Below are 71,722 nucleotides of genomic sequence, written 5' to 3' on the forward strand. Positions count from 1 at the left end.
TCCCAACCCTCCCTGCAGTTCCCCCATCAGCCTGCCCTAGAAAGCTCCCTCACCCCCCTGCAGCTCCCACTTTGCCTGCCCTAGATAGCTCCTCCCAACCCTCCCTGCAGCTCCCACTCTGCCAGCCCTAGAGAGCTCCCTCACCCCCCTGCAGCTCCCACTCTGCCAGCCCTAGAGAGCTCCCTCACCCCCCTGCAGCTCCCACTCTGCCAGCCCTAGAGAGCTCCCTCACCCCCCCTGCAGCTCCCACTCTGCCAGCCCTAGAGAGCTCCCTCACCCCCCCTGCAGCTCCCACTCTGCCAGCCCTAGAGAGCTCCCTCACCCCCCCTGCAGCTCCCACTCTGCCAGCCCTAGAGAGCTCCTCCCAACCCGCCCTGCAGTTCCTCCATCTCTGATGCAGCACGCCCAGAGGTGCTGGGGCTAGGAACTTCCAAGCCTAGAGGTGCTGGGGGGCTCAGCCCTGGCACAAATTAAGCACTGCCTCCAGAGCTGCCCTGCCCCACACCCCTGCAGCTCCCCCGCTGCCTGCCTTAGAGGGCTCCCCCCAGCCCGGCATCTCCAGGTCCCCTTGCTTGGCTCCCCCCGCGGGCAGACTCCCCGGCGGCAGAGCCCGGTGTCCCGGCCGGGAGGGGAAGACACAGGAGGAGGAGGAGGAGGAGAAGAAGAAAGCGCGCCCGTGCGAGCGGCCCAGCCGCGCTGCGCGGGAGAGGCAGCGGGAGGGCACGGCTCCGGGCAGAGGGTTATCCAAGGCGAGGCGGTCCCCAAGCCGCGGCCGCACGGGAGAGGAGGAGCCAGCCGGGGAGACCCCACCTCCGCGGAGGTGACAGGCGAGGCCGGGTGCGGAGGGCGCCGCGCCTCATGTCCAGACGGTGCCGTGCGCGCAGCTGCTGGGGACTACGGGGCATGCGGGACTACGACGAGCTGATCTCCTTCCTGGGCGAGTGGGGCCCCTTCCAGCGCCTCATCTTCTTCCTGCTCAGCGCCAGCATCATCCCCAATGGCTTCAACGGCATGTCCGCCGTCTTCCTGGCCGGCATCCCCGAGCACCGCTGCCGGGTGCCCCCCAGCGCCAACCTGAGCCGCGAGTGGCTCAACGCCAGCATCCCCCGCGAGCTGCAGGGCGGCCGGGAGGGGCCCAGCAGGTGCCGCCGCTACCGCCTGGAGTCGCTGGCCAATTTCTCCGCGCTGGGGCTGCAGCCCGGCCGGGACGTGGACCTGAGTCAGCTGGAGCAGGAGAAGTGCCTGGACGGCTGGGAGTACAGCCGGGAGATCTACCGCTCCACCATCGTCACCGAGGTGCGCCCGGGCGCGGGGCAGAGGGAGGCTGGCCCGGCGGGGATGTGGGTGCCGGAGCAGGGGACGTGGTGTGGGCGGCGCGGTGCCCGTGTTGTGTAATGCGCTTGCCTAAGCCCGCGGATGCGCCTCTGTGGCCGCATCTCCTGCCCCGCCGCCCTGCCTGCCCTTCCGGCCGGGGCCCTCCCGGGCAGGCGTGGCCGCTGTGCGAGTTCGTCCGTGCGGTTTAGCTCTGCCGCCGGCAGCAGCTACATGGCGTTCCGCACCCACGGGGTTGCGCCTCCGCCTCGCAGCGCCGTTGTCTTCAGCGGTGAATTTAAAAGCTGGTGCAGGCGATCTCCTGCCCTTCCGCGCGGCCTCGGACACGTGCAGACATTGGGTGTGTTTGTAGCAACGCATGCGTTCTCTCTCACACACACACACACGACAACACTATAAAGCAACAGCAGTCACGCCAGGGGAGTTGCAAGGGGGCGGCACGGAGATCCGCAGCGTGCAAAGTGTTGCTAACTTCCTTCCTTCCCTATCCCCAGGCCGGCACTGTGCTGATTTGTGGTCTGTAGTCCGTGATCATTGTTGATTGACATTTTCATGCCTTTTATTTCAATTAAAATGCACGCCCTAGAGTTTAGTTCTACAACAGAAGGAGCGTAAGCAGTGTGGTGTAGAATCGGAGCGTTGCAATAGTTAAAGGTGTCATTCAAGGGGCGTTTTCATTTTTAAAAAAATGTTTTCTTCATCCTCACAAGGATTTTATAACTTGGTCCCAAGATATTAGTTTGGAGCTAAGATTTGGCTATATGGAATTACAGACTATAGTCAAGCCAAACATAATGGTCTTCGGTTACCCAAACACAAACTGTTTTGAAGATCCCATCAGGACTTGGTTTGGAATAAAACATAATAATAATCTTGACGCCACAAGCAATTGGTTCTTGGAACAGGCGATTCTGGAGGCTTGTTTTGATTATTCAGTCCTATTATTAGTCCAGAGTAAAATGCTGTGAAAACATTTTAATTGTCCTCTTTCCCTTCTTCCACCCTCTTTATTCTGGTAGCCTAGCAAGTGTTTCAATTTCTTGATATTATTGGTTGTGTTGTTATTCAGATCACCCCTTTTGCTACCTTAAACTTCAGCTGATAAAACTGAAATCTTGGGTGAAATCCTGTTCCTGTTGAAGTCAATGATTCTTTTGCTAATGGCATCAATGGTGCCAGGATTTCATTTAATTGTTCACTGAACACTATGACTCATAAACAAGTATTATGACATTGGTTCTTGAGAAACCTTATGAAACCCACAGACTAATCGGATATTTTTCCTGTAGATTGTCATAAATTGTTTTTCATGGAAAACAAAAAGCAGTTAGCAACAGAATATTCAGAGCTTCTAGTGTAGATGAAAGAAGTTTATGCTGGCTCTCATGTTTTAACCCATTTTAGCAGACTATACTCTGGAGCTACCATACTATGAGGACGACACAGTGAGCTATGAAGAGTCATGCTAGTAGGTGTTGTAGGTGCTTAAAGAAACCCAGTCAACTTGAAAATCACACTTGCCTCAAAAATTTGTACCCATTGTGGTTACAAATAAGACCCACTTCTGAATCCGACTCCATGGAGGCAGACCACTGTGGCCACATAGTGCCCCTTTGATTTCTGTGTAGCTTTACATGGACACAGCATTGCCCATGCACAATTAGTTGCAGGGTAGAAAAATATTTATTTTTCCCCAGTCCGATTACTTGCGCATCTGATAGCACTTTAGCTGGTGTAAATCTGGCTGTGTATAGTCAATATGATGTCCCTTTAAAGTTGTAGTATCTGGTGTTGCCAGTGATGAGCTGCCAAAATCTTAACAACCGGTTCTAAAAGGGCTTCTAAATTTAACAACTGGTTCTAGCGAACTGGTACAAACTGGCTCCAGCTCACCACTGGGTGTTGCTAAGTTGCTCTGTGTTGCTAGTCTCTGTGTTGTCTTAGTTTACTTGTTATCTGTCCCTGGCTTCATCCCCATATCCATGTTGACATGCTCTCGGGGTTCAAAAGGTTTGGCACTGACTTAGGAAGGCTTTAAAGAAAATTCTTTATTTGGCATTGGCTTACAGCAATTGCCCGGAAGCCTTTGGCTTTCCTGACCTGACTTGGTGGCCAGTTCTGAGTCTAGCTGACTCGAAGTCATAATCTTTATACAGTTCACTTCAAAATATTTCAGTTATAGTAAATTGACAGCAGAATATTTTTAAATTGGATTTAAACATTGTTTTTTAAATTGGATTTTAAATCCCTTCCCTTTTGCCTCTAAAATGTAAAAAGAGGAACTGAAAGACTTTTTCTGATTATCTTCTGTGTTTAGAAATTACAAGAATTTGAAGTTTGGTCTTCATTGGCCTTGTTGGAGGAGGTTTTGAGAGTCTCTGCTGTGATTGTGAGCTCACATGGCTTAACTGAGACGGCTCTGTGCCAAATATGTGGCAAAAACTCTTTCTCCATAATGTCTGTTATACTAAATAAGTATTAACAGACAGACCAGTAAGCCATTAGCTGTAGTGTTACAATAGCACCCAGAAGACCAAAACAGATTGGGCTCCTACTTGGATTGGCACTGTACCGATGCGTAAGTGAACAGGCTGACTAAAATCCCTTCCTCTGTTAAATGCTCAGCTTTCATTCTCTTGGTTGTGTGTTGTAATTTCACTAGTCATCTGGGCCGAGATCCTCAGGTATTTAAGCACCTAGCTCCTATTAAAATCAGTGGGAGTTACACACTTAAATACTTTTTGAGGAGCTGGGCCCTAATTGCAATAATCCTTCAGGCTAGATGAGACCTGCATTTCCAGTGTGTGGGTTGTTTTTTAAAGCAAAAATTTTTTATTTAGGGAAGAAGGGGAAAAAAAGGACACAAGTCTAATTCTTTTCCTTTGCAGGTCAGCTATGAAAGGGCACTTTCCATCTTGGTAGACCTTCAGACTGACTTAAGTCAATCATTAATTCCCATTCTCAAGTATACTGTATGTGTAGTTATCTTTAAACGTTGTTTGTTTATGTAAAAGCTTAGTACCTGAATGAGCCAAACAGACTTTGGTTGTTCTGGTGTGGGCACTCCCAAATTCTGGAAGGAGAGCCGCTTTGGTCAGTCTCCCTGTCCTGCATCAAGGGTTAGTCTGTATCGCATAAATCTATCATCTGTCACTTTGTAATGAAAACCTTTTCTGAGTGGAGAAAGCTAACTGGCGTTTGTGGTCACTGGATTAATGCTTCCTGCAAGTATCTTGTAGTATGGTTGACCAGGAAAATCACCTGAAGTGCTGGCAATGCTGCAGGAGTCTTCCTCTTATTTAGGACAGGAGAAAGGAGTACTGTAATGAGAGCCAGTCTCCTTGCAGTGCCAGGCACCCATCCACTTCCCTCAGCTTGTTAGTTTTCAAATCTCATGTCAGCATTGGGTTAGAAAGAACACTGAAATATAATGACAGGGAATCTGGCACCAAAGCGTTCTTAGTTCTGTCAGCGTCATTACAAAAAAGGTTATTTGTTTATCATCTAGTGGGAATGCTGCTAGTGTCACATAGGTCACATACTGACGGGTTTCAGAGTAGCAGCCGTGTTAGTCTGTATCCGCAAAAAGAACAGGAGGACTTGTGGCACCTTAGAGACTAACCAATTTATTTGAGCATAAGCTTTCGTGAGCTATAGCTCACTTCATCGGATGCATTTTAGTCTCTGAGGTGCCACAAATCCTCCTTTTCTTTTTATAGGTCACATAGGCATTTATTTAGGTTTTCCAGGTGTCCTGAGACAATGGTAAAGGACAGTCACTCTCTCTAACACTGAACAAGGAATTTTATTAAACGGTAAGAAAACAGTTTTCTCCCTAAAGCTACTTTGCATGACTCTGCCTCTTTCTTATTAGCTTCCTGTTATGAAGTTAAAGAAACACTATGCACATCTTCATACCTGCCAGTGGTGGTGGTAATGTTGGAGTCTTGCTACTCCAAAATGTGATTGACTTCAGCATCAGCAATGGTCCTTTATGCTAAATGGAGGGATGGAGAGTATTACACTTGCTAATTTGAGCCAATATGCTTTTTCTGTTCAGACTAGTATTAGATGGGGAAAAAAACCCACCCTTAGAATTTACACTGCAAGAATTGTCCAGTTGATACCACACTTAGATTTGCTTTGACAAATCAGAGTACAGTGGGTGCAAGAAAGGTATTACTAGTTTTCTTTACAAGCTTTTTTGACAGATCAATTTATTTGTGAAAGTCTATTTGTTCCTGGAGCGCTTGCACCAATTTAACTGCCAGTGTGGGGCATTGTGGGATTGATTCCGAAAGGCAGCAACAGTCGATGTAAGCAATGCAATGTTTACACTGACACTATGTCGATCTGATTACATCAACAGAAGTGCTACACCCTTCATGGAGGTGGAGTTAAGTCAGTGTAATGGCCAAGTTGCATAGGTGGGAGCTACATTTTAGTGTAGTGCTTACTACATAACTCTGTAGTGTAGACCAGGCCTGTCTTCTCCCTGTTTTCTAGACTTTACACAAAGTATTCTCCTACCTAGCACTCCATAAAACTGTGCAGTAGAATCTGTATGTGTAGGGGCACTACCTAGTTATGGATGAATAAGTTAACTTCAGCTCAGATTCCTACCTTCGCTTGCACCAGTGCAATCGGGAAGGTGTATATCAGGGGTCTCAAACACGCGGCCCACGGGATTATTTTCTGTGTCCCGCCAGCTCCTGCGCCCTCCACAGTGCTTACCTCGAGTGGCTCCGGCCCAGCACGCACCGGGGGCAGGGCAGGCTCCCTGCCTGCCTGCCCTTCCCCTGCGCCACTCCAGGAAGCGGCCGGAACCTGAGGGGCGCCCAGGGGTCTGTGTGTTGCCATTGCTTCGAGGCACTGCCCGTCACAGCTCCCATTGGCCGGGAACGGGGAATCGCAGTTAATGGGAGCTTCGGGAGAGGTACCTGGAGGAGTGGCCAGGGCAACACACACAGCCTCTGCCCCTCTCTCCCCCAGGTTCCGGCCCCTTCCTGGAGCAGCGCTGGGGCAGGGCAGGCAGGCAGGGAGCCTGCCCTGCCCCCGGTGCATGCTGGGCCGGAGCCACTTCTTTGTTGTTTTCAGCTATCTCACTACATAAAGGGGACTAATTGCTCCTTCCCTTGAACCTGAAAAAAGGGTGCTTAGCAAACCAGCTTGCAGGCCTCTGTTCTATAGATCACAGATCCACTTGATGACAGTTATTTACACCTTCCAGCAAAACAATACCTCCCCCATCTCTGCCTATCCTGCCAATGAATTTTAAAATGGTGAAACCCCAAATGAATTGTCCCAGACAGAAATAATTTAACAAATTAATGTTTATACAAAGCTTAATTGCTTATATTGGGTCTTTCTGTCAGGATATATCCTATCACCGCTGTAGCTCACGAGAGCTTATGCTCAAATAAATTGGTTAGTCTCTAAGGTGCCACTAGTCCTCCTTTTCTTTCTGCGAATACAGACTAACACGGCTGCTACTCTGCAACCCAGATCAGTTTTACTCCCATCCAAATCTACATGGAGTTTTCTTCTTCCTCTCTGAGCAGTTTTAGCCAGCTGCAAAGGGCCACTTTCAGGGCTTGTGAGGAGTGTCCAGCAGCAACTTGGGTATGGCATTGCAGTGTGGCTGCTCACACCTGGGTTAGGCTAAACCAGGTGCTCAGACTAGGGTGCCAATCATCCAAGTTAACTCTACAGTGAAGACACTCCCATAGTCTTTGGAGATCAATGCCACCACTTTGAACTGATTCTGGGAACAAATAGGAAGTCAGTGTATGTTTTGGAGAGTTGTTATAATAGGTGTATCCTAGCTAACATTACTGAACAGATAGTGTTAGGCTTGTCAATGCTGGGGTTTTTGGGGCAAGAATTCCCCACTATTGCTAATGCTGATGCAGCTAAAAATGTTAGTGCCTCTTACTGTAAAACACTTTTGTTTTCAGACTGTCCTGAGGAAAGTACTGTCTCTTTGAAATCAGTTATCAACCTGCTTTTTAATATAGACTTCACTATGATTGCATAATTCCCAGCTGTGCATCATTGAAATGGGAACTTTGGCTCATCATAAAATAATTATACCCGTCTAATGTGCAGCAGTGGGCAGGGCTGAAAATCTTCTGAATAAAAAGCTGAATACAAACCACCACAATTCTAATGTACCTGCAGAGATTACCCGCTCAGCTGATATTTTCTCAGTGATACTTTTGAAATAAATTTAATGAGATCTACCCAATGTTGGCAGCTGGCAGTATGGCTAAGAGTACAATATCTAATGCTGTCATCTTTGTGATTAGATGGGATAATCTCACTCGTATATTTTGTAGATTTGGTGCAATACATGTGAAATTTATGAACTACAGACTTTATACAGTCATGAGAACCAGTGACTATTTTTGAGTTTCCCTTGAGCTTCTTGCTGTTGATCTTCACTCTTATTCTTGGATATGAGTTCAGCATTCCTGAGATTTATAGGCTCAGCCTTTTAAACAAGGTTTCAAACTGCATTTATTTGTTTATTATGAACTGGGTGGATTCAAGATACATTTAGTGTAGTTTCCGCTAAGTATTATGGTCTCTGCACTATGTGATGCTAGGTTGAGCCCTGTAGCACAGTGGAACACTGAAGAAAATTAATCAGTAATTTCTGATAGAGTACCAGAATAAAGTGTTGCGTGTGGGAAGGCCAGTTGGATAATCCCCTAAAAGGGCTTTGTCGCTTTCAGCAATAAAACTGATCTCTGCTATTATTTTGGAGAAGTAATTGGTTTGCAAACCTGTGAATCCTAAGTTGTCACCTATTACCAGCAGCAGACAGAATTCATTGTTCTGCATGCCCTTGCTAGCTTGTAGTAATCAAGTTGAGGTACTTGGCTATTGTAGATGTAGTCTCTTGCCTAAATAGTTTTTGATACTGAAAGTAAACACAGCTTCCTTCCAAGTTTGCCAGGACTTTGCCCCTGGATGTGTTTGGTCAGGAATTCTGCAGAATGACTTGTTTGTTGGTGAATGAACATTTTATTCTGTTAAGATATTTCAGAAGGTGTGTTTATAGTTAATCTACAAAAGGGCTAAACTATCATTTAATTACTGCAATCCATTTTTTGTGGCTGATCGTAAATTGACTTTATTGGCAATAATCAAGTCTTCATGTTTAAAAGTTGCAGGTTTGGGCCCAATAAAGGAGTAAAAGGATCTGGTTTATCCATGGAAACCTTGTATGATGCGAGGGAGAAAAGGAAAAATAATTGGCTAGTTTAAAAACTCTAAAATCAGGAGTTTGGTTTAGAAATGTAGTTTGTTGCCTCTCCCCTTTTCCATGACTGGTGATGGCACTCCATAAGATGTGCCTGTTGGACAGATGCTAATATCTCAGAACAACTACTGTCACATTTTAGTAAATGAAGTTGTGTTATTAATAGTATAATTATTGTACTCCATAGAGAAAAGGAGGATTCACACTTACTACCCTCTCCTAAATTCTAGAATGTAGGTGTTCAGTTGGCAGAAAAGTACTATAGTCTAATAGGCTTGGTGCCAATAAGAGGGAGAACGTAAATCTCCATTGAATGACACTAGATAGCTAATTTCATGCGTGTGAAAAGAGTCAGATTTCACACACTTAAAAATAGAATCCTTCCATTCACTGGCGGTTCTATTCCCTTGCCACCTCTGCTTGAACTGACAGTGAAACTGTGACCGTCAGAAACGGTGACCGTCTTTGTGTTGAGGAGACCTGTCCATTGGGAGTTGTACCTGAATTCAATTTACAAAGACCACTCAGCAGCCAGCCAATCAGAATAAATGTTGGTTATGTCAGCAGAACCAAATCTGATCTACTGATCTAGATGTGAAATATCACATTGCCTATTTCTTGAGTCATCCGGTATGACTTGCTTAAGGACTTAGCCATGTGTCTTCTATAACATTAACAGCAATACTTTGGCTAACTCAACACGTTCTGGTTGACTGTTCTCTACTACAGTGGTGCGCAAACTCTTCCACTTGCCTCCCCCTCTACCATTATTTCCCATTGCCACCTTTACTTCAGAGCTAGACAGCCGACGAGTGGCAGCTGCTGGATGGGGCCGCCCTGAAAAACCCACTCCCATCCGCTCCTGCATTGTGTGTTGAACTTTTATCCTGCTCCTGCTATTATGGCAGTGGGTTCTGTGGGCTCCTGCAGGACCCACTGGCATAATAGTAGGAGCAGGATTAAAATTCAGAGTGGGTATCCTGGGATAAAAATAGAGTTGTGGGGTATTCTGTATGAAAATAAATGTTGTGGGTTTTTTCCCCCTCTAAATCATTTGAAAATTAGGCTGACAGTCTGAACAATCCACCATTGAGATTTCAGTGGAGGCTATTCTTTGTCTAACTATAGTACATTTGAATAGATTTTATTTACTTTTTCAATCATTGCCTCAGCATTATATTTCATGCGCCACCCACTGCATTACCGAAGGACAAGTTCCTGTAAAGGAATAGTTTTAAACATGATTCATATTATGTTGTACAGATAATATTGCTTTGATCTGATGCTTAATGAGCCTAGATTTATGGCGAAATGATCTAATCTGAAGTCGATATTTGTGAACTCTGGATTCAGAAGCAGTTCTGGCAAATGCATCTTAACAAGTTTGTTTATTTGAACGTGCTGTGACAAAAACATACTCAATTGTCACTTGGCTGGGATGAGAATCATGAACATTCTAAAAATACCTTGTGCTATCTGGTTGATATAGGCTTAAACTGAAGATCAATAGAAATGTTTCCACAGTGACTCAGTTTAAAGGTCCAATCAAAACAAATTCCAGTGATGAGAATAAATAGTGAACACTAAACTAGCTCTGTAGTTTATTAAATCAGAAAGCATTTTAAAGTTTTTAATGTGTGAAATGAGTTGACTTTTTTTTTAACCTGACAGTATTTTTTAGATATAGCAACAAGCCTTGTACTAGAGCAATGCAGGTACAACGAAAACTTTCACAAATGTGGGATCATGCTGCCGCAAGCCTGTGACCCCCTTCCTCCCTCCCCACCCTGTTTTAAACCAGGAACCTCATCACATATGTAAATGACTCTTTTCTTGCTGAGCTCTTGTGGTGAGAGTCAAAGAACTGTTGTAGGACCCAGAAAACTCTTTGTTCCTGCTACTTCATTCAGGCGTGTGTGTGTAGGGGGGATTGTGCCCTCTCAGAGCTTCTGCCCTCACTCCCCCCCCCCATCCCCCCCCTGTGTATATCCAGGGCACCATGATAGCATTGTTTTTGCAGTAGCTGTACTGGCCACTGCTCCTGGATCTCCATTCAGAAGAGCAAGATAAGGTTGCATTTCTCAGCATTTATTGTGCTAACTTATTTTTCCCACAGCTTTGTGGGGAAGGAAGCTATGATGCCTCTGATATCAACTGTGCCATCCACCCCACCCTCTTTGGCATATGTAGAGCCCAAACTCCTAGGATGCCCCAGTGGAGGAACTTCTACGGGGTTCTATGAAGGAGATAATGCTGTGGAGCTCTTGTTCTCTCTCTAAACCCTCTTCCACGCCCGTGACACCACACCCCATAGTGGGGGACTATTGGGCCCTGGAAAATAACCTGTTGTCAGACTAGAAATATTTACAGTTCTTGTTGTAGTAGTGCGTGGCTCTCTCAGTGCCATAGCTGCAATCATCACTTGAGCAAACCTCTAACAAAGCTGCATAGCTAATGTTTTGACTAAATGCTTTTCCCCCCAGTGAAAATGGAGCTGCTATAAATCCCATTACTTTAGAAAAAAAGTCAGAAAGGTTTTGTGAAGGGGATGTGTGGGGGGCGGGGCGGAGAGAGGGAGAGATTAGTAGTGAATATTTTATATTATGATAGCGTCTATGGGCCTCAGTCTGGGTCTGGGCCCCATTGTACTGGGTGCCATGCAGACATAGCAAAGACAGTCCCTGTCCTAGTGGGCTTAAAATCTAAAACCCCGGACAGATGAAGAAGTAGGTAATGGGGAGCCAATGATACAAGCATATAGTCGGAAAACGTTTGGGTGCTTGTCAGCCTCTTCGAATCTTTCCTGTCTTCCCCACAGCTTTCTAGCCTGCTCTGACCTTGTAAACGTGTCTCAATCTCCATTTTTTCTGTGTGGCCACAATAGCCAAGATTGCCAAAAATAACTGGTGGTCTTTGGGTGCCCAATTTAGGCTCCCCCTCTGGTTGTCTTGATTTGCATTGGTGGGTGCTCAACCCTTTCTGAAAATTAGGCCCCTTTAAGGTGTCTCAAGTTGGACATCCAAAAGTACCCTCCACCTCCCAGGGGTGTCTGTGTCAACCATTGTGCTGCACCCAGCTGTCACCAAACTCTGACTTGTCTGCTATGTGGTCACATGTCTCAGAGTGCATTGTAGGTCTGATAGAACCTAGGGGGCGGGGGGGGCGAGATTAAATTGGGGCCAAATAGGGAGGCAGCTAGAGTTGGGGCCTTACAGAAACCATATTGAAGGGGGAGCAAGGTTCCTTATCCTGACTTCTATGAAGTCAATTGTAATTTTGCCCATCCCTAGAGGACATTCCATTTTTTTCTTTTTTACTGTCTGTAAACTATGCTTCTGGGTAGCGAGCCATCGCTGTCTAATTAATATACTATGCCTAGAAGTGCCAGATATTCAGACCCAGGCAGAAAAACAAATGTGGGCGAATTAGACCAAAGAATGTTGAAATCCATACACTTTCAAAATGAACTTGTTACTAAGCAGCTAATATAAATCATCTTTTGATCTGAATGATTGTGAAATGATATTAAGAAATAGGGAATGTTACATGTTGTTCTTTCTTTTGCAGTGGAATCTGGTATGTGATGATGACTGGAAAACCCCCCTGACTACCTCCTTGTTTTTTGTGGGGGTGCTTATGGGATCCTTTGTATCAGGACAGCTCTCAGACAGGTAAAGTACATGGAGAAGGTTAGCCTTGTTGCTTCTAAAATTTTACAGCTTGACCTTACCTTTTAAAAAGATGAGCGTAAGCCTTCCTTTCTGAGCATGTTTCAAGACTGATCTGTGCTCAATGAAAATGAGGGCGCTAAGTCATATACAGTGATATTTTAAAAGGAGCCTAAGGGAGTTAGGTGCCCTATTCCCATGACTGTCATTGGAATTGGGCACCTACTCCATTAGCTTCTTTGAAATTCCCAGCTCTGTTCTTCTGTTTGTTCAGTAGGCACCTTTAGAATTAATATCAATGATGCACTTCAAACTTAGAACTAATCTCTGCAAAGTGCACATGTATTTGCCTTGTACTCATACATGGTGGTATCTGACCATTCGACAAAGGGTCAGTTGATGTTTCTTTGTCCATACTCTTCAAGTAGTTTCATCAAGAGTAAAACATCTAACATCATAATGGAACCCAGTCTAGGAGCAGTGAGATGGCTTGAACTCAATTCACCATTTTTGTCAGTGTACTGAAGAGGGTTTGATGGAGACAAACTGAGCAGATCCAAAATGAAGGCCGGAGCCAGCCCTAAATTACTGTAAATCCTAACATGATTCATCAGGAGCAGATATATTTTTCATAGATCCATTCTTCAGATTAAAGGCTAGAAGGGACCATTAGATAATCTGGCCTGACCTCCTGTATATCACAGGCCATTGAAAACCACCCATTTAATCCTGTATTAAACCTAAAAGCTCGTTTGGTTAATGTCTTTCTTCCAGAAAGGCATCCAATCTTGATTTGAAGACATCAAGAAGATATGGAGAATCCACCACTTTCTTTGTTAGTTTGCTCCAGTGGTTAATCAGCCTCACTGTTAAAAAAATATGTGCCTAATTTCTAATTTGAATTGGTCTGGCTTCAGCTTCCAGCCATCAGTTATTGTTATGCCTTTTTCTGTGAAAGAGCCCTTTAGGACCTTTCTCGCCATGAAGGTACATAGACACTATAATCAAGTCACTCCTCTCAACCCTCCTCCCAAAGAGCTGCCATGGTGGGTTTGAGGATGAGCTCTCGCTCCCTAGAGAATGCCTCATGCAGCTGGCATAAGATATAGCCTCTGACAGACAAACTCCTATCATGTCTTCTTGTTGCGGAGGGGTCCTTAACTGAAAGTATGGGTGTGAAAGGTGGGTGTCTAGTACCTACTAACCAGATTGCTCTGGACACATGGGGCTTGTTAGCTGTGGTTGGGAGCCCACCTAGGCGAATGGACTCCAATTTCAAACTAAGAACTTCTGGCCTGGACAGCCAGTTTGTAAAATTTGTGCCAATCACACATGCTCTATGGGTCTTTGTCTTCGGGGAGTATATCAGTACAATGCTAGGGCATCCCCTGGAAGCAACATGTGACCGCTTCTCCTGAAGGCTGGGGAAAATGGGAAAAGGCTACTGCATTCTGGGTGCATGTGGCTAAAGGAGTGAGCCCAAGACCTATGTTTGGCTTTCTTGAATGTGGGAGCAATGACTGGGAAATCAAGAGAAGTAGCCAAGATGCTGAAGAGCAGGGGAATGCACATTATCTCTATACAAGAGTAAAAATGGAAGGGGTTGAAATCCACTGATATTGGGATGGGTTACAAGATAATGTATTATGGCTCTATAGCAAGGAGGAATGGAGTAGGTATGATCGTAGCAGTAATATTAAAGGATAGGGTAATGGACATCCAAAGGAAGAGTGACTGGCTGATGAAAGAACAGTACTGAGCAGAGAACAAATATTGAATGTTATATGCAGATACGCACCACAGGTTGGTTGCATGTTGGAAGACGAGGAGCTCCAGATAGTGGTGGACCAGGTGATAAGTGAAGTACCACAAGTTGAGGACACATGGGAGAATACAGTGAGGGCCACAGTGATTGTCATGGAGAATGAGGCTTTGGAACTAGAAATGAAGCTGGTGTAGATACCTTCGCGTTAGCCCAAGCCCACATCTGGTTGTTGCCTGTACCTACTTTGTAAAGAGAAAGCATCACTTAATGACATACAAGTTCTTTGCCAACAGGCCCCAGATAGATTACTTCCTGAGAAGAAGAGGAGACTAGAAAGTGATCCCAGGAGAGCAGACTGCAGAGCAACATACATTATGTGTAGTCGATTATGTGGGGGGACGAAAGAGTGGAGTGGGAAACCTCTTTAAAAAAAAAAAAAAGAAAAGAAAATCTTCAGAATTTCAGATAAATTCCGTTCTGCCTTGCTGCTGTCAGGGCCCTGGTAGGACTTTTTAGCAAAATTTTTGACAATAAAGAGTTGTATGTTCTGAGTTTCACCTGTGCTGTTGCAGAAACCACTCTCCAAGTGAGAGACTATTGTAGCCACCCTTTCTAATAAAAGCCCCTTAAACTCCACATACAGATCAGTGTGTCCTTATGGCTGAGGCAGGTATTCTGTGGAAAAATAGTATAGACTCATGTCATTAAAGACTGTATCATAATCCATATGCACGTCGGGGCCAAATTAAGGTTGCAGATGCAATCTTAATTCTGTCCTTTCCTAACTTTTGAGTGCTTGACTTTGCAACCTTAAACAGCATGTGGAGGAGTTGTGTGTCTTTAAATCCAGAGGTAAGCTTACAGTTATATTTCCATAAGAAAAAGGAATAGAAATGTAATATAGACAAGTGGAGAAGAAGGAGGTTGAAAGATGGCGAGAGGATTGTATAGTTAAATCATTGGTAGATTTCCACTACCTTGGTTTTATTGTTCCAGCAGAATAAGCTGCTATGAGATTCACTCTCCTGCATGTTGATTCTGCATCCGCTGAAGTCACTGGCAAAGCTCCCATTGACTTTAATGCATTGCAAGATTAGGCCTCTGATTAATTGTATATTTATCACACTTATTGGCACTGTGACCACCTTAGATAGATACCTTTCTTGCATAACTGCAGCTGTTGTGTTGCTGTTATCCAAATTGTGCGCTCTTCTATACTTTTGGGAGCTGAGCTATTTCTGCCAGTATGTGAAAATCAGAAGTGTCCTTCAAGAAGGGCAATAATATTAAGCCTTCTTTGTACTACCTATTATTAAAGTTGTCCAACACATCCCATTTTAAGAAACCCTTTTTTCTGTTGCTTATAGTGTGACCAAACACATTAAGGGTTTGGGTTGAAATTTTCCATGCCAGGTGTCTGCTGTAGGCTGACTTTTCTTTATTAAAAAAACAAAAAACAAACAAAAAAACTTCAGCCAGAACAGTTTATTTGTTTCCAAGAATGAGATTAGGTCAAGGAGCTGGGAGGTGAAGTGAGACCGGCATGGAGACTAGGGTCAAGGAGCTGGGGTGGGAGGAGATTGGAACTTGGACAGTGAGCCCGGAGTGGGAGAGTGGGACTGGGCTGAGAAGTCTAAGGAGTGGAGAGTGGGTCTGGGTAGACAATAGGGTGGCCAGGTGTCTGGTTTTTGACCTGAAGTCTGCCGACCCAAAATCCAGTTACTGTGGGTAGGGGAGGCGCTGAGTCATCACCTGTGCCAGCCCCTACTCAGCCGGGGCCACCTCCTACCTGCAATGGGTGGCTGCAATTCCCAGTGCTGGCTCTGCAGACGAGTCCCTCCCGACCCACACAGAGAGTGGAGTGGGGGGGAGAGAGGAAAAGCAGTGAGCGACAGAGGGAGGGGGAAAGAGGTGAATAGGGGTGTGGCCTCAGGGGAAGAGGTGGGGCCTTCGGGGAAGGGTGTGTTTTTTAAATATTACAAAGTTGGCAGCCCTACAGTAGACAGGAAGAATGGAATTGGGGCGAGGAGCCAAGGGTAGGGTAGAGACAGATTGGCACAGGGACAGGTTGGAAATGATGATATAATATTTGTGAAGCACTCAGATATTATAGGGAGGAACTTAATAAATTTGTCTTCAGAGTAGCCTTTGAACAAGGCCTAGAGCTCCATACTGAACAGTGAAGAGAAAATAAAATATTGAATAGCTTCTCATTAAGTGAGCAGTATCCATCCTGCATGCTGAACGAGAAATGGGATCTGGAAAAAATAGTATGTGATGATGTAATTAAAGGCTGTCATAATGTATATGCACAAGGGGGCTGAATTGTATCTGTGTCACAGAGATACTAACAACTCTCTTTAGGATGTCTGCTCTTCTGAATTATTTTTGTTAATGTCTTGAGTTCCAAAGAGCCTCCATTTTTAATGCTCCTAAAAATGATGGCCTAATAGAGCACTGCGTGTGTTGATAAACTATGTGGTTTTGAGTGGGATGAATGTGCTAGGTTTGTATTGCCTAGCCATGCACCTTGAAATTATTTTTATTCTGTATTTTTATTTTTTTTAAATATAACTTTCCTCTCCTTGTTTTTGCAAAAGGTTTGGCAGGAAGAGTATTCTCTTTGCAACCATGGCAGTACAGACTGGCTTCAGTTTTGTGCAGGTCTTCTCTACCAGCTGGGAGATGTTCACAGTGCTGTTTCTTATAGTTGGCATGGGACAGATCTCGAACTACGTGGTGGCCTTCATTCTGGGTAAGAACATGTCTGTTACATTAAATGCTTGCTGGGTGTGCTGGTGAATGACTTAGTTTTTAATTCCAAGCAGACCGTTTGATAAGAGCCTGTCACATTCTCCACCATGCATAATCCTCAATCTACTCCACTAGGATATTTTTTTGAAAAAATTAAGGAATCTCTGTAAACAAGCATGAACTATATGCTGAATGTACATTTTATTGTCTTAGACGGAAAGAGTATTTTAAAAGACTTTCAAATAGTAATGAAAAAAGTTTAAACTGTAAACCACAGTGCCCAGTATCTTTATAAACTGAGGTGGAAAAGAAGGAATTCCCACACCCCCTTTTTTTTAAGTACCTGCATTAGGACCCAATTCAGCAAATCACTTAGATATCTGCCTAAATCCCTTTGATTTCAGTGAGACTTCAGCATATGATTAAAGTGAAACGTATGATTAAGTGCTTAGCTAAATCAGGGGTTTAACAAACTTCCATATTCGGAGAGCTACTCAAATGGTGAATTCAGAGACGTTGCCAATAATTCAGGTGCAATAACGTTCCGCTGATAAAGGAATTTGAAAGAAGTGTATTATACTTCAGTAACTTTCTCTAGTTTTGTCAACTTCTCTCAATCCAGCTTGCGTGGAGTGCTGCGAACACAGTACTTCATGCTTTGCTCATGGAAAAACGTACCCTGGCACAGTCAGGTCTGAAACCCTCGCCCTTCATTTTCCTATCTCTCTAGAGGAAAAAACAGAGCTGTGGAAATAGTTCAAGGCCTGTTATCCAAAGAAACAGCTCTCAGAAAAGCCACTTCCACTCCCTGCCCACTCGACCCACCCACTTGCAGCAGTCTTCTTCACAGCCTGTATTTCAGTCCCATGCCAAAGTTGTACTTGGTGTAAATCCATTGGCTTCAGTGACATTGCACCTTCTTATGCGAGTGTGGGATTCCATTGATCATATTGCTTTAATAACAACAGTGTTGCAAATTAAAATGACCCTTCCATATGGCAAAACAAGGTAAAGTTTGTGACCTTTCGCCAAAGGTTAAGTTATTGAAAGGACTGTAGATTTGCATGTATTCTTGACAGTCAAGTCAATGCTGAATTATCCTAAATTATATTCATTCTGATTACAATTTGCCCTAAATTTCATATGTTGGAGGAAACAAATTGCTCTTGGCTGCAACTTTGCATACAGTGAGCCAAATGAATCCCTGGTGTAAACTTCACTGATGTCAACAGTATATGTTACACCCAAGGTCAGTTTGATCCAGTGTCTCAGCAAATGATTTTTTTTTTGGTGCACTGCAAGGTTTTTGAGTATTTTTTAAAGCCTAAATTTTAAAACTATGTGGGTGCCTAGAAGATATGGATAGAAAGGTTTGGGACTCTTCCTGTAGTTGTAACTTTAAAAAATTGGAAAGAAATTAAGATAAACCATCTTGTTTAGGTACATTCTGTGAATGATTTTAATATTGCAATCTTGGCTGTTTGTTCCATTTGACTGCTTTATTTTTCAATGAGATTACATTAAATGTGTATAGTTCACTCACTGTGCCACCACTGGTTTTGGTTTTAAGCAGATGTTGATCTGACAGTTAAAACATTTAATAATTTTTCATTTTTAATCTCACTTGGTTTACAAACTTATTTTTCCTAAAACTAGAAGCATTGTAACCATATTATAGGCAAGTTACAGGCCAGATTTTTCTTTTTCCATTAAAAATAGTTTACACCTAAGTTGTAATCATCAGCAAACTGAGTGGGAGCTGGAAAGGAAAATGCTGGTACAGCATGACCACAAATATTTCAAAAGAATGGACTTTTTTCACTTTGCATTTACTACAAAGCTTGATTTGCAAATGAGATGATTTTCATAATATTCGTTCCAACGGCAGCCAATTAATTAATTTAATCATCCATTTATCATTGTGTTGTTTAGTGTTGTGGTCAACGCATATGCTATTTCATACATAATCAGTGCATATTAAATAGATTTAAGTTGTAGAATTATAGAAGTATAAGATTTTTTTAAAAGGCCACACTATAAATAATCCTTAAACACCCAGGAAAGCATGCGTTTTTCTTTCAGCATATAGCTAATATGTCTTTGATAACAGGGTTACATCTGAATAATTACATTAGTTATACTGTGGCTTTAAATACACACCACGTCATAGGAAAATAGCATCTGTAACGGGCAGTCCCTCAGTATGATACTGTGGTTGGGAGTATCTTGTAAAATGCTGATAACACAGGAAAAATGTTCCCGTTTCTATTCACTTGAGTCTGTGCCACTAGAACACTTGCAGTCTCTCCAAGCAAATTTTAGTGGAGGGATTAAGGGTGGGTTTATTTTGTAGAACTGCTTCCAAATGTGAAGGCTCACATTCAAGGGTTTCAGAGTAGCAGCCGTGTTAGTCTGTATTCGCAAAAAGAAAAGGAGTATTTGTGGCACCTTAGACACTAACCAATTTATTTGAGCCTAAGCTTTCGTGAGCTACAGCTCACTTCATCGGATGCATTCAGTGGAAAATACAGTGAGGAGATTTATATAAACACAGAACATGAAAAAATGGGTGTTTATCATGCACACTGTAAGGAGAGTGATCACTTAAGATGAGCTAATACCAGCAGGAGAGTGGGGGTGGGGGGGGGGAGAAAACCCTTTGTAGTGATAATCAAGGTGGGCCATTTCCAGCAGTTGACAAGAACGTCTGAGGAACAGTGTGTGTGGGGAGAGGAGGGGGGGAGACTAAACAAGGGGAAATAGTTTTACTTTGTGTAATGACTCAACCACGCCCAGTCTCTATTCAAGCCTAAATTAATTGTATCCAATTTGCAAATTAATTCCAATTCAGCAGTCCCTTGTTGGAGTCTGTTTCTGAAGTCTTTTTGTGGAAGAATAGCCACTTTTAGGTCAGAAATCGAGTGACCAGAGAGATTGAAGTGTTCTCCGACTGGTTTATGAATGTTATAATTCTTGACGTCTGATTTGTGTCCATTTATTCTTTTACATAGAGACTGTCCAGTTTGACCAATGTACATGGCAGAGGGGCATTGCTGGCACATGATGGCATATATCACATTGGTAGATGTGCAGGTGAACGAGCCTGTGATAATGTGGCTGATGTGATTAGGCCCTATGATGGTGTCCCCTGAATAGATATGTGGACACAGTTGGCAATGGGCTTTGTTGCAAGGATAGGTTCCTGGGTTAGTGGTTCTGTTGTGTGGTGTGTGGTTGCTGGTGAGTATTTGCTTCAGGTTGGGGGGGCTGTCTGTAAGCAAGGACTGGCCTTTCTCCCAAGATTTGTGAGAGGGATGGGTCGTCCTTCAGGATAGGTTGTAGATCCTTGATGATGCGTTGGAGAGATTTTAGTTGGGAACTGAAGGTGACGGCTAGTGGCGTTCTGTTATTTTCTTTGTTGGGCCTGTCCTGTAGTAGGTGACTTCTGGGTACTCTTCTGGCTCTATCAATCTGTTTCTTCACTTCAGCAGGTGGGTATTGTAGTTGTAAGAATGCTTGATAGAGATCTTGTAGGCATTTGTCTCTGTCTGAGGGGTTGAAGCAAATGCGGTTGTATCGTAGAGCTTGGCTGTAGACAATGGACCGTGTGGTCTGATCAGGGTGAAAGCTGGAGGCATGTAGGTAGGAATAGCGGTCAGTAGGTTTTCGGTATAGGGTGGTGTTTATGTGACCATCGCTTATTAGCACCGTAGTGTCCAGGAAGTGGATCTCTTGTGTGTACTGGTGCAGGCTGAGGTTGATGGTGGGATGGAAATTGTTGAAATCATGGTGGAATTCCTCAAGGGCTTCTTTTCCATGGGTCCAGATGATGAAGATGTCATCAATGTAGCACAAGTAGAGTAGGGGCATTAGGGGACGAGAGCTGAGGAAGCGTTGTTCTAAGTCAGCCATAAAAATGTTGGCATACTGCGGGGCCATTTGGGTACCCATAGCAGTGCCGCTGATTTGAAGGTATACATTGTCCCCAAATGTGAAATAGTTATGGGTGAGGACAAAGTCACAAAGTTTAGCCACCAGGTTTGCCGTGACATTATCGGGGATAGTGTTCTTGACGGCTTGTAGTCCATCTTTGTGTGGAATGTTGGTGTAGAGGGCTTCTACATCCATAGTGGCCAGGATGGTGTTTTCAGGAAGATCACCGATGGATTGTAGTTTCCTTAGGAAGTCAGCGGTGTCTCGAAGATAGCTGGGAGTGCTGGTAGCGTAGGGCCTGAGGAGGGAGTCTACATAGCCAGACAATCCTGCTGTCAGGATGCCAATGCCTGAGATGATGAGGCGCCCAGGATTTCCAGGTTTATGAATCTTGCATAGCAGATAGAATACCCCAGGTCGGGGTTTGTTCTTGTGCTTTTTCAGGGAGTTTCTTGAGCAAATGCTGTAGTTTCTTTTGGTAACCCACAGTGGGATCAGAGGGTAATGGCTTGTAGAAAGTGGTGTTGGAGAGCTGCCGAGCAGCCTCTTGTTATATTCCGAACTATTCATGATGACGACAGCACCTCCTTTATCAGCCTTTTGATTATGATGTCAGAGTTGTTTCTGAGGCTGTGGATGGCATTGTGTTCTGCACAGGTGAGGTTATGGGGCAAGTGATGCTGCTTTTCCACAATTTCAGCCCGTGCATGTCGGCAGAAGCACTCTATGTAGAAGTCCAGTCTGTTGTTTCGACCTTCAGGAGGACTCCACCCAGAATCCTTCTTTTTGTAGTGTTGGTACGAAGGTCTCTGTGGATTAGTATGTTGTTCAGAGGTGTGTTGGAAATATTCCTTGAGTCGGAGACGTCGAAAATGGGATTCCAGGTCACCACAGAACTGTATCATGTTCGTGGGGGTGGAGGGGCAGAAGGAGAGGCCCCGAGATAGGACAGATTCTTCTGCTGGGCTAAGTGTATAATTGGATAGATTAACAATATTGCTGGGTGGGTTAAGGGAACCACTGTTGTGGCCCCTTGTTGCATGCAGTAGTTTAGAAAGTTTAGTGTCCTTAAGGGTTCAGTCCACTGGAGAACAGTGTGATAGATACTTCAGACTTGCATGGCATCCTCTCTCAGGGCTTGTTCCATAGCCTGCTGAACTCAGTGGGCCCTAATTTAGCTGACTGTGGAAAGTTATCTCCTAGGGACACTTTACTGAATATTCTCAAGCAATCTCACTTGACTTAACCAAAAACTGAGGAGTTAAGGGACATGTCGAAGTAAAATATCTTGCTGCTGTGCTGTCAACATTTTCATAATCAAGAAGCAGGGAGACAAGTGAACTAGTGATTTGTTCCAGAGGCCAGTTACTTTTTTTCTTTTTTTTTTTATTAAACAAAATCTCATTCACCTCTGTCGGGCACTTTCTCTCAACAGCACAATGTGGCCTTTGAACCTATTTTGTGTCTCAAGTATCCATTTCTAAGACATCTGTGTACCACTGCTAGTAAAAGACAACCTTAAATTGTGAGATTGGTCTCCTAATAGAGGTGCAGGGTGTGACGCCTCCAGGGTTCTGAGGCAACTTGCTGTCACCTGCCCTTAGCATGAGGAAGCCTTGTCTGTGCCTGCCATGGGTCAGCTCCCCAACTCCAGCAGCCATGGGCAACACAAGCACTCTCCTCTTGGCCTGGCAGGCCCCATGTTACTCTGCAGGTTAGCAATAGGCCCTCGAGCCCTCCGAGTATCTCCCTGGCATATCCAGCCCCTGGTCCACTCGGTATTGAGAGAGATGCTGCATCCAAAGAAACAATGCAACCCAGTTTACCTGTTCCCCCTCAGATCACTGCTCTGCTTTACACACACTGCTTAGATATGTTTATAGTGAAATCAAGTACAAGTTTGTTTAACAAAGATTAGAGATTCAAGAAGTAGGAAGTAGAAGTATTGGAAAGAAATGGTTACATATAAAAGAAAATCATAACACACATTCCAGAGCCTTGACTCAATTAACAAAATACTCTCATGTCTTGTAGAAGGTTGCTCACCCAAAATCCTTGCAGTGCTTTACAGCCAGGCTTGGCTGTGACCCTCCTTTCATGAGACAAGTATGCTGTCAGCTTGCCTCCCAGATGAAGGATTATGTATGTTTCTTTGCCCCAAGATATACTTGTCCCACCATTTTGCCTTTATTTATAATCAGGACACCCACTTCTGCGTGTTTCATCTTACAGATTTCCTTTCTTGTAGATTTTGCAATCTCTCATTTTACAGTACACCATACTCATATGGCTAAACAGGGAAATAGGTGTCTGTTGCCTCCTACGTGAAAGGAACATTCCAAGGTATGTCACCTTTTGGTGACCTGTCTTAAATCAAAGACCTTAAGAACATAACTTCCAGTATAGATACATACCTCCTTAAATACTATCCGTACATATATTTCACAATGATTATGTCAACTAGTGGGCACCTGGTTCTCGACAGAGACCTTACATGCCACTTTTCAGTGAACTGTTATGTATATAGCCGACTCAGGGGATCCATATAAAACCCCTGGCTGCCCCTTCTGCCCTCTGCTGATTTGCACCAAGGGGTTCCTGGGTCACACAGGGAAAAATAAGCTGTGGAGAAGATCTAATTTCCTCTTCCTCATCTCCCTTCTTGGATCTACTTTCAACTCCTCAGAAGCAGAAGAATTCTTCAATACTTGCTAATAAGTATAAGTGGATTGTCCCGCTGGTTGAAAAACAAACCAGGCCTCCTTGGTCAAAGCCTGGTGTTTGAAATAGGGATGTCTTTTAAAAAAATGTTTCTATGTTAAACTGAGATGCCATTTTGATACTAGCATCATGATAATTTCAGTTAAAACCACATACTGACAGCTAATCCTATTCTTTTTCCATCCCTGTGAAACACTAACCGGGAAACATTACTTTTAAATGTTCCAAAACACAATGTAAAATCAGTGCTGTGCAAGGGGGCATGGCAGTGTCTCAGCATGGCTAATGAGTTTCACAACCATCAGCAGCATGGTGCTGATAAGTAGGTCAGGCCAGCAGAGATACAATTTATCCCCGTCCAAATCCTGGTTGTTATCATTCTCTTTCAGATGAGATTGTTTGAAGTCGAGAGGGGCAGTGCCAGGCCTTTGATCTAAGTTCATGGATCATTGCTGAGCTGTACTGCATTGACAGGTTTCTGAGCTAGTAAAGTTAATATTAAAAAGATTGTCTTTTGCTCAGTGGTCTCTAAGTCAGTGCATTTGCTGAACTGAAAATCCTTTTAGAAAAATGTGTTGGGTCTCTTTTTAACCTACAATATTGTGGATTAATTTGGAGACACGGTGATTAACGGGAGCTGTATTTGTTCTCTAGTGATAACTATTCCTACATAAAACCCATCTACTAGACTTTGTGAGTTTAGGTGCTGATTAGGTAACCTTAAATGGTTTTTAACTGTATAACCTCTCAGCATGTAACCTGGGTAATTGGCTTCCAAACTGACAGTGTACCTGGTTTTGTTCTCCTCAGTATTTCACGAAGATTAACCAGTACAAGAGAGCAACCTAGTTCTGGGAAGACAATTAGAATGTTATGTCTTGTTTTACTGTTTAATCCATCCTGTTTCTAAACTCTCTCTGTGCATTTGTGTGTGAAGTTAGCTATCCAATATTAGGAGACAGGGTTGTGTCTCCTAAAATAGTTTTAGATCAATGTTCTTTTACATCCATCTGTACATGGATAATTTTTAGGTGGCAAAAAACTCTTTTACTGTCTCTACTGAACCCTGGTTGGATTCACTTCCACCACGACATGATGATCAGTGTGTGAGAAGTGATTAAGTGACTTGGGTGATGGAAGTGTACTAGGTGTCCCTGTGAGTCATGGAATGTTGCTAAGTTTCTTATAGCATGTTGAAGGTTTCTTTTAACACTGTAAGGGTGACCTGCCTCCATTACAAGGCAGATTAATTAGCTTCAAGAAGCAACTATATTAAATGACTGTGATGTTGAGTTGGAGCCTCATTAAATATTATGTATTTTCCAGCTCCTTAAGAAATCACTAGTTTCTCAAGAAAATCTGATTATGAAAAATTAATATGGACTTCTGCTCTTAGGATTTGTTTATAGGCTTGCTGCCTCTGAAGCTTTCATCCCAGGATGATTAGAGGGGGAGGGGCTGCATCAGATAGGACTATACAGCAAAAGGTTTCCTCTTTTTTTGTGTTCATTAGAGACGTTGCTTTAAGTTGAGCTTCTAGAGAGGAAGAGTGACCCACAGATGTGTAAGGCAGCCATTTGAAGTTCAGTATCCTACAACCTAGCCACAGTAACTAAATAGTCATATTGTTTTGTAAAGTGTGCACCTTTCCAAGAATCTCTCCTTTCATTTGTCATCTAAAATCAAATTGTATGACTAGAAATCATTAAATATTAACTTTCCTGCTCAAAACGTAGACACTATTATAGAACGGCCTGAAAAAACAGCTGGTTCATCCAATGTGTTCCTTTGCATTTCACAGGACTGCTCTTTACATTAGTGGGAATAATTTCTTTTTGAACCTTTGATTAATTTCTGCACTTATGTCCTTCAGCTGTCTCCAGGAAAGTTTTTTCTACAAGAACTTTTTCTTTCCTTCCTTAGCTTCAGGCCTCTATTACTTTCCATGATTACCAGATTTTTTGTGGTCAAGTTATGTGACTATAAAAATACACTTCATTTGTACAGGCATTTTGGTAATGCCCTCAAATTGTTCTCTTTTGGCAGGAAAGGAATATAAATGTACCTGAGAGACTTAATCTTATATTAGATCTTATTTTTGGATTATCACAAATTTTAAGGTTCTAGGCGTTTTTAACAAAATGTTTAAACCCCATAATTCATTGTTTTTTAAATACCGAACTTCTCATAAAGACACAAAACAAACAACAACCAGGGGAGAAGATTATAACTTTGCTCTTTTTAAAAAACAAAAACATGAAAGGTGGAGAAGATACTTTTTGAAATTGCTTAATGGGGAATTATTCATGAGCTGCTTGCTCAGGTGAGTCAGTCTCATAAATAAATGCAGCTCATAAATAGACCTTGTGCATTTCTTCCACAATAGCTTTTAGGCAATATTACAATGCACTTTTATGAACTACATAACTCCCTAAACTCCCTTACACCTTTGTATCTGTCTGCTTGATGTTGTTAATTGAGTCCACATCATATTCAGTGAGTAAAGGAGTCTAATGCCCCTAATGGAAAGGAAATGTCTGAGGACCATGTGAGAGATGGGGTAGAATTGTTATGCACAGACTTTAAGAGAAGGCTAGGCATTTTATTGGAAAAAGAACTAGGTAACTGAAGGCTTACACTGTTCCTCTCTCTAAAGGACTAGGTACCACATTGGCACAATGTGTGTGCTGAATGAGCCCGCTGTCAAAAATTTGCTTTGATTTAGGGATGCATGGTTATTTGAACTGTAACTCTATTACAAGATATTATCTTTATTATTGATGTAATATATTTATTATTATCTTCAATTTATGATCATGTTATTGTCTTCATATTGCAGTCCTTCTCTTCCAAAACAAAATTATAGATTGATCCAACCTCAGTACAAACTTGCAGTCCTTTACCTGGGAGAATCCATGTCAGTTTGTCCATTAATTTCAATCCACAGACCTGCTTCTCTTCAGGATCTTTCAAAACTGGATTATATGATAACTCTTAAATTGGAAGATCATTAAAAAGGGAAACAGATTCACTCCTAGTAGAACATTCAGTTCCCGAAACCTGGTGTTTGTTATAAGTGATCTATTTTAAGCTCCAAAGAAGACACAATCTGTCCTAGACAAGGCATTGTGAAAAATTAATAAAAACAACAAAATTCTGTCTAGTTTCCTGGCTAAAGTTAATTTTATTTTTTGCTACTTATTATATTAATTGTGCAGGCCATTAACAGTACTGCTAATCACTGAACTAGTCTGAACTGCGAGGGTATTTCTCCCCTCTTTGCCTTATGCAATATCTCAGTTGTATTTTATCTTGGATAACCACTTCCATCATCTAGTGGAGTGACTCAAAATGATGATAGTATGACATTCCAGCACTGCATGTTCATGACTCAGCGGTGTTATTGATGCAATGTCTCAGCACAGTCTTGGTGCAATGATGGGGTGTTGCAACACATCCTCTTTCCTGACTTCATAAAAATTTTTGCCTTTGGAGCTGCTGGGAAGAGGCCGGGTTTTCTTCTTTTCTCCCATTTCCTTCTTTCCACTGCATTTTCCAGCACTTTACAAGGACAGAGATAGGCACGCTCTATTTATTTGCTCAGTTCTCACCGAGCTGCTGCATGTGGCCAGACATAAATGCTTTTATTCTACATTGAAAGTCACTGTTGGAGTTGCTAGAGGGATGTTACATGATCACAGATTAGTGGGAAAGTGATCTGCATGTTGGAAATAGGAGGTGATGTGTCCACATGACCATCTGTTTATTGAAATGTGGTCAATGGTATAAGAAAGTTGAGACTCTCCTGTCTTGAGAGAGGATGCAAAGAATAGGAATAAGTGGGCAATGATTAATAATAAAGTGACCCAGGAATTGGAACTAAATCTAATGTTGTTTTAATATTATTAAAGAAACAGTGTCAGGTTAAAAACATTCAGGGTATTTTATAATAGCACATTAGGTATTAAAACTGAAAATCTTGTAAACATTTTTAATTTTTCATAATTTTATGCTGTCTATTCTTTCTGTACATCAGTGGGCATGGGGGATGAAAACACAGGGTAGTTTGTTTAAATTTCAGGTTCTTATGCACTAACATAATATTCTTGTCTGGGCTACAAAAGCACCCAGGGAATATTTAAATCTAAAAAATGCTATTTTCTGAGTTGTTTGTTTTAATTTCATGGAAACAACTTCTTGCAAACCGTAAATTACCTTAGTCTGGGCTAGTCCAGTGCCTCTGAGGAGGTGGCTTTGCTTTGTGTCGCTGGACCATTGCTGCCTTTAAACTAGCGGAAGTAACTAGCTGGAGATTCCCCTGTGGAATCCCTGGGTGCCATGCAGCCAGGGGATGTGCTGGGGTTGGAGTGAGTGTGGCTGAAATGTGCTGTGCTCAGGTGATCCTCAGATGGTACAAATCGTCCTGGGGCTGTTCCGGCTATTGTAATTTAGATCAGCCCTGAGGCTGTTCTGATTTGTGCTGAGGGTGCCCTGGAGAACAGGAAGAGAGAATAAAGGTGGCGTAAAGTCATCTTCATTCCCCTTTTGGGTCCTACACCAAATGTAGCTCAGCCAGACTTGAGAGCTAGGATCTGTGTGTGTCCCCTTATAACGGCTTCGAGGGGCTGGATAGTGAGGTAACTAAATTTACTAGCATAATATTTAGGTAAGTCAAAATTGGTAAGGATTGTAAGCAACTCCAGAGGATCCAACAATATGTAGTAACTGGGCAACACCATGGAAGACTGATTTCAGCGCAAGCAAGTGCAAAGTGTTCAGCCCAGTATGTGGTAACCTAAGCCATATGTACCTGTGCTCGGTTCCAGATTAGTTATAGCTTCTGTAGGGAACACTGAGACAGCCTCAAACTGAACAGGTAAAAGGATCTTTCTCCATCATGATGTCAACAAGGAGAAATCTACCATTGTAGTGTTTCAGAGAAAAATACTGCTACTATGCCATTATATGTAGGTGGTGTATCCTCCTCAAGAACAGTGCATTCAATCTAATTCATGTAATTTTAAGGATCTGGAAGACTCAAAGTTTGAGAAGGGCCATAGAAATGATCTGAGGCTTATACGGACTTCCAAATAAGACAAGACTGAAAGACTAGGAATGCTTATTTTGGAGAAGTATGGTAGGAAATATAGGCAAAGACTTTCAGAGATGAGTGTCTGAAGTTAGGGTCCCAAGCACTTATTTAGACCCCCAAAGAAGTGGCACTCAGCAAATTCCATTGAAGTTAATGTGAACTATTAGGTGCTTGGCATTTTAAAAACCAGGCCAGCGAAGGCCTCAAGTGTCCCTGTTTATCCTTTCCTGGGACACAAGGGCACTCAAAATTGATTGTAATAGAAGACTGCGTTATGCAGCTGGTGAACCTGTGGAATGTGCCACTTCAGGGAAGAACTGAAGCAAAGGATTTAGCAAGATTTCAAAAATCTGTTGTATGTTCGTGTGAATAACAGTATCTGTGGTTTTGTGGCTGAAATGTAAATTCTTGGATCACTCAGTTCTCATGATTCAGGGTAAAAACTGATTGACTGGAGTGAGCGAGAGATTCGCTGCCCTCGTCTTTAGGTGCTATTGTAGATGAATAGGTGAGGCAGTTCTATGCCTTCCTCCAAAGCATCTGCCATTGACCACTGTTGGAAACAGGGCACTGGACATGTGGCCCCATCAACTAATATGGCAATTCTTTAATCCTGATATATTTGGAGTGAGCCATGTTTCAGTATAAACTTCCTTTGTGTTCTGTTCCCAAATTACTTAAAAACTGCTGGGAGATAGGAACAAGAAGGCTTGATTAAAAGGACACTGTCTGCTGTTTTTTCTCTGAACTCCCAGGTCTTTGCAGTGGCAGAAATGTAAGTCTCCTCCTACTTTTGTCCTGTCCGTTGGGCAAGTATTGATTCTAGCAGTGCAGAAATTCAGAGGAGTGGTGAAACAAAGCTCTGAAAAAAAGCCCATTTATTTTGTTGTCTTTGCAACATCATAGATGTCATGAGGACTATGTCTAGTGTTGAAAATAGCAGTGTATTACTTGAAATCTGGTTTTGCAGAACCAGCAGGGGGCACTGAAAGAGGTGGGTTCTCACACAAATGGTGGCTGGCCTTTCAATTACTCAGTAATGGCTTGGCAACTTTGAAATCTCTTATACAATTAATATCTGGAAGACTGTCCCACCAGATTATCTTCATGTTAAGGTTGGTCTTATTTTGTGCCAGAACTCCTTGACAGTGTCCCTTTAAGTGTTATAAGGGAAATGACTCCATTTTAAAGATTATATTAGCTGATTTTTGTAAATGCGATAAAATATTTAGACGTGGTTTTTACAAAAAGAGTTAAAATGCTAATCCAAACTCCCTTGTTTTGAACAGGCACAGAAATTCTTGGCAAATCAGTTCGTATTATATTCTCTACATTAGGAATTTGCACATTTTTTGCAATTGGCTACATGTTGCTGCCACTATTTGCTTACTTCATCAGAGACTGGCGGATGCTGCTACTGGCTCTCACTGCACCTGGGGTGCTCTGCGTTCCACTGTGGTGGTGAGTTTAATTGTATTGCAAGGTGTTCGGCTTCAGAAAGTCCCATCTGTAGCTGGTAACCTCCAGTTTAAATTGTGAAATAACCAGTTGGATTATAATTGCTGTGGATTTTGGTTTTAGTATTCTGCATGCCAAGTGAAGGGATTTGCCTTGAAGATGAAACATTTTCAGCCAGTTTTAAGATAACTTAACTTATCTATGTGCTGAACCCTGCTAACACGGCTAGAGTCCATCTTATGCTGGCTTTGCAGTGCTCTTCGGAAATTCTTTCCGGACTATCAGACTCTTAACCTCAAACTCTCTTTATAACCTTTTTGTTATCTCCTTTATTATTGCTGGATGAGTTGTACTGTACAAACTTTCCCTTCCAGCTTTTCTTCCTTCCTTTTTTAGAAGCCTATTTTCTATGTGGATGCAACTGTTGGAATGCAACAAAAATCTTCCTTATTGAAATGCTACCCAAAACCTGTGTGCTTTGCTACACACAATATTTATGTCTGAGAGGGCTGGATAAGGGTAAGAGACTGGGGCAGGGAGGATGTTTAAAACTTTCTCCTTGATCTTTAATTACTCTGATCTTTTTCATAACTCACTTTTAGTCTCTCACCACCTCTGGGCACAGTGTTGAGCCGTTAAAACAAAAGAAAGTGTGGTGGAGTAGGGAAGCCAGCAACTAGATGTTTGGCCCAGCAGGCTCGCTGGAATCCAGGGTTCTAGCTTAGAGCCAGATCCTGCAACTTGTACCATATGCATGGACACTGCCAAAAATAGGGCTTTGCACAGTGCACCTTCGTTAAGCAGGTTACGAGATTGGGGCCTAAACGCAAATAATTTACTTTAATATGATCATTTTATTGAATCTTTACATCTTGGGTGCAGTGCCCCAGGGTACATCAGATTCCCCACTAGAGGGAGATGCTAGAGGCATATGGGGGTGAGCTGAGGGGAAAAAAAGTCTCAGCCCTAACATTTTGGTGCTCAATTTTCATTTATTTTCCCCCCACCCCCAGTAAAGTTTGGTCACAGTTTGGGAGGTTTCTGGGAGCAAGGCATTTTGTTCCTCTAATGTGGCCTTGGAAAAGAAGTGAAAATCCAAAAAACAAACAATGGATTAACCCAGTAGACTATAACAGATCCTCTGTCAGCAGTTCTGAAAGCTAATCTTATTTGCTGTCTAGATGGTATCTGCGCCAAATGCCATATAACTCTTCCAAGAGTGGCTGTGTGGATTGATAGGCTGTAACAGTTCACAGCTTCTTTGTCAGAGTTGTGTAAACCTTCAACGTGTTACTTTTGGAATATGAAGTCAGCCATACAGCAGGAAACCACCCTGATAAACCAGGCATCTCATGTGCATCTTTGCTAATCCATGCAGCATTATCAAATTCAGAGCAATCCAAGGTTAGTTTTTCCTAAAAACAACATATCAGAATCCCTTTGTCTGTCTGTGATGCCTTTTCCTTGCAAAGATATGCTTCGCTACTGAAGTAAAACCATAGCATGCCGCTGCTAGGATGAAACATGGTTTTGTGTATTTTAAAATTATTTGGGGAAACCAGTCCTGTAAAGTAAATAACTTTTCAACATAACTCTCACTAAAAACAAACAAACAAAATGTTTACATGCCTAGGTTAAGGGGTTAGGTTGAATTTTAGTCTAAAGGAAATGTAAAATGTGCCATTATAAAGATGTGTTGCTACCACCTTCTCCTAACCCCCCATACCAGCTGAGCGAAGGGAGTTCTGACGGGCTTATCCAGGTCCTTGCATATGTGGGTTACAGTGGCATGGTCACAGAAACAAAATTCTGTACCACAATCAGGTGCATGATTATTTAGCGTGCGCTGTGGAAGCTATACTGGAAGAGCACACTAAACAACGAAGTGTATACGTTAAATGCACTTAGGCAAACACAGCCCCAGGGACAGCTCGCTGGGTCAGTATTGGTCAGTAGCTTGTCCAGGGAGGGATTTACATGAGCACCATGACCTCCTGCAGGTTCATTTGGCTGGTTGAACAGAATGTCATAGCTTCTTTGGCTCCACCCTGTTTTTTTTTTCCTCAGCCAATTGGATGCCTCATCCTGTAAGGGGATATGCTAGCCTATCTGGCCTTTAGAGACTGGGGATGCTGTCTTGAAGCTGACCTGACTTCCTGGGACTTGGAGATCTATGGCTCTGAGTGCCTTATACCTTTCAAAATATTATATGTTCAAATTTAAAGTGGGGGAGAATCTTACAATCCTTTGGAAAAGGTTTCCACTTAGATCAGTGGGCACCATCATATTCATTTCTCAGCTGTTGCCACTATGGGTCCTTCCCTCTTTCCTCCCCACTTTTCTTATCCCTGCTCCTTTCTCCCTTCCCTTGCTAATAACACCAGGCACCAGCCTCTTTCCCATTAAACCCTGGCTGGCTGAGCACACAGCCAAGTTGGAACTGGCATGTGTTGGAGCTCTGGACCTGTGAAGACCTAAAACAGCCTCTGTAACGGGGCCTGCGTTAAAGGTAAGTTTTCTGTTCTTGGTTGTGGCAGTCAGGTGAGCTGAGGTTGGGAGGAGACAGCTGTTCCCCAGTTTGTCCAGGAGCGTGACTGACTGGCTAGGAATCTGACTGGCTGCTCGCCCCAGGTTTGAATGTGTGGAGCTCTGTATTGAGCAGGGGTGGATGTGGCCTTTCGAGCACGATACTAAACTCTTCTTAGGCTTGGTTGTGAATTGTAGCCAAGGGGTGCGCCAGCCACCCGCAGCAGCACCCTCTGCCTCAGCACCGCAACTCTAGTCCTGGCATGGCATGGAGGCCACAGGGGTGGAGCTAAAGAGCAAACCTGCCCTCCTGTCCTGCGGGGCTTGGCTCGGTTCCCTGCTCTGGGCGTTGCGACCTGGCGCATTGCATCACAGCGCCGCTCATGTTTGGCGTCCTCGATTTCGTAATGTCTGTGGTGCAGCTGAATCCATGGACTTGCGCTAAAGCCTCTCCTGGTATTGGATCACAGGGTGAGGAGCATCTGGTCCCTATGTGACAGGCAGCTCCATCACAAATACCTGCTTAACAGGGCTTTATGATGGGAATGCAGACAAGCCACTAACTGGCTCTAGGTCTAGCACGCTTACCCAGATCCTTACTTTTTTACTTTTCCCTGTTTTGCCAGTTGGGAGGATGTCAGCAATAGGCTTTGGCAGTGACCGTTTACCGGACATAAAGAGATTCTCCGTGCTTTTTGTTTCTCTTTGCATGCAGTTGTCATGCTGGATTTTGAAAACATCACCCTAATGGATTTCATATGGCTAACCTTAACCCTGACCATTCCACACTCCGCTCCTTGGTTTTTTATTTTGTTTTTTGGTCTCTCCTTTGCACTCATTTCCCGCCCTGCCGCCCCCATTCCTTTTTAAATTGACACCAATTTAAACAAACCTTACCTCACTCACCGCTGGATGGTTATGCACTCCCAGTGTGAAAAGAAAACACTGGAGACAAGACGGGAAAGCCTGATGTTTTTGATTGGCCCTGTAGGCAGATTAGAGGAGGGATGCTATGCTCGCTCTTTCTCTGCATCTGTGGGGTGAGTGCACTCATTTCCTGATAGAGGGGAGAAATGTGAGGTGTCTCCCTCACCCCCCAAAACATACATATTCTCTTCAAAAAAATTATATTAAATATTCCTTCTTTTCGTGCTGGGCTGAACCAGGAAGCTCCTCTCTTGTTCTTCTGAAACAGCCTCATTTATGGTAGATTAAGACCTCAAAAAGAACAATGTCTTTATTGCACTGTTAAGTAAAGCAAATCAGACTTATATCCTACACAGTGTGACATACCATTCAGCTCCATCTTTCTGCTCTTTGAATTTGGCTGGAAATATGAAATAAAACCCTTTAAAAGTGATTTTCAATGCCTGCTTGCTGTCATCAGACTTGAGAGATGGTCAGATGTTTGATTCCCTCTCCAGAGTGGCATTTTAAATAATGCTTCTATTTAACTTGAAATGCTTTAGAATCCTTGACTTCAGTGTGGCGTTGCTCGCTTTTCCTCTGCGACACACAGCATCATTTTGTTAGTGGGAGTAATGGAGGAAAAGTAAGTATTCGAACATAAAAGTCCAATTGGAAAAGCTGACTGTCGCTAGCGTATAAATCCTATGAAAGCTATGGTGGCTCACTGAGCTGTTGCACTGGCCTCTTGCTGCTGGAGACCTAGATTCAAAGCCCTGCCTTGGGGTACCAGTGAAGTTGTGTTTGGTGGCTGTTCTTCCTAGTTCTTGTTTGTCTGCATTGCAAAACATCCATAAGGATTGACCTGACTCTCATCTTCCACTTCAGGGTCTGGGACTGGAGAGGCAGAGAGATGGTAGGTAGGGATTGAGGTACATTGGCAGAGGTATGTAAAGGAAGCTTGCACAGTGCTTGCTAGTGGCTCTTATGAAGCAATGTATTTAATTAATAACTTTTATACAGTGAAATAAGAACTATCCTGTCAAAAGCTTAGTAAGATAAATACTCCAAAGGGATTCCGAGTATCCCTTGCTTCTACAATCTGCATTCGTATTCATGAACTGACCTGTAAAGAAATGCAGTGGGAGAGACAGTAGTAGAAAAATGTTAATCAACCCTTTAAGAAGGGGTCTAGCAGCTGCTGTTGCAGATCATGAAGGTATCTCGGCAGTCTCTGACCTATTGACTTACCATTGACTTAGGAGAGCAAGACAGCAGCAGTTAGGATTGAAGGATTTAGAGTTTTTAAAAAACTGGGGAAAGAGAGGCATGTCCTTCTAGTCTGTGTTTGATATTAATGGACATCATGATGTTTGGATTTTACCTGCTGGATACAATCATGTCCACAATGTGGCACTGCTACCATTCTCTTAGCCTGATCAGTTTTGTTTTATGAAGATAAAGAAGGTTGTGTATAAACTCTCTATGGCAAGTAGCCTTTAAATATGTCTGCACTTTCCTTTAAATATCACCACCACAACTCTACACCATTTGTGTGCTGTATACAACTTTTGTAAGGATAACTTGTTTATATGATTGATATTTATGCTACCTATTAATATTTTTGCTATTTACCAAGAAACTTCTGACTCTCTGATGGAATTTAATTATCCCCTTAACATATATGAATACAACTAATTTCAGAAACTAGTTATAGGAAGAGGGCCCTGTCCTGCAAGTACTTGACCATGTGAGTAGTTACCCATGTGCTTGAGCAGTACCATTGAGCTCAGTGGTACTACTCATTATGGGTAAAGTGACCCACATGTTTATCTATCAGGACGTTTGGACCCTACCGCAGGAAGTGATCTATTACTGAGATGGCAAAATCTATCTCCAAAGTGTATTTAATAAAGATGATTAAGTCAGGAGTTGTGATCATTGTGGAAATGTTGATTCAGTCCTTCTGAAATTTGTTGCAGGGTCATTCCTGAATCTCCCCGGTGGCTGATCTCCCAGGGAAGATTTAAAGAGGCAGAGATCATCATCCGAAAGGCTGCAAAAACAAATGGCATTGTAGCCCCAGCTATGCTGTTTGACTCCACAGAGGTACATTTTCATATGTCCTGCCACAACTGGGTGGGGTGCGGTGTGGGGAGAGAGGGACTATATGACCTCTTGAGGTCTCTTCCAGTTATCCCAGAACTGTAGGGAGTCTAATCTGCTGCTTGGCAACCTTTGCTATTTTCCTGTTCAGGCAATTCATTTCCAGATTATTCTGATAAGGCAGAATATGTTTTCATATGTCCTGCCTCAACTGGGTGGAGGCGGGGAAGAGAGGGAATATATATGACCTCTTGGGGTCTTGTCCAGCCCTAGAGTTCCGTGATTCTAATCTGCTACTTGGCAACCTTTGCTATTTTCCTTTTCATTTCCATATTATTCTGATAAGCCAGAACATCAAACAGTTCAGAGCACAGCTCTGTCACCAGTTGTTTAGTAAATTGTCCAGGTTCAGTACTTGCTGTGACATGAGGCAATTGGTGGTGGCTCATTTGCATCAGTAAGTCAAAAATATGCAGCTGCAGTTGATTATTTTTGCAGTAAGATCTGTTCTCTTCAGCAATGACTTTCTCTGGCTTTCAGTCAGGACTGGCTTGTCTCATAGGTCTAACAAAGTGTCTATCATTAGGGCACTGCTGCCTCACTCAGAAAAATGAGAAATTAAAATACATCTATCTTCATCTTGGTTGGATGCACTATTGACAGCTGATCATTTAATTTAAAGGTAGCTCTTCCAGATGGAAGGATCTGTGTGGAGCAGCAGTTCTGGTACCCAGATTTTATAATGCATATGTGCACCTGCTAATAGGAGGCACCAAAGGAGAAAGCAGGGCTTCACTGAAGAGCCTGTCAGTCCTAGCATGGCACTAAAGGGCACCCTCAAAAGTGCCCTTAATAAATAAACATGTATAGTGTGTAGGCAGTTCTATTGCCCCATTGCTAAGTAGTCCTTTTTCACTGGCTTAATACACTGTTGGCCCTGTGTCTGTGCATGGGGATTTATTATTTGTTTTCTGGGATTTTTTAATAATGATCTGGTGGTAAAAGGGCTCCATTTTAATTAAGAACATTTAGTCCTTTCATAGGAATGATACCTCTTGGTTAATCTTCTTAGTTACAAAGGAAAAAGCCTAGCTCAGAAAGCTTATTAGCATTTAAAGGTTGACTGCAACACAAGTACACACATAATACAGTGACTTAGCATTTGTGATCTTGTCTCCCTCTAGCGGCTAGCTCCAGGAGCATAATAGCCAGCTAGTTAACTCTGCTTAATCAGATGGTAGGGGAGTCATACTCTTTGATGATTACGATCCTCAGTTTCAGTCCCATGAGTCTGTGTTCATTACATGTGCACATGTCTTTTACATGAGACTTTATGTATTGTTTTCATATAAATAGCCACTTATTAAGCTCCAGATAATCCACGGCACAGTACAAAACCACATGTTGTTATGACTTTTCTACAAGAAAAATGTGTTCTTTGATGAACTTGCTTGGCAGCATAAACTACTCAAATATTGTTCAGTTTTTGGTTATGCCACTTAAAATCTGTTCTCGAAAAGCAAGTGTGTTTTGGGGGTGGGAATTTTGTCCTAGGACAGTTGTGAGAAAGAAAAGCACTTCCTTTATGTCCTAGCTGTAGATCAGCTGCATGTTTAATACTTTACAAGACTTTTTCTCAGGCTCCAGGAGAAAAGTCTGCTTTTCATCACTGCCTCGTGCCTTTCAGATTAAGTGGCAATACAGCCCCTCCCCTCCCCCACCCACAACCGTACAAGTCTGATCCTGATGTCAGCCTTTTACATTTGCCAGTGGATGATGCCTGCACAATATCTGTTCTGTTAAAATAACCTTAGAGCTTCTGAGCGATGCCAGATGGACGTTCCTAGAAAGTGAAAACTTCTAGCTAGCCAAACAGGAACAGCCAAGGAAGCAGCATTTCAGCTTCCCCGAGGCAGGCCAGGAGTATGACACAGCCTTATCCTCTGGGACTGAGAGATTAGCTCTGTTTTATGCCCATTCAGTCCTGGGCTGGCCCCTCACCTGAGACTAACTTGGTATCAGTTGTGGCAGTGGCCTTTGTAGTAATGGCACGAGTCTACTAAGCCCTGGCCCGAGATCACCAGCTCCTTTCTTCATCCTAGGGCGCTAAATGGTAATAGTTTTGGGCCACTACTGGCCCAGGCAGGGTGTAATTCTTATGTGGGACCTACCTCCAGGCTCTGAATCAGCTGGACCCAGCAAAGAGGACTCTGCACATGCCAGATTGGCTGCAGAGGGTCTGTTTCCAGCACCAAATGGTCTCTCAGCCTCTGCTAACATGGGGAGCAGTGGTGGCAAATATCATCACAGTTAGTAATTGAGTTCAGGGCTGAGCACCAATTTCCCATGTGCTCTTGCAACCAACTGCTGCTAAATAGGCAGCCGAGCTTGAGGATTCTTTGTTTCACACTGATCTGTGTATTCTGAAATCTGTAGAGATCTCAATAGGCAGCGTGCGGGAAACTGCCTTTGTCAGTGAGGCCAGTGCTGGGAGTGCCTTTGTACGGCATGAAGGAGGAGAAGTTAGTGCAAGTCTTTTCCCTGTTAGATTTTCTATTCTTTGATGACTTTAACTGATTTCTAGATCGAATTGGTACGGGTGTGTCAGTGCTGCCCTGTGTCACAACTAACTTAAAGTTACTTTGGAGTACCACTGGGGGTAGAGAATAATCAAGCTTCCTATGAAACCCCTTTGCTGATGCGGAATTGGTTGTGTGGCTGTTGATTTGTGTATTTGCTGCCCTTTCACTTTACTTGGAAGGGTTATGTGGGGTTATATTTTCATAACCTCCATCCTCCCAAATCTGTATGTTAAGATTTTTTCCCCACAGATTAGATTGATCTCTTCCTATAGGGATATTTTGGGTTTGTTTTCCTTTTCCCCTAAGATGCAGGATATGAAGTTTCAGCAGCAGCAGAAGGCATACATTTTGGACTTGTTCAGAACCCGAAACATTGCAGTTATCACTGTTATGTCATTGTTGCTGTGGTAAGTGGATGTGTGACCCTAAAGCACACGGACAACAATCAATCTGTTTGTGATGCCTGTTGTAGTTTTTTATAATAACCGGTCTCATAAACTGGGACCTATTTCAAACATGGGAATCTGTGTAGGGTGTTCAAATACCTGCATTAAGGGGCTTGCATCCGTGTTTGGGCAGGTAGAGATTTGTGCTCCTCAGTGTGCATGTGAGCATGCAAATTTATGATGACTCTATTGATGTTGAGCATTTATATAGCACACGGTGTACTCAAAGTGCTGCTGTAAAAAAACCAACAAACCCACAGTTTTAGCCACACAACATCCATGAGTACACATTACTGTCTTGGGGGTATAGCGAAAGAGGTCATGTGGCTTGCCAGGCCATATAGCAGTTCAGTGGCAGAACAATAATTAGAACCGAATACATGACTCTTAATCTGTGATCCATTCTTTTAGACTCCACTGCCTCCCGTCTAGAGGAATTGGCTAATTCCTTTTGCATGTCAAATTGAGGTGTCCCAAGATTTGAAATCCGATCTTCCAGCTCTCTTATGCGGAACCATAACATTCAGATGCTGTAATGGAGCTTTTTATGAATACACCGAGTCTTTTAATAGAGTTTGCTCTAGGGAGAGGTTCCCTAAAAATGGGATTGTAGATGGCATGCTGTAATGAACTGAAACGTTTCAGGACTTCCTACTTCACTTTATTGTTAATGGCTCCGTCACAGTGAAACACCATTATGAATAACTTCCAGTGAGCCTTTCATTTACCATATTGTATATGGGAGGGAGAGTTAAGTTAGGGCTCTGTGGAGAGGATTGTGTTTGGGCATTTTTAGTACAAAAAGAAGCTGCAGGTGCAAAAAACTTAGCAACTGTGGTGTAGCTATTGAAATTCTGAAAGCCATCCCATCCCTACTGATGTCTGGTATAGTGCTGTTTCTGAAACAGAATCTTGGGTAATACTGTAGAGACTTTACTTTTTATGCATCTTTCAGGATGTTAACATCAGTTGGTTACTTTGGACTGTCTCTCAACACTCCCAACTTGCATGGAAATGCCTACATCAATTGCTTCCTCTCAGCCATTATAGAAGTTCCAGCTTATGTGATTGCTTGGCTGCTCCTCCGAATCTTACCTCGGCGGTATTCGATATCTGGCACCTTGTTCTTAGGAGGAGGGGTTATTCTCTTCATTCAGCTGGTGCCTACAGGTATGAGCTTCAACTCATGACGTAAAAATAAAATATATCCTACAGTGCCATCTAACTGCTCCAGCAAAGGGTTGGAAACCAGGAAGTTACCAGGTGAAATTTGCACCAAACCTCAATCATTTGTGGCTTGATTTGATTTTGGGTTGGTTTGTTACTTTTTCATACAATTCTGAGCACCTGCAGCTCTCATTGAGTTCACTGGGTGTTGAGTGCTCAGCACTTCTGAAAATCAAAGTATTGATCCGTTTATGCTTCAGATGACCAGGTCATAAAATTGGATAAATGACAGAACACAGATGCATCTGAACTGGAGACCCTACTTACAAAAATCAGAAGTTCTTCAGATTTCACCGTAGACTTCAGTAGAACCTAAATGCATTGCTGATTAGATATGAATTTAAGCATGTGCTTATCTAGTTTGCTGAATCAGAGCCATAATGCATTTCAAGTGCACTCTCAGACTGGGAGTGAACAAAGTCCTGGTAGTATAAAATAAGCTGCCTGCTCAAGTTATGAATTGGCGAATCTAGGGCTCAGGGGTGGTTATGATAAGAGAAGACTGCAATTACAGAGGGGGGAGAAACTGAAGTCTTTGGGAGGTAAAAACAATGGAGGTAACAAGCATGGGAACTTGATGCAGCTTTATTGATCCTTATTTAATTTTATTTTCAGACCTTCACATCCTGTCTGTCTTCCTGGTGATGCTGGGGAAGTTTGGGATCACATCCGCATTCTCAATGCTTTATGTCTACACTTCTGAGCTCTACCCAACAATAGTAAGAAACATGGCAGTTGGAGCTACTTCCATGTCTTCCAGGGTGGGCAGCATCATCGCTCCTTACTTTGTTTACCTTGGTGAGATGTCTTTTATCATTTGGCTTGAATTTAAACACATGGGAGCAAACTGCACAGAACAGTTATCCCAAAGAATGGGTGCAAGCTAGAAAGTCCTGGTGCTCCAAAGATGTTTAAACCAGCTTTTTAGATATTGTAATTTCAGTCACTTTCCTCCATTTTGGGCCATTTTGTTTTACACCAAGGGAAATAACTGGTGTTACACCACTATTGCACCTGTATAAAATTAGAGTATCAGGCCCTTTTATTCTCTTTGATTGAGGCAGGTGCTTTCCAAACAGAAGAGGCCTTGTACCCTGCTCACAATTCAAAGGCAAAGAGGGATAGCAAAGGGGTGAAACATACAAGTAGAGCGGCTGAGATGATACTTTGCCACATCTTGATAGTGCACACTTGAAAACTATTCTCAGTCACTTCTGAAACTTGCCATGATCAGTCAGCTAGTTTCCCAAGGGCATAATGGCCCAAATGGGCCTTCATTGCATAGCGCTCAGCGTAGAAGAGAGCACAGAGACTTGTGACATGCTGAAAAACAGGCAGATGCAGGTCAAATAATCTCTTGGAATCTACACTTTTTTGAAAATGGTACTTAGAAAATATGCAGTATAAAGCATACACAGTAGTGTGTACATGTAATATTTCTAATTACACACAAAACACTATGTTAAAAGAAATGTTAAGGTTGCAAAGTCAAACACTCAAAAGTAAAAAGAAATTCAGCCCTGTTGTGCATATGCTAACAGTCTTTAGATGTTCACATAGTATTTTATAGATGGAGAGTGAGGCACTGAGAGATTAAAGTCAAAAGTATCCACTCATTTTGGGTGCTCAATTTGCGATGGCTAGGTCCCTATGAAGTGCCATATGACGCTTAAAGCACAGCTTTGATCGACTTCCATTGCAGAGCTGTGTGCTCAGGACGCCTATATATCAGATCCCAGGGTCTTAAGTGAAGCGATGAGAGACCACCTCTGAGAAGTTTGGTCTAACTGATTTAACTAGCCTTACATAGAGAAACTGTGTCAGAGCCAAGGATAGAATCCACTTCTTCAGAGCAGCATTCCGTTGCCTTAGATATGAGACAACATGCTGTCTCTTCCTACAATCTGCTGCCTCATTCACTACACCCCTTCCAAGTTCTGCAACAAATGAAGCAGGGGTCCTAACAGATAAGCCTCCTTCACTACAGAACCCGGATTCATCCCCAGAACAGGCCCATCCTGAATGAGATGGGTCCTGCAGAAAAAATGGTATGTGATCAAGTAATTAAAGACTGTACCCTAATGCTTATGCACAAGAGGGTTGAGTTGCACAGACTTAATTTTGGCACTTTTGAGTGCTTGACTTGCAGCCCTGGTGTGTTTAATGTAACTTTTTGTTTGCGACTTCTTTGGTTTTAAAAAAGCAAATGGAAATAATAGAAATTCCATTAAGTGGCATCATATTGACACCCCCTGGTTCGTCAGCAGCGTAGGAACTTTTAGATCTATTTCACAGGCCTCTGCCACTTGAGCTAATAGAGTAACAGATAGCTAAAGTAGCTTGTGATTCCCTACGTGGACCAGCAGTAGTAGGGGATGAGACTCACACACTTTGCCAGTGGATTTCACAGGTAGCAGAGAAATGGTGAGACTCCGGAATCTTGGTTTCCATTCCAGATTCTGAACAGGAATGAAATAGATATGGACCCTTGTGCACATTTTCCCCCAAGCTTGACCCCCCTCCTGCCCTATCCCTTCCAACCTGTCCCAGTTGGTCTCTTCACTACTCCTAGCTCCGTGTCCCAGTCCCATTCTTAAGCCCCACCCAGTCACTGTCCGTACTCCTCAGGTGTCTCACCCCGTCCCAGTTTCCTTGCCCACCCAGTCATAGTCACCCCCGCCCCTCCCAGCCAGTCAGAGTCTCCTTGCTCAGTCAGTCCCAGTTCGGCTTCTCAGGGCACGCAGGGCTGTGAGTCACCTTGTTGCCAGCTTTCTCCAGTGCCTGTGCCAGTCGAATATTAGCTCCCTAACACAACCAGCCTGTCAGGCACATGAGTGCTCTCCTCTGCGCTACACCAGCCCTGCCTTTGCCCTGCAGATTGACAGTAGATGCACTGCATCCCTCAAGTTCCCCCCTTGGGGAGTCGAGCCCCTAATCACTGGATATCCACAGAAATCCCAGATCATCTGGAACAGTGTTTCCCAGTTTACTAGTTTTCACTTAGCCCATGGCTCCTGTATCACACACAGCATTTGTTCAATGGTAGTAACACAAAAGATAATTTATTTGAATCTCTTTTTTTTTCTTAAACAGAAACAAGTGGAGTGAGGGAAACAAATGGTTACATGTGAAACAAAATTATAAAACATGAAGTAGGGCCTGCCCTTATTCGTAGTTACCTGTCCTAGCTAATAAAGTAGATTCTCACTCCAAAGTTCAGTCTTTTGCAGCGCTGGCTAATCCCAAGGAGCTAGGACCCAGTTTTTCACAAAGCACCTCCACTCATCCAGGTACCTCCTCAGTGGACGGATGTAGAATGTCTTTCTCCACCCTGTGATATACTGAATCAGTCTATATTCACAGACAGGGCGCTCCCTCACTCCCCTGTCTTTCCTTCTCACTTCCAAGTGGTTTTGATGTTTAATTTTTCTGGGTTGGTGCAAAGATAAACCACTGAGCAAAACATTATGTAATCAGCTAGCCAGAGGGAGGTGAGAGCTTCCTCCCGCTTGAATGGGCCAGCACCATTCCCTGGTGACTCACTTTCACTTCAAGACCATAAGGGTATAATTTTAAATATAGTAACATTATTCCTTAACTGTTACCCATACGTGCATGTATTGATAAGTTACAAGCTTTCAGCAGAGACCTCACATGCTACCCTTTATGGATAACTATCATGAAGCCAATGTGTTAGATGTAATGAGTTTGTCTTGTCTGAGACGAGTTGCTTGTACGGAACAGTGACCCCTTTGCCAATTGGCACCAATGGGCCCCTGTGTGATATCCCCTTTCCAATCTGTCTCTCCCCTCCCATCCCACTGACTCCCAGTCTCCCTCCATGGACTCCTCATCCAGTCTCTGCCTCCCCCGACCTTCCCGGCTCCCTGTTCCAGTCCCACTCTTCCCCCCAGCTCCTCACCCAATCTGTGTCCTCCTCCCCTGCTTTCCCCCCGGCTCCCAGTATCACCCCCTCGTACCGCGCAGTTCCCAGTCCAAGTCTCCTTGCCCAACTAGTACCAGTCTCCCTTCCCCAGCTTCCAGTTCCAGGCTCCTTGCACAGGCCCGATCTCAGCAGATGCCTTGTCCAAGTCTTCTCCTTTCCCTTTTCCTCTATCCTGCTTTTGTCCCCTATGCATTCCAATCAGACAGCTTCCTCCTCCACACTGTCTGAGTGCCAGCAGGGGAGTTCTTGAGAGCACAGGAGAGACAGGCTCCCTGCTCTCAGTACCAACACCTGGCCCCACTCTAACTATGAGCAGCCATTACAGGGCAAATTCTTTTCAGCAACTGTAGCCCTGGGTTGGAACGTGCTCATCTGCTCTGCGGGGATGGACCACATGCAGTCTGTCACAGGTAGGAGCTGAGAGAGTCTCGAGCATACTGAGGGAGGACAGAATCTTCAGAGGTTTAGCTGCTTCTAGCAAGACTCCACTGAGCATATGTAACCTGCAGGTGTTTTCCAGAGGCTTATAACTAGGCCAAATTTGGGTGGTTATTTGCTGGGATGGCAAAAGGCATGTTCTGGACATGAGGATGACCACACTCTCTTCTCGTCTTTTCCCCCTCCACCGCCCCTCAGAGATGGCAAAGGTTCCTAACAAAACAATTGCATTAACCTTTTTAACAAGGGCAAAACAACTTATGTTTCCCTAATCTCTGAAATAGCTGAACCATCTTTGGTGAAACGTTAAAATAATAATAATGAATAATTCAGCCTGAGCAGACACTTCAGCATGGAAGGTTACGTTTTGGCAAAGCTATAAACAACGAAAAACAGGATCTTGCCATGGGAATTATCAGATGACCCAGCTGGTCCTATAATAAATTTTCTATTGCTCTATGTTCTCACGTATAAACATTATGGCTTTTAAACCAATGTAACTCCATTTATTTTAAGGGAATTAATCCTGATTTATGATGATAGAGAAAGTGAAAGGAGAACTGCACGTATACTGTGTCATCTATGTGTTTAAACATGGAAAAATTTTCAAATCATTTAACATCATGTGATTCTCTCATCTAAAGTTTTCACAGCTATTACAGTCACAAAACTAATAGCTTGTGGCCAGGATTTCTGTTTGTTCTTTGTAATAAAAAAGGTTCCCTCTATTTCAATCTCTCTGTGTTTGTTCAGCACATAAGGCAGTGTGGCCTTGATCCTGCTTGGGATCCTTGAATGTTAATGCAATGCAAAAATCATAAATAATAATGCAGAGGTTATTCAAATAGTAAGGAAAAAATGTGATTTTTCTCATATTTTGTATTCAATGTCCGATGGGCCTGCTTTCAGGACCGTGGCACACTAATGGAGGAAGTCACACACATTTAAAATAGGAAAAGGTAAGTTTTAGGAGAATGCTGTGAGCTATTGATATTTGCTTCAGCCAAGTTAGGACCATATAGTTTAGCAAGTTATTGAATGAAGATGGAGATCAAAGCACAAACTTTGGCTCCCTCTGATATATCAGAGATCTTTGGTGGTTAATCCTAGCTTTGTTCTCTACATCATAAAGTCTACGGGTATAACTTCAATCCGAAATAATACTGTCGTGTCCAGAATACATGTATTCTACGTAAGATACTCTCTGGTTCCTTGGTTTGCACCTTTTCTGAAAGATCTCTAATGTTCTGTGCTATTGTGGTTTGCAGATTTTGCATCCTGACCATACACTTGTGCACAATTGTAAGGCTTCTGGCAATACTAGTAACTTTCCAGTCCCAAACTTGATTCTGCCTAGACCAAGGGCACCGTCTGTCACAGGAGGCCTGTTGCTTTCCCCACTTCTAATCAAGTTTTTGTAAATGTGCTGTTAGTGGAGGAAGTTTAATTTGTATTTAATTAAGTTTTATTGTGAGGCTAAGATTTGAGTCCAAATAAAAACAACGACTGAAGGCTCACTTCCTCCAGCAGTGGTACAATTGTGTTTATCTCGCCAAGACATTTGTTATCCTACATGGAAGAAGCAACATGTAGGAGCTGTTAAATGGTACACAATTCGTGCCAGAGTAGTAACTGGCAACACCTTATGAGATGTGATCATCCCCTATTACAGTTTGGCATATTTTTAATTGAAAAACCCTTTGGACAGGATTGGCAGGTACATAAGTAACTCCAGTTTGGGATTCACTTGTGCTGACTTCTAGGTGGAAATATTGGCTAACAAATTATGCAAAGTGAATTATACAATATAGTGGTATCCTGAATATTTATTCCATCTATGAGCTCGTTGTGATGGTTGGTGTATAACTAATGTTGCCATGTCCTGTGTTCTGCAGGTGCCTATGACCGATTCCTGCCTTACATTCTCATGGGAAGCCTGACTGTGCTGATAGGGATCCTTACCCTGTTTCTCCCAGAAAGCTTTGGAAATCCTCTCCCTGAGACCTTTGACCAGATGCTGAGAGTAAAAGGGTAAGTGGATTTCATTCACTCCATAGATCTGAAACATACAGCCACAACCAATTCAATATCATCTCCTCATTACACTCAACAAATGAGTATTTTACAGGTCTGTTCCAATAGACCAGGGGTTCTCAAACTTCATTGCACTGCGACCCCCTTCTGACAACAAAACTTGCTACATGATGCCAGGAGAAAGGACCGAAGTCCCAGAGCCCCAGCTGCCCAGGGCTGAAGTTCTCGGGCTGAAGTTCTCAGGCTTCAGCTTTGGCCCCGGGGCGGTGGGACTTGGGCCCCAGCAAGTCTAATTCAGCCCTGGCAACCCCATTAAAATGGGGTGGTGACCCACTTTGGGGTCCTGACCCACAGTTTGAGAACTGCTGCAATAGACCAAACCTTTCAGAAGTGGCCTCTGATTTTTAGTGCCTGACTTGATACACATTGGGACTGATTTTTCAGAATTGCTGAGCAACCGTGACTCCCAACTGAAATCCGTGTGTGTGTGTGTGTGTGCTCAGACGTTTTGGAAACAACACCAACAGTGTTTTGAGATAAGCACTCAGAAATCAGAGTCCTCTCTTGAAATGTTATCCTGAATGGCTCCAGTACATTAGAGGTCTTCACTGTTATTAGTGGGCTTAGTACACAGAGCGTTTAACAGACCGAACTTTCTCTTGTATGTTGTGGGCAGCACGGCCCAGTGGATTGAACTCAAAGCCAGGAATGCCTGAGCTGTGGGGTTAATATTCATTATGGAAGCACAACCAGTGTGTCAGGTGCTATACAACAGCGGTTCTCAACCAGGGGTCCGGGGCCCACTGCGGGGCCACAAGCAGGTTTTAGGGGGTCTGCCAAAATAAACCAGAGAGTAGAGCCAGTGTTAGACTCACTGGGGCTTGGGGCTGAAGCCCGAGCCCCGCAGCCTTGGGCTGAAGCCGAAGCTCAAACAAATTAGCTTTGAGGGCCTGCTGTAGTGTGGGGCCCTGGGCAATTGCCCTGCTTGCTACCCCCTAATGTCAGCCCTGGCTTTTAATCTACTGGAAATACAGAAAGAGTTGTTGTGGAACAGGCAGGCTGGGGAGTTTCCATAGCATGTTGCGGGGGGCCTCCTGGTGTACAAGACACAGAAGTAAATGGGGTCCCCTGCTGGGGTACTTTTGCTTAAATAGATGAACAACCCAGAATGTCCCAGGAGGACGGTTTTGTCTGAGATGATTTTTTTAAGATAGGTGGATACCAGCTTTTTTTTTTTTTTTTTTTAATTGAAGTCTGTTTTGAGGCAGGGTTTGGAATAAGAGGTTGGGAGCTGGATTCATTGAAATCAGGATAGAGTCTCAGGCGTGTTCCAACTGCTACCGCTGAATTGCTTTGCATCATCTAGGGCAAGTCACCACGCCTCTCTAGGTGCCTTTCCCTGCATCTTTAAAATAGGGATAATATTTTCATCCCTCACAAGGGTGCTGTATTAATTAGATCATGTGTATATTAGAGAGACAAGGTGGGTGAGTTAGCACACAATCCTGTGTAGAGAACATTACCAAGTTTTTGTATTTTCCCTTGTAGTATATAGAAAGGCTATTCATTTAATAGGATTGTTCTTGTTTCATTTAAATAGCACTTTGTTCTTTGAATAGAAAGGGTTTGGGCTCTACTATGAAAACAGGATTTCAGCATTTATAGTTCTTTTCTTTTGGTGGATAAAGAGCTGCTGGTATAATCTGAGACAGATTACCCACCACTCCCACCCCCTGAAGCTCCTTCATGTAGTTATTAAGAACATGCAGTGCTCTCTTGTTACACTGGACACTGCTGTTTGGGTCACCCTGTACAAACATGTCCACTGAAATCTTATGCATGCATGCACACGTGTGGAGATTTGGCACATAGTATCTCCAGTTGGTTCTAATGTTTGTTATAACTGTTTTACAGGGACGGTTTGTGATTAAAATAAGGTAGTTACAGAATGCTATTCTGTAACTGTTTCCCATCAGACCATTAAGTACTACCCTAACCTACTGCCCATGTGATTGCAATGCATCTGCAGAGCTGCCCACATACTGGGCAGTCCGTTCTCAGAACTCCTAGCATTCCAATGAGACACCGATACTTAATATAGTGCTCTGCCGCAGCAGGTGCCAGTGGGGATGGGGAAAAGGGGCTGTGTGGTGAGGCAACGTACCTATCCCTGAAGAGAGATGTAGGACTGTACTTTGTGTATTGTGGCTTGTGCTTTAAGTGACTGTACTTGTGCATCTTGCAATTGTAACATTGTAAGAGGCAAATCCTGTCTTCCTTCCCCAATGGGTGAAGAGAGCCCTGGATGCATGTAATTCTGCTGTGCAGGCTGAAGGTAGGGGAAAACTGATGAGCCTGGACAGATATAAACCTCTTGTGCTCCACCAAAGGGTTTCCAATATGCTGCAGTTGAGGGGACATCTGAGGTGAACCCATCTATGCATATGTGCTGGCCATTTTCTTTCTACCTCCTTCCACCACCAGGGAAAGAGTGGGCCTTTGCCTTTGGGACTGTGGTAGCCACGGTGCTACTCCCCTACCACACAGCCATGTTATTCTGGCTCAGCGCTGTGGGCAGATTTGCACTTAAGAGCAATAACTATTTGGAGAAGGCTGGAACTGCCTCTAAAAGCCTACCCATGATGGGCATAAGGGCCTGTAATTCTTGGGGAATGAGGTGCTCCTGAGGAAATGTCTGCTGCTCCTTGTGACTGTTAGGGGTTTCCTCAGTGTCTGATCAGTGATTTGTAAGTTCTTAAATTGATAAAACCTGAACTTCAAATACGGGGCACGGTAGAAATTTTGCCATGAGTCTCATGCACACACTTCCTAAACACATGCTCTTTGTGTGGGTGGATGAAATGATCTCCATTGGACCAGTGAGTGTTGACACGCAGTGTCGCAAATGTTGTTCATTTTCTCATCTCTTCAGTCCAGAAGAGGGTCCCTTCTAGAGCATCACATTCCAGTGTAGTCGGCTTTTCTGCAGTTTTATATCGGAAGCCGTTTTCAGTGGTGCAGCTCGGTTATTTTAGCCGTTTCGCTTGGGAGCAGAATGTGTCATGTCTGGTTCCTATAAAATGTTCTGTAGCCATCAAATTTTATTCATTTTCAGATTCAGAAACAGACAACACACCAAACACATAAGGAGTTCAAAGAAGATTGAAGACTCCAAGACTCAGATAACACCGCTATGATAAGGCTCTGCATCTCCTGATGGGCTGGAAAAAGAAGAAGGACTGCTGAATGCATTTCCTACCAGAAAAAAATCCTGGGTCAAAACTACTGGTGCCACATAGTTCCAAACCTACAATCTACAGTACTATTGTACTAAATATAGTGCTGTGAAGATGCCATCTATTTCCATAGGATTCCCCATAATTTATCCTCAGTGACCTGATTTTCAGCGGTTTTGATAAGCTGTAGCTTCTGTTAACTAGGGAGCTATGAGCACTCAGCACCCTTTTGAAAATCAGGCTATAAAAGAGCATTAGGAACAGTCACAGCGCTGACTCAGTGGAATCTTGCACTCAAAAGCTGCTTAAACGTGAATTGAAATACCAAAGTAGTTCAAGATTCTAATACCGGTATTTTCAAATGAGAACTATTTCAAAGTCTTAATGCTTAAATGAATATTAAAAAAACCCCAAAACCAATATTAGATGAAGAGTCAAGTGAAGCGCTGCTTACAGTGCAATACACTTTATACTTCTGCTGTTAGTTCCGGCACTACAGGCTTTCGAACAAATACTGTGGTAGAAGAAAACAGTGTTATAATGCTTTCTTAACAAAAACGATATTTTAGTTGCATATGTACTTTGTGGCCAGATTAAATCTGTCTAGCCTGCTGGATTGATAATGGCTAATCATTATTCCGAAGGTCACATTCCCCTACTGTGCAGAGGACCAACAAAAGGAGTATGCGCCATTTAAGTCTCAGTCTGAAAGCTTAAGGGGAATTTGAGTGCTGTATTTGTCTTGTGCTGGCCCTCGGCACAGGAGTGAATTTCACCTTAGTAAGTTTAAACAAAGAGAGAAACTTCATAACTTCTCACCTGTTTAAATTGTGTAACTGGCATGCACTGCCCTCTGGGCTTCATGAATCTTTTGCTTTCACGTTGAAGCCAGTTGTGGCTGAGACACAAGTGCAACACAGCACATGGTAATGGCAGAGCAGCAACCATTTATGAAACTGAATCTATCGGGCAAAGGTATTCAAACAGAAATTCAGTGTAAGTGCAAAAGACTATTTGTTTCAGGCTGAAAGACTCTGGCTTTGAAAATCAAACCTTTCTTTTGCATAAATGGTTTTGCCATATTGATAGTGTAGCGCAAGGCAGCCATTGTCCTGGGCCAGGGTTCTGTTCCATTGCTGCTATCTCATCTCTTTTCAAACAGAGTTTTCTTAATAAGGCATTTGCAATATTTAAAGATTTGATATAGCTGATATTTTTTTTTTTAATATAGAGGAAATTCCCTTTGGTCTAACATGTAGAATAACTGTTTAGATTACTTCAGTTAACATTCTCATCCAACCCTTGATATTAGCATGGCATGGAGCTGTTTACATGAGATATGGGGATTGGGCTTGGTATATCATGGCCATATTTTTATGAAGATACTTTCTATAAAAAAGGCGGTACTTATTCTCCTTTATGTGATCAGAGACTTGGATATTTCTGAAACCAATTGAAATATTTTTATACTCCTGTAACTTCTCAGGATCCCAGAAAACTTAATTTTCCATGTTTTTAATTAAAAAAAACCAAACAAGTTTGTCTGTGTTTTTGACAGCTTGTCCTTATCAGTCCATTTCCTGGGCTTGTAGCACTGCTACATCTCATATAGTTTAAGTGTTAGCAGCTTTATTTTTAATGAGAATGTTTTTGACGTTAGGGGACTGTATTCAGAAGATTGTGAAATTGTTCTAACAAGGACTTTAAATTGTGTCTATACCTAGCAAAAAAGGAGTTACTTCACCCAATGGAGCATTTGCAAGAAGACATTCTGTCTTCTAATAAATCTCTCCCAGGTTTGAACAGTGATGCCTGAAGAAATCCACAGAGTGTGAATCTATGGAGGGATCAAGAGGAGCAAAAACTCCAGTTTCTGGCACTATTATTTTATTTATTTTTTCTTAAATTGTAAAGCCTTCCTAAGAGAATTGCATAGGCTTAAAATGCTGCTGTACAAGTTTTAACAAACACTTGGTTTGGCCTAGCACTGCAGTCTTCATGGTAAGTTGTCTGTCAAATACAGTCCTAATTGTAACATTTTTCAAATGAGTTATAAGTTGGGGCTCAATATGGGAGCTGTATATTTATGAGCAGTCAGGGTACCACTTGTAAAGCAGTGCTTTGGGATTGGGGAAGGAGAGGATTATTCCCATTGACTTTGCTGGGAGCTGTGTTATTCCTCTTGTGCACAGATAATCGCATATACCCTGCTGTCTCTGTATAATCTATCCTCAGCAAGATCTGAAGCTGGCTTATTGGAGCTGCTGAAGTATGGATGAAAGTGTGGCAGTTGCCATTAGCTTGTTTTTCTTTATTATAATAAAAATGTGCACTGACTTATTATATAACCTACTTTCTCTGTGGACTATAACTGAAAAGAGTGACGTCTCCTATGTGTATTAAAACTTTGTGAAAGGAAGTCTTTCTTTAAGACATTGACAAAATTATGTTTTAGTAACTGGCTATTAAGGTGTTTTGAATCTGTTTGAATAGGCTCATAAGGTGTGGGGAGTGGAGGGGAAATGCAAGTGAAATCTAATCTGCAAGCAGGTGGGAAAAGTTTTGATAAAGATAGAAGTTCATTTCACAGTCTTCTGCACCAGGTTGGGCTTGGTGGAACGTACTTTAACAATAGAGCCCCAAGAGAGAGCCCCTGCTGCAGCCAAAGAAGGCTTGTTCTTGGTATTAAAAGCCTGTGGTATTTGCAGACTTCTTTAAAAGTTTGCAGAACTCTAGTGACTGATGTCTGAGACTAGATCTCCTCATTATAAATTGTTAAATGCTCTCCAAGTCTTAAAAGGATGCTGTCTAGACCAGGGGTTCTCAACCATTTTCTTTCTGAGACCCTTCCCCTCACCCTCCCCCCCCCCCCACACACACACACGCTATAAGAGCTCCATGGCCCACCTCTTCCACAACAACTTTTTCTGCATTTCCAGTAGATTAAAACCCAGCGTTGGCATTAGGGGTCAGCAAGCAGGGCAATTGCCTGGGGCCCTACACCACAGGGGACCTGCAAAGCTAAGTTGTTCGGGCTTCAGTCCCAGCCCCAGCCCCAGTGAGTCTAACACCGGCCCTACTATCTGGTTTATTTTGGCAGACCCTCTAAAAGCTGCTCGCAGCCCCACAGTGGGTCCCAGACCCCTGGTTGAGAACCACTGGTCTAGACAAAGCCCTTTTTGGAAGGGTGACAGGAGAGTGGCTTTACTTTGTCTTATTCTTCAGACTGCAGTGAGGAGCAGCTTCCTTATTGCTACTGATGGATGCTTAATCAGAATTTTATTAGAGTTTAAGCAGATATGTCTGTCATGGCTCCTTCCTCACTCTGAATTCTGGGGTACAGATGTGGGGACCCGCATGCAAGACCCCCTAAACTTATTCTTACCAGTTTAGGTTAAAAACTTTTCCAAGGCACAAATTCTTTGCCCTTGGAGGGTATGCTGCCACCACCAAGTGATTTAGACAAAGAATCAGGGAAAGGATCACTTGGAGTTCCTGTTCCCCCAAAATATCCCCCCAACCCCCTTTCATGGGGAGGCTTGAGAATAATATCCTAACCAATTGGTTACAAAGTGAACACAGACCCAAATCCCTGGATCTTTGGACACTGAAAAAAAAATCAATTAGTTCTTAAAAGAAGAATTTTATTTAAAAAAAAAAAAAGAAAAGAAAGGGTAAAAATCCCTTCTGTAAAATCAGGTTGGAAGATGACTTTACAGGGTAACAAAAGATGCACAAAACACAGAGGAACCCCGTCTAGCCTTAGCTTCAAAGTTACAACAAAACAGGGATAAACCTCCCTCCAGCAAAGGGAAAATTCACAAGTTGAGAAAATAAAGATAAAATAATACGCCTTGCATGGCTGTGCTTACAATTTCTGTAATATGAGAGACTGGTTCAGAATGGTTTGGACAACATGGATTGATGTCCGGTCTCTTTTAGTCCCAAGAGCGAAAACAAACACAGAAACAAAGAACCCAAAACAAAGCCTCTTTCCCCCAGCCCCGCCCAGCCCAGCTTTGAAAGTATCTTTTCTCCCCATTGGTTCCTTTGGTCAGGTGCCAACCAGGTTATTTGAGCTTCTTAACCCCTTACAGGTAAGGAGGAGTTTTAAGCTACCCTTATGGTTATGACAATGTCTAACTCACTTGGGGCCCAACATTTCAACTTTGTAAGACACTTTTACCAAAAATAACCCCTAACCCCAGGTGTTTTAATGTTTGAATTGCAAACATTGCAGAGGGCATATGTTTAAAAAAATAAACTGTTTTCATAGAGTATGTCTATTGGTCACCTGAAAATGAAACTGACTAAAGAAAAATGTTGCAGACTGACTGCACTGACGTTCATTATCCAAAGTGAGACGAATGTAGGAACCAAACAAACAACATAAATAGCGGAAAGTAAATTAGATTTTTTTAAAAATTAGAAGAGTTTTAAAATCCAGAATGGTAAAATAGAAGGAAATATATTTAAAATATAACGTAAGCGGACAGTAACCCTATATGTGTATGACATTCCTTGAAAATGGGGGATGTTCCCCAGCTTATTATTAGACAGGTTGAGAAGTCATTTAACATTTAGTTAGCATGGAATAAGTGGCGGGGGGGAGGGGAAATGGGAGTACTATGGTAAGCTCTTCCCGAATAGAGAACTATCAAGGTAGGGCAGTCTTTTGGCCTAATAACCTTAAAAGAACACTATCAGTGTAACTGATTCTTAAGGCCCCAATCCTGCCAGCTAATTGGTGTAGGTTCACTCCTGCGTTAACACAGCGCCCCTTGGAAGTCAATGGGGCTCTGCCTGGGTGCAAAGCCTCTGCCTACATGGATCTATTTGTAGGGTCAGATGCATCCTTTCATGAAATTTTAAAATAAACATTCTGAAATACTAAGTTTCCATGTCCATTTAATTTCCTTTATGGTGATTAAGTGTAAATAGATGTTCCCCAAGTTGAGAATGTTCTAAAGGGAAAGTTTAATATTCAGTGTAATATTTTTCATGTTTTCATTTTCTTTTTGGGGATGGGGAAGGAGGGTTCTTCTAATTATTAGTTGCCTATGGTGCTTGATGAGACACATGTAAGTTGTATCTAATGTTTGTGGAACTATAGTCTGTTTATATGTGGTGGGGTTTTTTGGGTCTTCTCATGATTTGTATCTGTCATAAAGTCTGGAAAATAAAATCTTATTGGCAACAAGCATCAGTGAATGTGGTTTTTACTATGAATGAACTTGCTTCTAGGGCCAAATACAAGCATCTGGTTACTCAGATTTTTTTAAAAAACTGAACAAATATTCCAAAGTCATATTAACGAATCACTATTGCCTGCTAGCCTTTTCCAGGTCATGTCACAGCTTTACTGGTTCTCTGAGCAGAAGGCACTCACTGAAACTGTGAACCTGATTAAGGAAAATGGGCGGAAAAGCAAGGGCCCAGGGGCCTCAAAAATGAAACAATAAAGAAAATAGACGCAATAGATGGCTCTAGTGTGAAATTCAAATTATTCTGCAGGTTTTGGAATTCTGACCTTATTCTGAAGGCAGGTTTGTTTTGTTTTTTTGCTGACATACATGATATATTTTCACTTTCCGTGGAAACAGATCTTGAGGGAAAGCACCTCCAAAAGGGACTATCAATCTTTATCATTTTCCTGTGCCCACAAGACCTGGTGCCTTCAAGGAGGCAAACTGCTGACAAACTGCAGATTTAACCCCATCCAGACTGTTGAGATGTTCCCTTATGCATTTCTAAGCTATTTACTATCCCACATAGCTTTTTCTGAGGATAATTCACCCTCTCTCAGTGCCCAAATTGATTAATCGATGCCAGTGCCATGAAGATTAATCCTTCATGGTGGAGGAGAAAAGGGCAGCGCAATTCAGATTCCATACCAGAAGAAGGCTCCTTCCTCATGCTACTGAAAAGTCCTCATGCCCCAGCTGCTTATGTTTTCATACCTTACTGATCTAACTGCCTGTACTCAAGTGTTAAATTGCCTCCCAACCCCACGGATATGGAAGCTTGGAACTTGATGGAATAATTAAATCTTGATAGCTAAATTTCCAGCTGGAATGCAATTTGTGCTGTGATAGATGAATGATTTTAATGGAAAACAGCCAAAACAAAGTGGTTTACTCCACAATATTATTTTTAACATTCTATCAAATATAAGCAATTCACTGCTCAATTATTTGACTTAGTGGGATATTTCCCATTGAAGGAAGCATAGATTAGTGCTTGAAACAGAAGACTGGGAACTAGGCAATTTGGTTTTAGTCCTATATGTGACATGGGCCTGGTCTACAGTAGGGGGGTATCAACCTAAGATATGTAACTTCAGCTCCGAGAATAGCGTAGCTGAAGTCGACGTATCTTAGGTCAACTTACCTCGTGTCCTCACGGCGCGGGGTCAACTGCCGCCACTCCCCCATCGACTCCGCCTCTCACCACGGTGGAGTACAGGAGTTGACGGCAGAGCGATCACTACCCGCCAATCCTGTGGGTAGTGTAGACTACCGATGGCTTGCTGCGTGACTTTGAGCATGTTAGCTAATCTCTCTTCTTCATTTCCCCATCTAAAGTGTGACTATATACTTCACTATTGAATGGGCTGTGTGGCTTAATTTATTTTGAATAATGTTTTTAAACTGCATAGATGTCCTAGGATAGAAGTGCAAAGTCTTACTATTATTGCTCCCAAAGAGGAAGGCTTTTCAATTTTTAGTAGATAGGAGTTTTCTGTAGTTAGGTTTTATAATGGTACTGACCAAAGTTCAGAACTCTTATCACAATAAGCTTAATCACTGTGACATAAATACAGTTGTGAAAGAAGTTGCTGTTGCTTTGAGTACGTGTCAGTATGCCAAGTGCACATGACCAGAAATCTTGGAGTAACAGTGTCTATCAGGCCCCTGTACACACTCTGGCCTCCTTGGGCTTCTGTACAAGGGCATAAAGGGCGGAGTGGCTGCAACCCTCCCTCAGTTCCCTCTGATTGCCGGGGCAGTGAGATGGAACCTGGCGAGTGTCCGACCACTAGCTCTTAGCTTCAGCTAAACCTTACCACAAACCTTCTGAATTCTTCAGAACTCCTTGGCTACCTTTATCTTTGACCAATATACTGGCAAGGGGGAGGAGAGGAAGAGGGTCTAGCCATCTTGACCAAATGAGGATGGCTAGACCCGATCCCTTCTCTCCCCTGCACATCCTGGAAAGACCTCCTGTACAGGGTTCCTTAGCATGGTAAACTCAACCTTCATGCTTCAAGCCATGCCAGTCCTGTGATCGACTAATACTCTTATAAGATAGACATAGAAGGTGCCTTTCTACCTAGGGGAATTGCACATACCTAGCAGTTGCTCAGTGTGTCTGTCATTTTTTGCTAGAACATGTAAGTCACAAGACACAAGGCTCAAACGCCACTTTTTGGCACAATCTATGAATGTCTCATCAGACCCTGAGGAGACAAGCTCTCAAATCCTGCTAGTGGACAAGCCAGTGTTATCCAGAAGACAGGCTACACCCAAGGCCAGGGCAGAAAAGATGGTACCAAGAAAGGAGCTAGTACTGGCATCAATGCCAGCACTGCGCCTGACACCTACATCATCTGAGATCGTAAGTGTCTGCTTTAACACACAGTCTGGCATCAACAGCACAGAGGCTGAGGCTCCAGGCAGAGCTCAGTGTCTTCTCATAAAGAACAGACAACGCAAAGCCTCTGGAGAGAAGTCCATCAGGTGTGTCACACTTGATCTTCTCACATCGCACAGTATCAAAAGTCTTAACCTCTGTTTGGAGACCCAGCTCCCCTTTGGGACCTCACTGTCAGTCACTTGAAGCTTATGCAGCCTCCCTCAGAACCACTGCCAGAATGTTTGATGCACCACCTTACCATTAAAAATGGTCTTTCTGGGGGTCACCCCCTCAACTCAGAGAGTCAGTGAACTCCAGGCTCTCATGGCTGGAGCATATTTTACAATCTTTCATAGAGACAGGAGGTGCTCAGACCACTCCCCAAGTTCACCCTTAAGGTGGTCTCAGACTTTCACCTAAATCAATTGACTGACAAGGTAATCTTCTTCCCAAAGCTGCTCTCTGAGAAGAAACTGCACACCCTGGATGAATCCAGAGTGTTACTGTATTACCTTACTGGGCCCAAGTCCTTTTGTCTTTCTACCTGCCTCTTTGTGTCTGTATCTGGCCTGTCCAAACACCAAGCTATCTTACCATGGAAAATGTCCAAATGGATCACACACTGCATTCGTACTTGCCATCAGCTGCCAGGTAAGCCTTTCTCTTCTAACATCAAGGCACACTCCACCAGAGCACAGCCTGCATCTAACGCCTGCTTCAGAAATGCTCCAGTCTTGAACATCTGCAATGAGGACTTTCCTGAAACATTATGCACTTGACATGGGTGCCAGGGCAGATACCAAGTTTGGGACAGCAGTAACTCCAATCACTATTTGATACAGCTAGAACACCTCACTCCCACTGTCCGAGGAGGTTACTGCTCACCCGTCACCAACAGCAGGATCCACGCTGACACATAGTCGAAGAAGAAAGAATGGTTACTTACCATGGAATAACTGTGGTTCTTCACAGAGTACTTTGGTATGGATCCCACAACCTACTTTCCATCCCTGAGTCCTTAGTTATGACAGGGTTTCAACTGCAAGAGAACTGGGTCAGGGTTGCAGCTGCTGTTCCCTTTATACCCTTGCACATGAGGTGGCATAAGGCACATGCCGGGGCCCCAACAGATGCTGCTACTCAAAAAGGTCCCATCTCACAAGCATGAGGCATTTGCACCCCTACATTGGGATCCACACTGACTATAACGTCTCAAAGAACCACAGTTACTGTAGCGTAAGTAACTGTTCTAATTGGGACCTTTTAGTCTAGAATTTTAAAAAATATGGTTCAGTTTAGTAGTAGAACGCCATACCCATAATTAAACTTTATTAATGTCTAGCACTCTGTCCCAGAAAGCAGTATGGGAATCAGACATCAATCCTACAGCAGCAAAAGTAAAACTCTAATTGAATAGACTTTTAAACAAAGATCACTGAAAGAGTTAAACAAATTTGCAGCATCAACCCGACATAAAAGTCCAATATACCAGTTAAGCCATGTTTTTTGATGCTATCTGCAATGGGAGTTTGAAATTGGGCATCTTAATGAACGTCAAAGTATGGGGTAGGGCTTATATCACTAAAAACTAGCATTTCCTATTTAAAAGCCTGACAAAATTATCAGCAGTTGGCAGGAAATGGGTTGGGGAGCAGAGGGGCAACTCGAGTAATTTTTTAAACAATTTCCTTGCATGATGTGAGCCTTGTACTATTTCTTTGAAAGTCTGTGAAGCTGCTTTAGTTGAGTTCCTGTAACTCACTGCTTCATGTTCTAAAATTTGCAGTCTATAAGGCTCTTTAAAAACAGAAGAGGACTGTTTATTTTTAAGGTAACCTGCACATTGAGAGATGTACAGTAACGTTTGGATGTCATCAAACAGGTGAAGTCATTTTGCACCTGCACTCATTTTAAAATGTTGTCTTCCATTCCAAGTCCTCAATCTGCAGTTTCTGTATGGTTGCTGTTTGGTGTAATACACACATATGGACTCTACCAGGGCCCAATTTCCCAAGTCTATACATGTACATGTTCGCAGAATCAGACGCCTGGTCATGTCCTACTACCCTTGGAGATCACTGGAACATTCAGACTGCCTGTGAATGATTTAGGTATATTCATATGTTCTCCACACTTTCTGTTTACAATCCTCTGAGATGAGATCTTCTGCCTGATACTCTGTGACTGATTTTCCTGGCACCACATCTATTCATTGTGTCTACTCTGAAACCAAGATAAGCCAGAAGCTGTCTCATTCTGTTTGTTTCTTCTTTCTCTTGTACAGAACTGCCCAGGAAGAGATGAAAGGGAATTTCCTTCATCCTTAAAGCTAATATTAATACTCCTATGATCCTAGAAGGATTTGCCTGATAAAATGTTAATGACCGAAGTTGAGAAAATGGGAAAGCAAAGATAAGCCTCGTTTAAGACCTTTTTCAGATGTTTCAGACAGAGCTATATTCTCATTTATCTCTGATTCTCTGAGACTAAGGATAGGAGAGGGTACAGCCCTTTATGGGGAATGGGTTGTTTCCCTGCTATCTGAAGTAGATGGCTGGTTTCCTCCATATATCAGCATTTCTGTGGGTTGATAAGTAATGGGAATGGGACAAAACCGTGTCTGTGATTCTTGCACATCTCCATTAAATACATCCTGGGAATAATGTCCAGTAAATTCATTTTGATCCAAGCTGTGGGTAATCGTTTGGTCTCAGCATGAAAGAGCCTGGCACCAGTCTGGGGGTCCAACGATAGCCAGGCCTGAGTTACAGTCCTGCAAATTGCTGCAAGGCTGCCCAGGGCAGCTCTTGACCTTGCCTCAGCACCAGCGAGCACTCACAAAGTGATATTCTCTCCCGTTCTACTTCAGGGACTGCTTCAACTTGCCATCTGGTATTCCTTTCTGTGGAGTCGGGCGGGGCCAGGCATGGTTAAATCTCTACTTCTCTGATTAGCCTCAACTTTCTGAAATGTTCCCCACTAGAGTACTAAGAGCCAGGAACTGAGCTGCCTGGGCACCTGTTCTCCGGGAGCACCGCTCCCTATACCGGCATGAAACAGATTTGTGTACCACTATCTTTTCCAGAGAGGGAAGCCCTTTAAACAGTGGGATTTTAAGTTAAGGGGGACCATGCCTGCAAAACCATCCACCCATGAAAGCACTGCTTGCGCAAAGTCTACATGGGCCTTTAAGGTCTCAGACGACATCTCTTTCCTCGTTGTGCTAAGGTCCACAACTCCACTACAATGAGTACTTCAGCCTGAGGAAATTCCAACCCTTTATTCCACATGTCAGACTAAAATTCAGCTCAACGATTTGTCTAATTCCAAGCCATGTCCTGGGGCTGCATTTGACTTTTGAGAAGACTCTCCCCTCAGCTCCACTTCCTGCTCTGAGGCACTTACAGCAGATGCTGCAGGCTTCAGGGAGAGAGCCAGACTGAGAAAGCCAAAGGCAAAAGGAAAGGCCCGTGTCTCCTGCTTCCTCCTCCTTGTTGAATAATGTCTCATTGGGGAGCTTAGCCAACACTGGGGTCAGAATGCAGTTTACCCTTGAGAAGGCAAGACTGCAGGAAAAGAGCCTGGCAGGAGTGGAAAATTTTGACTCCAGGAACAAGGTTCAGACACTATTTCAGCAGCCTATTGTGGGTGGGGTTCCCTCCCCCTGTAGAACCCTCCCTTTCCCCTGCCCTGATCAGGGTTTGGATGTACCAAAAGAGCCAGCAGAGAATCTCAGCAAAACTAAGATTGTGCCTAGATCTTGTGCTGGGTGTGCAGTTCAGCTACCTCCTCCGTCTCCACCCCCTACTCAAGTTGCAGTTGGAGGGTGTGCTACAGGGCTGCTGGACTCAGTCCCCTGCTTCTACCTCAGTAACAGGCTCACAGAGATTCGCTACTGATATCCTAGGCTGGACTCTCCAGGGGAAATGCAAACCTATTTTGGTCATATGGCCCCTACACAGAAGAGATGACAAGCCTTGTCCTCTTTCTGACTGCAGGGAGAGTCCTCATCCCCTGCAATATTTTTGGAGGAATCCCTGAGCCAAATTTCACTCCTCCTCTTAAAGCAGAATCATAGGGATAAGTTCCCAAATGGGAAATAAAATAAAAATAAGCAAATAAAATCTGCACCTGGAACAGCTGTTCACCTTCACAGAGAGCAGCATTGTAGATAAACTCAGGAAAGACCAAGCCACAAACCTGTGCTGATTTTTTTTTAAGGGAGCCCTGAACAGAACAAAAAGAAAAGGAGTACTTGTGGCACCTTAGAGACTAACCAATTTATTTGAGCATGAGCTTTCGTGAGCTACAGCTCACTTCATCGGATGCAAAGCTTATGCTCAATTAAATTGGTTAGTCTCTAAGGTGCCACTAGTACTCCTTTTCTTTTTGCGAATACAGACTAACATGGCTGCTATTCTGAAACCTGAACCAGAACAGAATCCCCGTGCTTGAAGCCCTAGGTGGTGTTTTCTTCTATGTTTTAAGTAATTATTCTAAAAGACTTACAGGCACTTTTTTTTAAATACAGTACTACCATAAAAAGGTCTGCCCAGGGTCTGATTTAAACTTAGAAGCAAGGCAACTCAGCTAAGAGCATGAGCCATTTCTTAGCCCACTCTGTTGAGCCTTACCTACTGAATTAGGGCTCGTCTTCGCTGGCAACGTCAAAGCACTGCTGCGCTTTATGGTGGCTGTGTAGTCACAGCACAGTGCTGGGAGAGAGCTCGCCCAGCGCTATAAAAAAAATCACCCCATCCAGGGGAATAGCTACCACTGTTGGGAGCATGGCTCCTAGCACTGGTACACTGGCACTTTACAGCACTGAAACTTGCAGCACGCGGGGGGGTGTTTTGTCACACCCCTGAGCAAGAAAGTTGCCGCGCTGTAAATTGTCAGTGTAGACAAGCCCTGAGATTTAGAATTGCTGAGGCCAAATGCCCGCACCAACAAAGTGGGGGACAAGCAGATCTAATAAGGGTAGATTCCACGAGGAAAGCCGAGGCTACCACATGGTGCAGCATGCTCTGCTGCTCCTTTTAAAGAAGTAGGAATGTCCTGGGACTTGGGCCGTTTAGTGCTACTGAACGCAGCCAGCTGTGGGGCGATGACTGTACAAACTGCCGGCTGGAAAAACCACACTCTATGGGGCCATGGTGTTTGGGGAAGTTCAGCAGCCTGTCTCCTTTCTTAGCATTTTCTGGAGCCCTAGGGAGAAATTCTGACTCTTGGTCCTTTTGGGGGACAGTGACTGAGTAAAAAATACCCTGTTTTACCTTTAACACACCCACAGAGCAGAGCGGCGGGGCTAGGCCCGGCCTACATTCAAAAGTTAAGTTGACCCAGCTACGTCACTCAGGGCTGTGAAAAAAACACACATACCCGAGCAACATAGTTAAGCAGATCTGTCTCCCGTTTTAGACAGCGGTAGGTTGACGAAAGAATTCTCCTATCAACATAGCTACCGTCTCTCAGCGAGATGGATTAACTACGCCATTGGGAGAATCTCTCCGGTGGCTATAGTGACTCTACACTGAAGTGCCTCAGCCACGGCTTTCCTTGTGGAGTCTACCCTTATTAGATCTGCTGGCATAGACCCACTCTGAATCACATACTGGGTGGAATATCTAGTGAGGTGGTAAGTCTGCTTCTGAGTTCTCCTTTCCCTTGACTTTGTGACCTTTCATGTAAATTTACTCTATGTAAATACAGGTTCTTAAAGTTTAATTGTTTTCTTACCTGGTAAAAGTTAAATTTTCATCAGAGAGATGTGTTATTGCTATCTGAGATAAAATATGGTTATGCTGAGAAGTAGTGACTGCTTACATCACAAACCTCTTTGAGTGTAACACACTCTTCAATTAACATAACTGCCAGGATAAATTAATCACAAGCCCCCAACCTAAAACAAAAGGGAGGTTGTGAACCAACCTGCCCAGAAATTTTTGGACTGAATAGGCAGAGGGGTTTTGCTGAGTATTGTTTTGGATATGTGCATGCATGAGCAGAGACAGCCTAGTCACAAGGAGCAGCCGAAAGCAGGGTATGACCCTGGAAGAAACCTAGGGAGAGATTTCTTGGGTCAGAGGTTCAGGCTGAAAAGTGTGTTCTTGGGGCTCTGAGCAAAAAAAACTGTTTCCTGCTATTTGATACTTTCTGCGTTGGGAGTCACAAAGGTTTTTTTAAGCAATATCTATCACTGATTTCTACTCCCAAATGGAACATTTCCAGGGCCCCAACCTTTGATTAGCCACTTGGGTGACAATGTTTAACTGCTAAGTGAGGCTGCTTTACCTTTGACTCAGATACTGTAAATGAGAACTGTGGATAAGATTGCAAATAGTTGCGCAACACTTCAAGGTTTATTTGGTTTTGCTCCATGGCAGCTTCTGTCAATTGCCATGAATGGTTTTTGGGGAACTACATTGTAGGAAATTAGGCCTGCAGCAGCACAGGAAGGGTCTTCTGCAACACTCCATAAATATCTGAAATTAGTGTTACTATACGCAACCCAGCCCTGTTGAATTACATGTGTGGTCCATGGAATGTGCCATTCATTTCACGGGAAGGCAGATGCACTAAATCACTCATATCGCACCCAGGGTATTGCCCCTGCATCTATCTCCCACCTCATCTGCCCCTGAACTCCTGGGGGCTGCCGCCATCCCCACTCACTGTTCCTACTCCAGGCTACTGATCCACTGAGTCCTATGCCCCGATCCTATCTGTCCCTGGGGTTCTCCCACTCCATACCGTAAGCCCCCTTCTCTAGCATCCTGCTCCATTCCCCAGCCCATCTGCCCTGTGGTCTGCTCCCTGTCCCATATCCCTAGCCTTCCCCACCCATCTGCCCTTCCCCATGTTCTAGTCCCCCCTCTCTATTTATCCCCCACTGTGTTCTGAACCCCACTCCATCTTTCCTGTGTCTTCATCTCCCTCTGGGTCCTGGCCTGGACTCTATCTGTGTCCAGGCTTCAGCCCCCTCTAATATCCCCCCTTGTTCCACCCATGTTTTACATGCCCCCCCCTCCAGCCTCATATCAGGGACCCCCCTTCTGGCCTGGTGCCGCTCCCCCTGTATCCTAGGGTGCCCTCCAGACGGGTTCACTGGGAGGGGAGTCTCCTTTCAGAGAGGACTAGATCACAGCCCATTAATGAACTGCTAATGCGGGTTAGCACGGTGCACCACGTGGACAGGGTACGGCAGGCTGGGATGTGGCAGATGTAGCCTGCATGTTGGGAGGCATTTGACGCTAAATTCATCTCCTGTTAAAGCACATTGCCTTGCGCTGTCTCCGCTCTCCTCATCTTTCCTCCACTATTCTCCCACTCGTTACACTTCGTCTTAAACTCGACTGTAAACGCTGCAGGGGAGAAGTGGCCCCCAGACTGGCTGAACCCACACAGTGGACCTAGACTGGGACCTTACTTTGTACGGGGGGCAAGCGGCCACACAAGGAGGAAGGTTTCAGAGTAACAGCCGTGTTAGTCTGTATTCGCAAAAAGAAAAGGAGTACTTGTGGCACCTTAGAGACTAACCAATTTATTTGAGCATGAGCTTTCGTGAGCTACAGCTCACTTCATCAGATGCATACCGTGGAAACTGCAGCAGACTTTATATATACACAGAGAATATGAAACAATACCTCCTCCCACCCCACTGTCCTGCTGGTAATAGCTTATCTAAAGTAATCATCAGGTTAGGCCATTTCCAGCACAAATCCAGGTTTTCTCACCCTCCGCCCCCCCACACAAATTCACTCTCCTGCTGGTGATAGCCCATCCAAAGGAGGAAGGAGGAAGGAGATTCAGGCCAACTGGGAGCAGGACGCGGGAAAGATGCCAGATCCATTACACAAAGCAGGGGCTGCATCTTGTCTCCTACCCAGGGCCAATCCCTGTGGCTGCAGGGCCCGGCTGCTCCCCTTCAGCCCGGCGAAGACAGGCCGTGTCACCGCCCCCGGCTGCGGCTGGAGCCCCTGCCCGGCTGCCACCGGCTTTCGCGCCCATTTGCTGGCCTGGGGCTCTGGAAGCCGGGCGTCTCCGCGGCGCGCCGGGCTGGGGGCTGCCCCAGGGACGGGGCCCAGGAGCTGAGCTGGGCTCGGCCACGGCCCCAGGATGGGCAGCGCCAGGGCTCGGAGCCTGTCGGGGGCGGGACGCCGCAAGCCGGCGCCTGCCAAGCCCCTCCCCCCTCCCGCGGCTCCTTCTTTGGCGGCCGCTCGCTCTCCGCGCCAGAAGGGGCCGCGTGTAGCCGACGCCGCCGCCCGTCAGCGCCGGACCCCAGCGCCGCGCGGCCGCCGCTCGCCGGCGGCTCCCCGCCATGCAGGACTACGAGGTGGTCACCGCCTTCCTGGGCGAGTGGGGCCCCTTCCAGCGCTTCGTCTTCTTCCTGCTCAGCGCCAGCATCGTCCCCAATGGCTTCACCGGGCTCTCCATCGTCTTCCTGGCCGGCATCCCCGAGCACCGCTGCCGGGTGCCCCCCAGCGCCAACCTGAGCCGCGAGTGGCTCAACGCCAGCATCCCCCGCGAGCTGCAGGGCGGCCGGGAGGGGCCCAGCAGGTGCCGCCGCTACCGCCTGGAGTCGCTGGCCAATTTCTCCGCGCTGGGGCTGCAGCCCGGCCGGGACGTGGACCTGAGTCAGCTGGAGCAGGAGAAGTGCCTGGACGGCTGGGAGTACAGCCGGGAGATCTACCGCTCCACCATCGTCACCGAGGTGCGCCCGGGGCGGGGGGCCGCCCTGGGGGCCAGGGGCGAGAGGGGTGGGGAGTGAAGGGGTCTTGGGGTGATGGAGATGGGGAGAAGGCTGCGGGGTGGGGCCAAGGCGTGGCATGCTGCTGGGAGGGGTGTTGGGAGGGGGGGCACCGGGAGTGGGGTGCCCAAGCTGGGAGGTGCTGGCGATTGGGGGTCGGGAAGGGGGGCGCCAACCACGTGGGGCCAGTGTAGGAGTTTGGAGGGCTGGGGTAAGGGGTCTGAGTGTATCGGTAACCGCTGGAGGCACTGGGGACTAGCCTGCCCTGCCATGTTGATGATGTGCTGATTTGGTGCATAAATGGTCAATAATACCGAGAGATACTGTGCTTTGCCTCCTAGTCCCCGACACATGACATGGGACAGAATTCTACCTGTCAGTCCCTCTGTCACAGGGTGTGGGACCTAGTGTCTACTCAATTTATTTGAGCATAAGCTTTTGTGAGCTACAGCTCACGAAAGCTTATGCTCAAATAAATTGGTTAGTCTCTAAGGTGCCACAAGTACTCCTTTTCTTTTTGCGAATACAGACTAACACGGCTGTTACTCTGAAACTAGTGTCTACTGACTCCAGTTGCTACTGTTTCAGTTGAGATGTGGAGTGGATGGGAGCTCTGAAACTTGGTGGAAGGGGAAAAGTGGGCCCATGGTTACCTAGTGTGTAACAATAGGTATGCTTGCAGGAGGGGAGACTGCAGGCCATAAATACACCTGTCCTCTAGGTTGAAGCCCACTACCTACACACTTCTGGGATTGCATATCCAATACTGGGCGCATTACTCTGGGGACCTGTTCATCTTGAGTTGCTTACTGTAGCTACATCAACCCTACACTTTCCCCTCTTGACTTTTCTCTGACTGTTCAGGTCACTGAATGTATTTCCTTCCTTCCTCTCTCCCTCCCTCCTTCCAAAAGTTTTAACAGGTTAACAAATCATTGCTTTGTAAATATGAGAGACCAAACTAAAATCATTACAACAGTGAGCTTTTGTTTAGAGAAACATTATACAGTAATACAGTCATCAGCTCTCTCCATTTAACAGGGTGCTATCAAATTACAGAGACTTTTTACAAAACCCAAGACACATTGTTTTTGGTGATCTTATTAAATTAAGTGAAACTTCTGATTACACATTTATGAAATCAGACATGCCTACCAAATGTTAATATTAAAATAAATTGGACATTCCCTAGTGAAGCAAGCCACTTTGCACAGAGAAGTTTGTGCTGGGCTTTGCTGATGTCTCTTTCTTAACTGAAGATCTGGGTAGGTGTTTGCAAAGGAACCTATAGTTGGCCTCTGCAGCCTGCCTGTTTTTATATTGTGTCTTAAATGTACATGCTGTTTTTAAAATAATTTGGAATGCCAAAGTGTGTGTACTGGAGAGCATACAGTTTAATGTAGATTATTAAAATATACAGGACAAGAGTTCAGGTTAGTGTTGGAAGCTATTGCTGAAGGAGAGACTTGGAAGAAAAAAAAGTTATGTCATCTCTATTTAAGCTGCTGGAAATGTGGCTATGAGGTAGAACAGGGATATTGTGAAAGTTTCTGTCTTTTTCCCCCCCCCCCCCCCGCACATCATATGTAACTTTGTCTGTCAAGCTCTTGTGATATTTTTCCCCTGCTGAAAGCTTCTACAAGAAATGGAAAGAGACCTTTTAAAAATAAATAGCAGGAACAACATGCACCATTGTGCTTCTCTGCAGCAGTGCCTAGGAGATTGCTGTAACAAAGGAAGTTTGAGCCTCTTTTGATGTAACCTGCATACTTCAGTGGCTTAGGATTTTGCTGTCCCAGTATTAAATTTGGCACATGAGATTTTTTTTTTTTAAAGAAAAGGCCCATGATGATTTTTCACACCACTGTACCAGCCAGTGTAGACAGGGCAAAACTTTAATTGGTTGTTGACACCTGTTACTGAGCTTTGGTTAAAAAAAAAAAAAAAAAAAAAAGAGTACTTGTGGCACCTTAGAGACTAACCAATTTATTTGAGCATAATCTTTTGTGAGCTACAGCTCACTTCATTGGATGCATACTGTTCATCGGATGAGCTTCGGTAGTGACTGAGGCTTGAATGATTTTCACAGCTGATTTTAGTGAAGTTTTGTCATCTCCACACCAGCTTTCACCTTTCAGCACTGATGCATCACCTAAATTGCTTTTTAAGATCTGCTTTAGACACTTAACTGTTCTGAACTTCTTTCTGGACACCGCCCAAAAGCACTATTGCAAAGGCCTAAACTATTATTGTAGAGAACATAAAAAACGGAGTCTTTTTAAAATTATTTCAGTTCACATGACATCGTGTTGTTTTTATTTTGAATGCTTCAAAGCTCAATGGCTTGGTGGTTTAGACATGGTTTCAGCCTATAATTTGTCTCCTTGCTGACAAAACCGTGTACTGCGTTTCAGCCCAATTGCAAATTAAACTGGCTGAATTTTAAACTTCAGAAAGCTGGAGAGTCTGGTAACAAACTGTAAGAATAAAGGAAGCTGATACAGTGCGTGACACTAGAATTTCAAGAAAACACACTGTCTGTGCAGTTTGGCTGATATTTTGTTTGTTTGCCTGATCCCTGTGTGTGCGGGAGTTAACTTGGCAGTCCCAGACTTCATGCATCATGACTTCTTTTACAAATGTTTATGCTTCTGGGTGAGTTTTGCAAGAGCTGTGGCCTTTCACCCACTTACAGGTTTTCAATGTTAAACTTGTTTAACTCTCTAATCTGTTGGCTCATTCCTGCCCTTTTATGATTCATTAATCTCATGTTTAGCTGTATATCTCTCTCTGACTTGTCAAGATGGCCAAGAGGACCTTTGTCCCAGATTTCAGAGTAACAGCCGTATTAGTCTGTATTCGCAAAAAGAAAAGGAGTACTTGTGGCACCTTAGAGACTAACCAATTTATTTGAGCATGAGCTTTCGTGAGCTACAGCTCACTTCATCGGATGCATACCGTGGAAACTGCAGCAGACATTATATATGCCCAGAGATCATCTCTGTGTGTATATAATGTCTGCTCCAGTTTCCACGGTATGCATCCGATGAAGTGAGCTGTAGCTCACGAAAGCTCATGCTCAAATAAATTGGTTAGTCTCTAAGGTGCCACAAGTACTCCTTTTCTTTTTGTCCCAGATCTGGCTTTAACTGAAATCTAGAAAAAAAAATGTTGCCTGAAGCATCTTCTGTCTCATGTCACATGACCACAGTAAAGGCCCTCACTTATGTGACAGTCTTTAAGGAGCAGAAGCAGTTTAAAATGCCTTTCCTTTGCTTCTTCCTATCTAAAAGCAAATCCCTCTTTCTCATGTCAGTCTTTCTAGTGTACATTTAATAACAGAAGATTGCAGTTAGAGATGCTGGTATATTTGATCATTTTATACATACTGTAACTGCTTTTTGTATTTGTGAGTCATTTCAAACACTATAAGTGGAGAGGTGAATAAAACTTCATGCCCTCAAGAAAACATCCATGTATGTAATTCTTATTCCTTTTTTATGTAAGTAAGTGGCAGAATGAAATGGTAATAAAAAGTGGTATATGGCTCTTAAAACACTTAGAGGTGTGATAATTAAATGAAGGGCTAAATTCCTCTTCCAGTTACATCTGTTAAACCCTGCTATCTTCAGTGGCATTGAGCAGGTGTAACTGGGAGCAGAATTTGGCACTGAAATAGAATGAGACAAAGGGACTGTAGAGGAGGAACAAAGAGGAAGTAGACTTGTCTTGGATAACGCAATGGTCTTACATATTTTGGCCAATTTAAAATGTGCTCAACTTCTGGTCTGCTATTCTGAAAACCTCTGTTCAGTCACTTTCTAAGTGTTAAGATGGTAGGAGTAATTGCTGCATGCCAGGTGGTAAGTATCATAATTTTATGTCATATGTGTGTTCATCCTTAAATTTTTCAGTTTTTTTTAGAATATCCCGTTGCAAAATTTACACTAGTGGGAATATGAAATCAAGTGGTTAAGGGCAAGATTGTACATTTTTGTTTGTTCCTTTAACAAAATGCAAGCATTATTTGACTTTAAAAAAAGAAACTTTATTCTAAGCCTACCTCTCTCTTTTATTCTTGTTGTTGTTGGAATTACAGTAGTGCCCCACGGCCTTACTCAGTATTGGTACTCTATTGTGCTGGGCACTGTACAAACCTATAGGAAGAGACCGTCCCTGCCCTCCAAAATTCACAATGTAGGGCCCTGATCATGTAATTAGCTCTATGCAGGCAGACCTCTGCACCTTTGTAGAGCTCATATGAAACAAATTAACAGGGGGTGTGTGGGAAAGTGGAGACAATGGTACCAACAGTTGGAATTGCCCACGGAAGCATAGACCAGCAATGTGCCTAAGTTCCAGGTATTCAAGTTTACTTTTTTTAAAGAGTAAACAGGAGAGATTAATGAAACTGCACGGCCTTGTTTATATAACAATGCAACCAGTGGCTGAAGTTCAAATCAAAGCTTTCTCTACCAAGTTAAATATTTACTGACGTCGACATGCATATTATAGTGGTGGTTGAGCATAGCAAAAGTCATGTCAGGACTCTCATTAGATTTCCTCCTCTTCACATGTTACCAGCTTTCTTAATACATGTGCTCTCTGTGTGTATTAATTTGTAATTAAGATAAACAGAATTAAGGGTAGAATGAGGGTGTCCACATGGGTTAATGCCATTTAACTAATCCACCTTTTGTTAATTTGGATTAATTTTCCTGAATGTTCCTGTGTAAACAAGACTTTAGTTAAGCTTTCTTTCATAGCTAGGCTACTTCTGCAGGGCAATGAGAAGTGAAAAGCAGTCCGCACTTCTGTCAAAAATGAGCAGATATGATACTGACTATACACGGAGAACAGATGTATTTATTGGGAAAGCTACTAACATATGAAGATGAGGAAGTCTAATGAAAGTCCTGATTTCAGAATCTTTGTTACTGGTCATGTCAGAGCAAGAAAAACATTTATCTTGGCTTTCAAATTACAGGCTGAATATGCCCACAATTTGAAAAGACATCCTGTTTACTTATATCAGGGGACTGCAACCTGTCAGAAGTGGTGTGCCGAGACTTCATTTATTCACTTTAAGGTTTCACGTGCCGGTAATACATTTTAATGTTTTTTAGAAGGTGTCTCTCTCTATAAATCTATATATTATATAACTAAACTATTGTTGTATTGTAAAATAAACAAGGTTTTCAAAATGTTTAAGAAGCTTCATTTAAAATTAAATTAAAATGTTGATCTTACGCCGCTGGCCCACTCAGCCCGCTGCTGGTGTGGGGTTCTGTTCACCTAGGCCGGCAGCGGGCTGAGCGGGGTCTGCAGCCGGGACCCTAGCTGGCAAGGGGCCAACAGCCAGAACCCCAGACCGGCAGTGTGCTGAGCAGCTCAGCCCGCTGCTGCTCAGGGGTTCCATCCGCTGGCTCCTACCAGCCTGAATCCTGGCTGCTGGACCCGCTCAGCCCGCTGCCAGTCTGAGGTCCCAGCCCTACCCACATACAGTGGGTACCTACCTTCTCCTTAGTTCTGGCCATTCTCTTCCTCTCTCTCTGCACTGAGCACAGGGCTGGCGGTGAAGGAGCAGGCTGGGGGTTGGGGTGTAGGGTCTGGCTAGGAGCTAGAATGAGGGAGGGGGCTCAGGGTTGGGGCAGGAGGTTTGGGTATGGAGCGCTTACCTGGGCAGCTCCCATTTGGTGGGAGGGGTACAGGTGGAAATGTGGGGGGGGGGTGCAGGAGCTCCCATTTAGTGCTCAGGGTGGGGGTAGGGATTTGGGGGGTGCATGGGGTGTGGGGGGGCTGGGGATGTGGGGGGTGTGCAAGAGTCAGGGCATGGGGTGTGGGGGGCCAGGGTATGTGTGGGGGTGCCAGAGTCAGGGCTGGGGTTGTGGGGGGGGGGGT

General features: G+C 43.8%; 2 protein-coding genes across 5 annotated transcripts in view; both read left to right on the forward strand.

Annotated features, from left to right (window-relative positions):
• The first annotated feature begins 603 nt into the window (after positions 1-603).
• LOC144268884 (solute carrier family 22 member 4-like) lies at positions 604-54,638 on the forward strand. Of its 3 annotated transcripts, none has more exons than XR_013346863.1 (10): positions 604-1,296; positions 12,167-12,270; positions 16,633-16,787; positions 29,822-29,993; positions 35,405-35,531; positions 38,417-38,517; positions 39,512-39,726; positions 40,399-40,502; positions 46,063-46,198; positions 49,317-54,638. XR_013346863.1 is itself a non-coding variant. In XM_077824176.1 (10 exons), the coding sequence occupies exons 1-10, from the start codon at positions 859-861 to the stop codon at positions 49,396-49,398; spliced, it is 1,770 nt and encodes a 589-aa protein (XP_077680302.1). In that variant the 5' UTR covers positions 604-858; the 3' UTR covers positions 49,399-54,638. The 3 variants fall into 3 exon arrangements, 2 of the variants coding, with proteins under 2 accessions (XP_077680302.1, XP_077680301.1); XM_077824176.1 differs by having other exon boundaries at positions 38,360-38,517; positions 40,399-40,581; XM_077824175.1 differs by having other exon boundaries at positions 40,399-40,581.
• A 10,724-nt stretch (positions 54,639-65,362) lies between these two features.
• Positions 65,363-71,722, forward strand: part of LOC144268875 (organic cation/carnitine transporter 2-like) — a 40,109-nt gene continuing 33,749 nt past the window's right edge. For both annotated transcript variants that reach the window (XM_077824161.1, XM_077824162.1), the window contains exon 1: positions 65,363-65,785. In XM_077824161.1, the coding sequence (XP_077680287.1) occupies positions 65,393-65,785 (393 nt within the window). In that variant the 5' untranslated portion in view covers positions 65,363-65,392. The remainder of the gene's footprint in view (positions 65,786-71,722) is intronic.

The sequence above is a fragment of the Eretmochelys imbricata genome, chromosome 8 (genome assembly GCF_965152235.1).
Source record: "Eretmochelys imbricata isolate rEreImb1 chromosome 8, rEreImb1.hap1, whole genome shotgun sequence".
Lineage (NCBI taxonomy): Eukaryota > Metazoa > Chordata > Testudines > Cheloniidae > Eretmochelys > Eretmochelys imbricata.

Bases quoted from the DNA above. Each gene is read 5' to 3' on its own strand.
- LOC144268884 (XM_077824176.1), top strand. From the start codon at position 859: ATGTCCAGACGGTGCCGTGCGCGCAGCTGCTGGGGACTACGGGGCATG. The intron at 16,788-29,821 runs GTAAGAACATGT...TGTTTTGAACAG, and splicing joins CGTGGTGGCCTTCATTCTGG to GCACAGAAATTCTTGGCAAA. The intron at 40,582-46,062 runs GTGAGATGTCTT...TGTGTTCTGCAG, and splicing joins TCCTTACTTTGTTTACCTTG to GTGCCTATGACCGATTCCTG.